The 72,089-nt window shown below is 43.4% G+C and overlaps 3 protein-coding genes and 1 long non-coding RNA gene across 4 annotated transcripts; 2 read left to right on the top strand and 2 right to left on the bottom strand.

Moving 5' to 3' along the window:
• Window positions 1–7,934: 7,934 nt before the first annotated feature.
• LOC121543484 (sodium-coupled neutral amino acid transporter 2) lies at window positions 7,935–19,574 on the top strand. Its single transcript, XM_041853365.2, has 15 exons — window positions 7,935–8,252; window positions 9,450–9,575; window positions 9,732–9,813; window positions 9,906–10,021; window positions 13,116–13,282; window positions 13,761–13,836; window positions 14,456–14,538; window positions 14,897–14,955; window positions 15,480–15,650; window positions 15,824–15,903; window positions 16,080–16,180; window positions 16,859–16,983; window positions 17,133–17,277; window positions 17,387–17,484; window positions 17,643–19,574. Exons 2-15 carry the CDS (start codon window positions 9,451–9,453, stop codon window positions 17,745–17,747), a joined length of 1,533 nt encoding a protein of 510 aa, XP_041709299.1. The 5' UTR covers window positions 7,935–8,252; window position 9,450; the 3' UTR covers window positions 17,748–19,574.
• A 15,951-nt stretch (window positions 19,575–35,525) lies between these two features.
• LOC121543486 (protein SCAF11-like) lies at window positions 35,526–40,150 on the bottom strand. Its single transcript, XM_045214634.1, has 5 exons — window positions 39,929–40,150; window positions 36,347–36,402; window positions 36,066–36,211; window positions 35,792–35,875; window positions 35,526–35,643 (listed from the first exon to the last, which is right to left on the bottom strand). Exons 2-5 carry the CDS (start codon window positions 36,366–36,368, stop codon window positions 35,557–35,559), a joined length of 339 nt encoding a protein of 112 aa, XP_045070569.1. The 5' UTR covers window positions 36,369–36,402; window positions 39,929–40,150; the 3' UTR covers window positions 35,526–35,556.
• A 127-nt stretch (window positions 40,151–40,277) lies between these two features.
• LOC121543612 lies at window positions 40,278–51,070 on the top strand. Its single transcript, XR_005996032.2, has 3 exons — window positions 40,278–40,421; window positions 50,325–50,398; window positions 50,985–51,070. It is a non-coding gene; the product is annotated as an uncharacterized LOC121543612 (long non-coding RNA).
• On the bottom strand, window positions 40,713–66,898 carry arid2 (AT rich interactive domain 2 (ARID, RFX-like)). The gene is given in 22 exon segments (XM_041853627.2): window positions 40,713–42,178; window positions 42,324–42,415; window positions 42,612–42,735; window positions 42,840–42,931; window positions 43,014–43,152; window positions 43,471–43,631; window positions 46,212–46,790; window positions 46,792–48,614; window positions 48,815–49,005; window positions 49,274–49,408; window positions 50,296–50,374; window positions 51,020–51,187; window positions 51,669–51,878; window positions 52,083–52,179; window positions 52,369–52,625; window positions 52,857–52,926; window positions 53,149–53,216; window positions 53,649–53,867; window positions 56,349–56,482; window positions 65,248–65,345; window positions 66,200–66,293; window positions 66,406–66,898. Coding segments are annotated over 22 exon segments (5,034 nt in total). The 5' UTR covers window positions 66,498–66,898; the 3' UTR covers window positions 40,713–42,066.
• Between the last annotated feature and the right edge of the window lie 5,191 nt (window positions 66,899–72,089).

The raw sequence follows: 72,089 nt of genomic DNA, 5'->3' as shown, positions 1-72,089 counted from the left end.
TCATCATAGGTACACGTCAACTATGACAGACAAATTGAGAAAAATCACATTGTAGGATTTTTTATGAATTTATTTGCAAATTATGGTGGAAAATAAGTATTTGGTCAATAACAAAAGTTTCTCAATACTTTGTTATATACCCTTTGTTGGCAATGACACAGGTCAAACGTTTTCTGTAAGTCTTCACAAGGTTTTCACACACTGTTGCTGGTATTTTGGCCCATTCCTCCATGCAGATCTCCTCTAGAGCAGTGATGTTTTGGGGCTGTCGCTGGGCAACACGGACTTTCAACTCCCTCCAAAGATTTTCTATGGGGTTGAGATCTGGAGACTGTCTAGGCCACTCCAGGACCTTGAAATGCTTCTTACGAAGCCACTCCTTCGTTGCCCGGGCGGTGTGTTTGGGATCATTGTCATGCTGAAAGACCCAGCCACGTTTCATCTTCAATGCCCTTGCTGATGGAAGGAGGTTTTCACTCAAAATCTCACGGTACATGGCCCCATTCATTCTTTCCTTTACACGGATCAGTCGTCCTGGTCCCTTTGCAGAAAAACAGCCCCAAAGCATGATGTTTCACAGTAGGTATGGTGTTCTTTGGATGCAACTCAGCATTCTTTGTCCTCCAAACACGACGAGTTGAGTTTTTACCAAAAAGTTATATTTTGGTTTCATCTGACCATATGACATTCTCCCAATCCTCTTCTGGATCATCCAAATGCACTCTAGCAAACTTCAGACGGGCCTGGACATGTACTGGCTTAAGCAGGGGGACACATCTGGCACTGCAGGATTTGAGTCCCTGGCGGCGTAGTGTGTTACTGATGGTAGGCTTTGTTACTTTGGGCCCAGCTCTCTGCAGGTCATTCACTAGGTCCCCCCCGTGTGGTTCTGGGATTTTTGCTCACCGTTCTTGTGATCATTTTGACCCCACGGGGTGAGATCTTGCGTGGAGCCCCAGATCGAGGGAGATTATCAGTGGTCTTGTATGTCTTCCATTTCCTAATAATTGCTCCCACAGTTGATTTCTTCAAACCAAGCTGCTTACCTATTGCAGATTCAGTCTTCCCAGCCTGGTGCAGGTCTACAATTTTGTTTCTGGTGTCCTTTGACAGCTCTTTGGTCTTGGCCATATTGGAGTTTGGAGTGTGACTGTTTGAGGTTGTGGACAGGTGTATTTTATACTGATAACAAGTTAAAACAGGTGCCATTAATACAGGTAACGAGTGGAGGACAGAGGAGCCTCTTAAAGAAGAAGTTACAGGTCTGTGAGAGCCAGAAGTCTTGCTTGTTTGTAGGTGACCAAATACTTATTTTCCACCATAATTTGCAAATAAATTCATTAAATATCCTACAATGTGGATTTTTTTTCCTAAATTTGTCTGGCATAGTTGACGTGTACCTATGATGAAAATTACAGGCCTCTCTCATCTTTTTAAGTGGGAGAACTTGCACAATTGGTGGCTGACTAAATACTTTTTTTCCCCACTGTATGTTCCTGAACAGTATGGAACACTTTCATTCCAGGTTCCGTTTATGTTCCTTGAACCGGTTGCAAACGGAGTGAACCCTATAGTGGGTATATTTACAATTTTATAACCACTGAAAGATGAAATGAAACCAAAAGCATCTCTTACAGTAATATACTATATTTGCACTTTGTGCAGATACGTTTAACAGTTGTGGTTTCATTTATATGATATTAACGTGTAATAATTCATATGAATCCATATTATAAATATATATATATAAGATACTGGATGTTATTCTTGCAGTGATATTAGCCTTACAGAGACAAAGAGGCACAATCTTAAAATAGATCTCCTTTGCTATGCCTTTTTGTTCCTTTTCTTTCAAGTTGGTCACTTCCTTTCCGAGAAAGTAAACAGGAAATGGTTGATAAATAAAATGTCTCTCACTTCTTGCAGCCAATCAGCTGACAGTAGGCTATATATTTAGAAACACACCACTGAACTAGAATGCACAGCAGCATTTTAAGGAGGTAGAAATGCTTTAAGCTACTCATACAGGTATTTGGTTCAGTAACATTTACATTTACATCATTTAGCAGACACTCTTATCCAGAGCGACTTACAAATTGGTGCATTCAACTTATGATAGCCAGTGGGACAACCACTTTTCTTCTTTCTTTTTTTTTATGGGGGGGTGGGGGTAGAAGGATTACTTTATACTATTCCAGGTATTCCTTAAAGAGGTAGGGTATCAAGTGTCTCCGGAAGGTGGTCAGTGACTCCGGTGTCCTGGCGTCGTGGGGGAGCTTATTCCACCATTGGGGTGCCAGAGCAGCGAATAGCTTTGACTGGGCTGAGCGGGAACTGTGCTTCCGTAGAGGTAGGGGAGCTAGCAGGCCAGAGGTGGATGAACGTAGTGCCCTCGTTTGGGTGTAGGATCAGAGCCTGAAGGTAAGGAGGTGCCGTTCCCATCACAGCTCCGTAGGCAATCACCATGGTCTTGTAGTAGATGCGAGCCTCAACTGGAAGCCAGTGGAGTGTGCAGAGGAGCGGGGTGACATGAGAGAACTTGGGAAGGTTGAACACCAGACGGGCTGCAGCGTTCTGGATAAGTTGTAGGGGTTTAATGGCACAGGCAGGGAGCCCAGCCAACAGCGAGTTGCAGTAATCCAGACGGGAGATGACAAGTGCCTGGATTAGGACCTGTGCCGCTTTCTGTGTAAGGTAGGGTCGTACTCTGCGAATGTTGTAGAGCATGAACCTGCAGGATCGGGTCACCGCTTTGATGTTAGCGGAGAACGACAGGGTGTTGTCCAGGGAGGAGGACACAATGGAGTTGTCAACCGTGATGGCGAGATCATGGAGTGGGCATGCCTTCACCGGGAGGAAGAGCAGCTCCGTCTTGCCGAGGTTCAGCTTGAGGTGGTGATCCGACATCCACACTGATATGTCTGCCAGACATGCAGAGATGCGATTCGCCACCTGGTTATCAAAAGGGGGAAAGGAGAAAATGAATTGTGTGTTGTCTGCGTAGCAATGATAGGAGAGACCATCTGAGGATATGACAGAGCCAAGTGACTTGGTGTATAGAGAGAATAGGAGAGGGCCTAGAACTGAGCCCTGGGGGACACCAGTGGTGAGAGCACGTGGTGCGGAGATAGATTCTCGCCACGCCACCTGGTAGGAGCGACCTGTCAGGTAGGACGCAATCCAAGAGTGAGCAGCGTCGGAGATGCCCAACTCGGAGAGGGTGGAGAGGAGGATCTGATGGTTCACAGTATCAAAGGCAGCGGATAGGTCTAGAAGGATAAGAGCAGAGGAGAGAGAGTTAGCTTTAGCAGTGCGGAGAGCCTCCGTGACACAGAGAAGAGCAGTCTCAGTTGAATGACCAGTCTTGAAACCTGACTGGTTTGGATCAAGAAGGTCATTCTGAGAGAGATAGCAGGAGAGTTGGCTAGAGACGGCACGCTCAAGAGTTTTGGAGAGAAAAGAAAAAAGGGATACTGGTCTGTAGTTGTTGACATCGGAGGGATCGAGTGTAGGTTTTTTGAGGAGGGGTGCAACTCTCGCTCTCTTGAAGACAGAAGGGACATGGCCAGCGGTCAAGGATGAGTTGATGAGCGAGGTGAGGTAAGGGAGAAGGTCTCCGGAAATGGTCTGGAGAAGAGAGGAGGGGATAGGGTCAAGCGGGCAGGTTGTTGGGCGGCCGGCCGTCACAAGTCGCAAGATTTCATCTGGAGAGAGTGGGGAGAAAGAAGTCAAAGCATAGGGTAGGGCAGACCTCTATACCAGGCGGTGTCAGAGGAAGGCCCTCAAAATTGTCAAAGACTCCAGCCACCCTAGTCATAGACTGTTCTCTCTGCTACCGCACGGCAAGCGGTACCGGAGTGCCAAGTCTAGGTCCAAAAGACTTCTCAACAGCTTCTACCCACAAGCCATAAGACTCCTGAACAGCTAATCATGGCTACCCGGACTATTTGCACTGCCCCCCCACCCCATCCTTTTTACGCTGCTGCTACTCTGTTAAGTATTTATGCATAGTCACTTTAACTCTACCCACATGTACATATTACCTCAACTACCTCAACTAGCCGGTGCCCCCGCACATTGACTCTGCACCGTTACCCCCCTGTATATATAGCCTCCCTACTGTCACTTTATTTTACTTCTGCTCTTTGTTTTTCTCAACACTTTTTTTTTGTTGTTTTATTCTTACTTTTTTTGTTTAAAATAAACGCACTGTTGGTTAAGGGCTGTAAGTAAGCATTTCACTGTAATGTCTGCACTTGTTGTATTCGGCGCATGTGACCAATAAAATTTGATTTGATTTGATTTGATTTGATTTGTGAGCAGGACCAGCGGTGTCATTTGACTTAATAAATGAGGATCGGATGTCGTCAACCTTCTTTTCAAAATGGTTGATGAAGTCATCCACAGAGAGGGAGGAGAGGAGGGTTGAGGAGGTAGAATCAGGAGATCGGAGGGAGAAGGATTTAGCAGAGGGAAGAGATGATAGGATGGAAGAGGAGAGAGTAGCGGGAGAGAGAGAGTGAGAGTGAAGGTTGCGACGGCACATTACCATCTGAGTAGGGGCAGAGTGAGTGGTGTTGGAGGAAAGCGAGAGAGAAAAGGATACAAAGTAGTGGACGGAGACTTGGAGGGGAGTTGCAGTGAGATTAGTAGAAGAACAGCATCTAGTAAAGATGAGGTCAAGCGTATTGCCTGCCTTGTGAGTAGGGGGGGACGGTGAGAGGGTGAGGTCAAAAGAGGAAAGGAGTGGAAAGAAGGAGGCAGAGAGAAATGAGTCAAAGGCAGACGTAGGGAGGTTAAAGTCACCCAGAACTGTGAGGGGTGAGCCATCCTCAGGAAAGGAACTTATCAAGGCGTCAAGCTCATTTATGAACTCTCCAAGGGAACCTGGAGGGCGACAAATGACAAGGATGTTAAGCTTGAATGGGCTAGTGACTGTCACAGCATGGAATTCAAATGAGGAGATAGACAGATGGGTCAGGGGAAAAAGAGAGAATGTCCACTTGGAAGAGATGAGGATTCCTGTGCCACCGCCGTGATGACCAGATGCTTTTGGGGTATGCGAGAACACATGGTCAGACGAGGAAAGAGCAGTAGGAGTAGCAGTGTTTTTTGTGGTAATCCATGTTTCCTTCAGCGCCAAGAAGTCGAGGGACTGGAGGGTAGCATAGGCTGAGATGAACTCTGCCTTGTTGACGGCAGAACGGCAGATCCAGAGGCTCCCAGAGACCTGGAACTCCACGTGGGTCGTGCGCGCAGGGACCACCAGATTAGAGTGGCAACAGCCACGTGGTGTGAAGCGTTTGTATGGCCTGTGCAGAGAGGAGAGAACAGGGATAGACAGACACATAGTTGACAGGCTACAGAAAACGGCTACAATAATGCAAAGGAGATCGGAATAAAATGAACTAAACATCTGGGAAAGCGAGAGAGCGGGGCCTCCCTCACTTACGTTTCACTGAAACACTCAAATATAACTCCCCCAACTTCCACTTTAGAAATTATAATTGTTGTAAACTACAGCGGTTCAATGTTTTCTAGGAATAGACTCTAACTTAGTTTATTCAGCTAGCTAACTTGGTACAGTATTCTTCCGTGAAAACCGTCCAGGGCACCGAATCCTATGACGCCATAGCCAACTAGCATGTCAGCCTCCAATAACACGGTTTAGAACCAATACTCGGTTACAACAAACCACCAGTGTGTTAACATGCCAAGCAGATCATTCGTGTCCGTGTCTAACGTTGTGTAAAGTTTTGGGTTAGTTTTGACAGTTTGAGTGAGTCCGTCGTCAACTTATTCAGCCAGTTAGTTAGCTAGAATAGTTAGCATACTAGCTAGCCATTGCTCTCTGCCAACGAACCAACCCCTCCTCCCACGGCACGAACACACAGAGAGAGCCAAGCTAACGTTAACTAGTCACCCATGTCCCGAATTCCCTTGAACGACTCTGGTTACCAGTATGTAAAAACAAAACACAAATGTAGGTTATAACTTACCCTTAGTAGCTACTGTTAGCCAGTTAAGTGCAAAGCTAGCCACTGAATCGATTCAGCCAGTTCGCGTCTCCCGCCAGAGAGAGACACAACCTCACCCGACGCCTCCGCTGCCCTAACAGAGTACACAGGTGACAAACCAAACGATAGTTTATAACACAGTGTCCTATAGAAATATATCCTCACATGTGTAGAATGCTTGGATGCATTCCATCCAAATCCATAGACAGACATTGACAACATTTAGACTTCACACTCTTGTGTATCAGTCAAAAGTTAATTTAAGATAATCTCCACGCCTAGGCCACGGCCTGTGTCTGGACGAGTCAGCGTAAATGATGTGTTAATGTAACGTGGGGCCATGGCGAGGCTGGGGAATCGGCACAAATCCAGGCCCTGCTCCACTTTCCTGATCCGTCTTAGTTCGGCAGGGTCACTCTAAAGCTCCAAACAATGGCTCCCACAGACCTATACACAAACAAACTCATGTGTGACTGAGAGGGGAATAATGTGTGTGTGTGTGTGTGTGTGTGTACACCTGTGTTGCTACGTTTTGGTCTAAAGGCTGGGATGCTGTTCATACCTACACATATGGTTTAGATTATATACCGTTCTGCTATCACATAGAAATGAACCTGGCACGAATAGTGGACGTTATAGGTAGGACTATTGGGCCTTTTACAGTAATATCTCCTGAACCAGCAACTAACCCTAACCACTGAGGTCAAACTGGTCTCATACCACTAAACAACATTAACATGGGTAATCTGCAAACTCATTCTCAGAGATCCTTATTTTCTAACAGTGCCATGGGTTCATTTGTACTTGTGTCACACGTTCATGAAGCCAAAGTAAAGACCATGAATCTACATTTTTGGATGCGGTCCAGAAGGCTCGACATAAAGACTGCTGCATACATTTTCATACTGGCCCCCGTGGGTTATGAACCCCTCTCTGTTACGAAACTGTGTGATTTCACCTCAATGTCAGACACCCCAGTTCAATCAATCTAAAAATGTGTACCATACTGAGAAACACTGACCCTGCTATGGACAATAATAAAGTTATAGCCTAATACATGCGTAATAGCCTAACATGTATGGGCTACAATGAAGAAGCAGCTGTGTGCGTGTGTGTGTGCGCGTGACACAGAGAACCATAACAGAGAGACAGAGCCTGTGTGTGAAGTAGGGGGCAGCTTAGTTTGTTTAGAAAGAGTGTGTAAACATAACTTTAACAGCATTGGTGAGAGAACCAACGCGTTGCTTAGACCCGCAAAGGAGCGAGAGTGTGAACCTAACGCCGATGTCAGGGAGTCACTTCATGACAAGGGGATTGGGATAAAACGGATTCCTGGCGCGCTCACCTGAACCGTCGTCACATGATTCGTTTGCGTACGTTAATCTTCTTGATACTGGGAGGTCTTCTTTGAAGCTTGAGTCGCATTTTAAATTCTACTGACACCCAATCTTATGCTTTCTCCTCAGTTCATCGTCAAGTCAATTGCATGTCCGGGAACCAAATAAAAAACTGTCCAGAAAAGGAGTCATGCCCTAATTATCGGGGTCGTTAAACCAAAGGAATGTAGGCCTAGACTACTAATGTTATGGGCTATAGTTTAAAGTATAGCCTATTGGCTAGGCTATTTATTGTCTTCTCAGTGAAACACACAGAAAAAACAAACGAGGACACAGTGATCCAAATACATGATCTGATTTTGACTTAAACTTTTCCATGAGCAGAAATCAACATAACCGAATGCACATTTTGAAGGGCATTCTGAACCACCCCCTTTACTGGACCATGTGTTTGTACACAAACCGCGCCATTCATTGTGGCGTGTGTAAAGTCTATGCCAGTCGCCAAGGCAAAAAGCCACTCCCCTTCCTCCTCGGGCTGATGCAATGCTGGATAGATATAAAGGTGCAGACAAACCCCACCTCGTTTAGAACAACGTAAATTCAAGTAGCGCATCATGTCATTGGCAATTTGACTTGTATAACATCTTTAAAATTGAGCTTTTAAGCAATTATTATACAATTGTATCCACATTGTAAGTTATTTTCCTATTTAATTGGGACAATTTAATTGTATCTGAAGTATATTTATTGTTACTGATAATTGGGAATTTAAAACCTCAAGGATAAATACTTTCTAGTAGAATATTGGAGACATTCAACGGTGAAGGAATTGTTTCAAATTAAAATAGCTAAGGATCTCCACTTTTTCATAGGGATTTTATTCGTCTTCTCAAAGGTAAGATTCTGTCTGCGCCTCATCGTTTACTGTCTACCAAGAAATATTTCTGTGTGTAGGCTAATTATCTTGTAATTCTCTAGCTATAGATTGTAATTTACAATTCTATAGGCCTAGTAAATTGATGTATTCTGTATTGTTAATAATTAAGTCTATTCTATTGGAAAATAGGTGAAATAATTAGCCTATATATTGTGTATTGAAATGGCGGGCCGATGTATTTAATCTCTTGCGGGTTATTTCCCTAGTCAATTAGCCAAGATCAATTAGGCGCAAAGATAAGATTTATTAGGTTATAGCTATTTTATTTCTATATTCTTTATAATCTTTATGATGCTATAGGCCTAGGCTACATACACAGCGCAATGGGCCAGACTCGCAAGGAAATAAATAAATAGCACTGATGCTGTAGGCTAGTGGGCTACATTCTTTACAGAGGAATGTCGGGGAGGTAAACAAGAAAGGAATGTAATGTATTTGATGGTTGAGTCTTTTCCGTTATTTGGGATATTTGTAAATAAAAGGCATCAATGTCCAAGTAATGAAATTAATGACTGTAAACTACAGCTGAGGAAATCTAAGACAATTATAAGATTACAGCTCTGCGCAAAATGGTGCCATTCTCATAATAGACAAGCACGTGCCTTTGTTTCCATCAGTCAGTCATGGAACAAATCTTATTAAATGGAGCCCAAAATCGAATTATTTAATAGTTACATGCCTAAAATGTTTTGGATTAGGCTGTGCGCTATAATTTAAAACCCTCAACAAATAACATGATCTCACATTCTGTTTGAATAAACGGGATTTGTTAATTACAAATATCGGCCTATTATAATGCCAATTCTTCTTATTTAACGTTGAAATTGGGGATGAAAAGGCTTGCGCAATGCTTTTGTCATTCATATTGGATATGTGACGCTGCGCTGATGTGGATAGACGCGGATGCCGGGCGGCTGGTATTTTTCCACTGGCTCCTCGGATGAGTCAACCCCCCTTCGTCTGGTCACATGACTTCAGATTTATGAGGGAGCTACAGCGCAATGAGTAGCCTAGTCTCCCCTGTCTAATATTGATTATTCAACGTCCCTGGTAGAACTCACGGTCCTAGAAAAAAAGACAGTGTGGATGGCGCAGGGAAGAAGTTCACAAATAAACACAAATTGCTTCAAGGTTTTCCGTTTGTTTATTTTACAGCATGAAACAGGCCACTGCAAAGACAGAGATGAGCCGCTTCAACATTTCCCCTGATGAGGATAGCAGTGTCAGTTCAAATAGTCATGAATACAGTTCCTGTCCAACCAAGAAGGTTCCTATTGACAGGTGAGGCACTGCAGTAGACCTATGCCTGTGTTTCTAACCGCAGCAATGTCATCAACTTGCTTATTTTTGTAGAATGTGTATTATGTTTGTTTTAAAGGCTGAATTGGAATGGGATTAATTCATTAAATAAATGTTTTATGCATGTTTGATTTCCAGTCAATATCCCGATATGGATGCAGAGAGTCAAAACTTCCTTCCAGACTACCACCTGGACAAGAAGAAGTACGAAACGGATTATGTAAGTGCTGTCATGATAACATATAGGCTACCAATTTGGAGCTTATATTTTAGGGGTTTTTCTAACTGGGTATTTGACTTTATTCTCAACAGCATCCAGGCACTGCCTCTTTTGGGATGTCGGTCTTCAACCTGGGCAATGCTATTATGGGCAGTGGCATCCTTGGTCTCTCCTATGCCATGGCCAACACTGGCATTGCACTCTTTGTGTGAGTACTGTTCTAGTCAGACTTGGGCTTCAATTAAATCATCTGCATTGCTTGCTGTTTGGGGTGTTAGGCAGGTTTCTGTATAAGCACTTAGTGACAGCTGCTGATGTAAAAGGGGCTTTATAAATACATTTGATTGATTAATGAAGAAAAACTGCACTGCAGGTTCAATCAGAATGTTCACACTGTGTCATCCAATGGCAATGTCCACAGTTTGCAAGGTGTGAGGAAGAGCTAGTGGTGTCTGTTTTAAAGTGGTTAACACCAATTATGTTTATCCCTGGATTGCTGGTGTACTGGTTCTTGAGAGGCTTTGAAGCCACTGGTCGGCCATATTGGCACTCCTCAGAAGGAGCAGTCCTCCATAGGAATGAATGGAATTCTACAGTATTTCAATGAAATGTTTCAAGGACAAAATTACATTTATTTAAGTATTTTGTTGTTTTAGTGGGGACGGTACCATTAGTACTTTCAAAAAATTATACTTTAAGGAAAAACATTATATATATATTTTTACATTTAAAATGTTAATGTTTAGCTCACATAATATAATTTCAATTATGCATTTAGGTGTCTGTAAAATAATAAATGTGGCAAAAACAAATGTATACATTAATAAATGCATTTCTATAGCTTCTAAAATATGTTTTACAATGGTGGGGGGAGTGCCAAGATGAAGACGCAGTGGCTTTAAAACAGCGCCCCCTGTCAGTCAACTAGTGTGTATATAAATCATTGGATTCAAAATACACATCCACAATTAAAATGGGGCTCAGGGGTATGCATCTGGGGAAGTAGGTAGTAGGAATTAGGATAGGCAGGTTGCCTAGCGGTTAAGAGCATTGAGCCAGTAACCCAAAGTTCTCTGGTTCGAATCCCTGAGCCGACTAGGTGAAAAATCTGCCAATGTGCCCTTGAGCAAGGCTCTTAACCCTAATTGCTCCTGTAAGTCACTTTGGATAAGAGCATCTGCTAAATAATTAAAATGTAAGTGACAATCACATTAAATAGAATGCAATATAGAATATCACTGTATGTTGCCCGTGTGGAAAATAGTTTGTGGAACTCTATGGCTCTGAGTCTGAATGCACTCACTCATATCCGAGGAAATACAGCACATTCTAAACTTAGCAGTGCGATATACCACCAGGTAGTGCACAACAAGGTCAAACATCTCAATATCTACCAATGTGAGGCATAGATACAGACAACCTGAGCACAGCATGTATCGACAGTCTACTGGAGACGTTTCCTTGTCCAGGGCAGGGCATTGGATAACCCTGAAGGGAGTGAGAGGAAGGCAGGCTACAGAGATCAAAGCTTCTATTACTACTGAGCAGTGCATGGTAGCTAGTAGCCACACAGGCCAGTGTTTACAAACAGTGGGCGTATGAGTGTGAGCGGTTGGGTGGGGTGGCGCACTAGCATTGGGGCCTTTCATGTGGGCCAGTCACACAAAGCCTGGGGGAAGCCGCTTAGCAGCGCTAATCTTTCTGCATTGGGGCCAGAGTTATATTAAGGTACAGGAAATGGGTCTCACATGAGATCATGAATGGAGCCAAAAGCGGTGGCTAATGACCCCTGCAAGAATACCCGCCCCCTCCGCCATTCTAGTAGACTCTTCTTCTTCTCGCCATGACACTCTGTGAGCACCACTCACAGTGGACTGGAGGGAAAGCTCGGTAACCCACTGGGCAAAAACTGGTTGAATCAACGTTTTTCCCACGTCATTTCAACCTAAATCCAATGACATGGTGATTTTCTGTTGTTGATTTCACATTGAATTCATGTTAGTTGACAACTCAACCAAATGTAAATCAAAACTAGATGTTGAAATGACGTCTGTGCCCAGTGGGTAGCCAGTCTGAAGGGCCACTTGCTCCAACAGTTTATGAATATGAATTATGAATATAATAGCTCTGATTATTTGTGTAGCATTGTGAAATAGGAGAAATTCTGTAAAATATATGAACCATACTGGGGGAAAAAATAAGGCACTCAATGCAAAACCCTTTATTGATTTGGCTTATGCATTTCCACTAACATACCTTCTTCAGGGTATCATAGCTTTTGTGTATTTCCACAAAGGCCTCCGTTTTTTAAAATCTTTGTTTGCAAAAGGTTTCCACACCATGGGACTTGCAAACACTTCACTGTTGGGTATATTCAGTATTTACAGAGTGAAAACAATGACCTTAAGGTCATCCAAGGTATATTTGGTGATCAGTGAAGTGCATATAACGTGATAAGATGTAGACTAAACTATTATGGGCAGAAGTGTAAACGGTGACAAGTAGCTGAATCGACAGAGCAGTGCTCGGATATAGTCGAGTAATCGTCTCTATACCACTGTGTGTTGTGTGTATGTGAGTGAAATGATTTGCACAAGGCCTTCATAACGTGACCATAGCTCATAACGCTTAGAGATCATTTTTCCCAGTGGCACAATTGCTTCTATTATTACAGTGAGACAGTGTTGGCTCTGCACGGCTTGGCTGCTAAGAGGATAGATAGAATATCCTAACCTGGAGCCCATTGTCCAATCACATCCCTGTATCTGGATTGTGCATAGCTGTGTTGCATTAAAACTGTCCCCATGACAAGGTCTTTGCAGATCAGCTCACAGACAGAACCTATTGATCCCTGTGTTTGGGTGCTACAGTACAGCAGAGTAGGTCGCTTGCATGTCACTTCCCCAGCCTCAACATGGTCAACGTGAGATGTGTCCTAGCACTTTGTGACATCTGCTGATGTAAAAAGGGCTTTATAAATACATTTGATTGATTGATTGATGGTCAGAACACATTTTCCATGTGAAATTAAGCCCTGCGTTGACCTTTGGTGTGGTTTGTCTCCGAGCCATCGGGAGAGGAAGTCAAAATAATGTGTATGAATTCGGACTGGTGAAATGCAACGCACGGAAACCAAGCTTGCACTTATCCAATGTGCACTTGTCAGTAGTCAACCGTGTTACAGGGTGTCAGTGTGGTTAATGCCAGTCAATAATAGTCCTTACCAGTCTTGCAGGCAATAGCAGTCCTTTGGCCTGGTTCCATATCTTACTCATGATACAATGTTCCTCTTCTCTCCACAGAATTCTCCTGGTGGCTGTGTCCATCTTCTCCCTGTACTCTGTGCACTTGCTTCTAAAGACAGCCAATGAAGGAGGGTCGCTGGTCTATGAACAGTTGGGTTACAAGGCCTTCGGCATGCCTGGGAAACTGGCTGCATCCATCTCCATCACCATGCAGAACATCGGAGGTGAGAACTAAGGACACATCAATGGTCATTCAGGAAGACTGATCAAATTCGGGCAGACAGTCTCATTGATCCACTAGGAGTTGACTATGTGGAAAAAATAAATTCCAAAGTCTAAATGTCAGTGATGCACATATAGAAAAGGAAGAGCAGCCCCCCTGGTCTAAATGTCAGTGATGTCACACATAGAAAAGGAACAGCCCCCCTGGTCTAAATGTCAGTGATGTCACACATAGAAAAGGAACAGCCCCCCTGGTTCTGTAAATGTTTAGAATAAATATTTGCAAGGGTACTAGACTTTCCAATGGAACAAACATCCCTTCTGCAAACCAATAGGCCTATTCATCCTTAGTTAGTGCTATTAGAACCATTTCTGGCTCAGAGATGTCTGTTTTGGAACAAAATACAGTCACATTTTGATGCGAAGTCGCTGATTCACATTATGACTTTGACTAATTTTGACTTGCTTTTACCTTTGCAGCCATGTCCAGCTACCTCTACATTGTGAAGTACGAGCTGCCGATCGTTATCCAAGCCTTCATGGGAGCTAACAACGGGTAAGTAGCTTTGTCTCTAGATTCTGTTTGTGCGTTGGTGTATGTGTGTGTGTGTCTTTTAGTCAGCTGTTATAGTTCGGTTTGACAAATGGCCCATGGTTGTTTTGAGCGGTCGACCCTCGAGGTGAAGTAGTGACTCTGGTATCATTCAAAATGGCGGCGGGTTGTTTTTGAGTGCTGCACTGGGAAGATGTGAAGAGGCCTCTTTGTCCCTCTCGGCAGAGAGAGAGAGGAGCGAGGAGCGACGGTGTGTTCTCGGCGGCCATTCAAAGGGTCCTTTTAGAAGAGCCAGTGCCGCACCGAGACAGCCCTCTGGATGAGCTCATGCAGACCAACCAACTGGCCCATTAAACATTCATGTAGTGTTGCCAACATGTAGCTAGACCACCCTAAGTGCAGGCTGCTATTTCTGTGTGCATTGCAGACATTCTGCCATGTTTGTATTTTACAACATTCAAAACAACAGTCAAACGAGAAACGAAAGCTACAATAGTTTTGACAAAAGCTAGATGAATGTGTGTAAGTGTGTGTGTGTACCTGTGTGTTATTATATGAAAATGTGTGGTGATATGTGTGTACAGTGTATGACGTGTGTTCTTGTCTCTCCTGTGCGTTCCAGAGAGTGGTATGCGAACGGGGACTATCTGGTGATCTTGGTGTCAGTTGTCATCATCCTGCCTCTCTCACTTCTCAGGAACCTCGGTAAGACACAATACAGAGTGTGGCACTTTACTTTGTGTGTTTGTGTGTGTGAATGTGTGTTGTAAAATGCAGCACTTGTGTAAAATGTTGGAAAAGGGTGGGAAATGGTGACGCACTGTGGCAACGTATGTGTGTAGGAGAAGCCGGAACTGTTTGTTTACATTAGATTCCTTTTTGACTGATAAAGTTAATATATTGCCTTAGAAGAGTACATTCTTATTCATTGTAATACCATTTTAATATAAATGTATATGTTATAACAGGGATATTACACAGTTTTTAGTATATTTACTATCTTACATTTCCACAGTATATGAAGTACTCAATAGTTTTTTCTCTCTCTGTTACCTTACTTCAGGTTACCTTGGTTACACCAGTGGTTTCTCCCTGCTTTGCATGGTGTTCTTCCTGATTGTGGTGAGTCAACATCCTCCACCATTCTGCTGTTGTGGTCTTTACTGTTCATGTTATTGTAGTGAATGGCTCACCTACAGATATGATATCTTAATTGTATCACTCTGTTGTCACAGATAATGTTCCTGCACAGAAGGAAAAACTAATTGTAGTGTATTCAAGGTTTAAAAAGGCTTCTAAAGTTTGTAATTTCCACCTAACTCAAATGTATCCATTAATTATAATCCATACAATAATTCACATTTCCTGTCACTGCAGGACTATTTTCCTGCTGTGAGAAACTGGTCAAATTAAGATAGTACACCTGTATAACTGTGACACATTGGTTTGCAATTCTGACCTGCTCTAGCTAGCTGGACCATGAGCAAGCATTTCAAATTACTCCTATCTCCTCTATTGTACATTGCTTTCAAAAAGTAATGAGTTTTTAATCTGTGGTAGTTATAATATTGGCAGTTAGCAATGTATGTAGCCAATACTCTGTACCTTTTGTATGGGAGTCTAAATGGGCTTGGTTTCTTTTACAGGTGATCTATAAGAAGTTCCAGATCCCGTGCCCTTACATCCCTAACATGGACGTGATACTGAACGAGACGGTTAGCAAGGTCCTGAACACCATGGAGGGCTACCTCAACACCACCGCCGTCAGCTACAACGAGGACGTCTGCACACCCAAATACTTTGTCTTCAACTCTCAGGTGAGAAATGGACAGATATGTTAAGTGGTAAATCGATAAATAGAAAGAGATACTTAATTGATGTCCAAGTGCTTTCGTACCTGTATGTATGTTTTGTTGTGCGATCTAATGTTTTTTTTTGTGTGTGTGCATGTGTCAAACATCTAACTGTCTTGTCTAACTCTCTCCTTCAGACTGTGTATGCTGTTCCTATCCTGACTTTCGCCTTTGTCTGCCACCCCGCCGTCCTGCCCATGTACGAGGAGCTTAAAGAGTGAGTCTATCGCTGTTAACACAGCTGCCACGTTGTCAAGGCTTCACACACACACACACACAAGTGCACAATCACACACACACACACACACACACAGTTTATCGCTGAAGAAAGGGAGAGAAAATAACAGTGGTTCTGTGTTGTCTAAACCTCCTCTTCTTCCTGTTCTTTCCCAGTCGTTCCCGTAGAAAGATGCAGCGCGTGGCCAACGTGTCTTTCCTGTCCATGTTCATCATGTACCTGCTGGCTGCTCTCTTCGGATATCTGACCTTCAACGGTGAGCAACCCTGCTCCCCTTAGAAACATATTCATCCTTTTTTTAACAGTCGGAAACCAAACTAGTTTGAGCTGGAAACAGTCAGTTTAGGTCTTATACTACCAGTTGTTATGCAAGTACTGTCCCCCATGAGAAAACAAGACACACAATCAGCTGTTCAGTACACCAATGATCCTGCATATTTGTTATGGCAAGGACATCGCAGCAGGTGTCCAGCCATGTTCCAGACTTCCCTAAAAGTATGGCTATGCAATGGCCCTAGTTAGCAAGGACGACATGACATGACGAAAATGGATGAATGAGGGTGTGAAAGTTACACACAACCTTGAATAATCTTGGCTTTATTCCAATTGAACTCTAAATCTCAGTTTGATTTGTCTGGACATGTAACAGGCAGGTTCCAAATACATTTCTGAACCAATACCAATAATACAGCAAAATGACATAGACCCAGCAGTTGTGAAAGCCAGGGTATCATTCTAGGTCAGGTAGCCTGTTTGGCTAAGGCCTTGGCGTGTTGGTTGAGTGAAGGTTGACCGTAGGGGCCCTGTGTCTGGATATCTGAATATCTGAAAAGTGTGGACTCATCAGGCTAAGGGAAATTAATTGAATATGTGGCTTTATAAGTGAGAAGGAAACAAGCATAAATTAAATGACCATATTGGATTGGCTTTACAGTGCATGTGGAGCCCGAACTGCTGCACACCTACTCCAAGGTCTACAAGTCTGACGTGATCCTACTCATCGTTCGTCTGGCCGTGCTGACAGCTGTCACCCTGACTGTCCCTGTGGTGCTGTTTCCCGTAAGCCCCACATCTATCTATCTGGCTGGCTGGCAGGCTGTCCATCCAGCTGTCCTTCTATCCATCCATCCAAAACTCGTGAGCATTGTCAGGTTCGGCACTGCCACCATGTTGACCTTGGTCCCCCGTCTCTGTCTGTTTCTTCGTAGATCCGCACGTCGGTCATCCAGCTGCTGTGTGCTTCCAAGGAGTTCAGCTGGATCCGCCACACCATCATCACCATGGTTCTGCTGGCCAGCACAAACTGTCTGGTCATCTTCGTCCCCACCATCAGAGACATCTTCGGCTTCATCGGTGAGTGAATGTGTTCAGTTGGTCAGGTGCAGTTCATAGGATCTAGAAATTGTAATAGGCAAAGAAAAGAGGTGAACATCCCCACTGAGCCTGTCATCTTCCTTCTCAGGTGCATCTGCGGCAGCCATGTTGATTTTCATCCTGCCCTCGGCCTTCTATATCAAACTGGTCAAGAAGGAGTCCATGAAGTCTGTGCAGAAAATCGGGGTAAGGAACCATCCCGCTCCTTTTTGGTCCATTCAATTGTCTGTGGGTGTTGTGGCCTGTGACTCCTGGTATGGAGCATCAATCGTAGAGTGGAGATAGAAAGCCTTGTTGTGTTTGTTGTGCTAAGTCTGACCATCTCGTCCTCCCCCTCTCTCCAGGCATCCATTTTCCTGTGCAGTGGCTTCTTCGTCATGATCGGCAGCTTGACCCTCATCACCCTTGACTGGATCAACAACGCCTCACAAGCCTCCAACGGACACTAGGACACCTTATCCACCAGGGGGCGCTACACCATCTGCAGCTCAGCCGCTAAACATCTGACCGCTAAGACTGCTACCCAAGAAGAAGAAAAGACCCCACACACAACAATGCTCGGCTTGAACTCTGAGCAAGAGACTATACCATTCCAATGAGAATGTACTGAACTTTGTACAGTATGCAGTTAAGCCACACAGGTGGTGATTTTATTTTTTCCTTTTGTTGTGCTTTGTTTGTTTTGTTTCCCGTTTTGGACGTTTTCCCTTTTTTTTGTAGTTCTGGTACAGTTTAAACTTTTGATGGTGCCTCAAACAGGGATGGTGTAGTTGTAGAGTTCCAATGCAGCTCATATTCAGGTACTGCGTGTGATCTCAGCTTTTTGGGCACGGCGACAACTTTTCTCAACCAGGTCCGCACGCAACCGCGGACATCCTGGAATTCCAGAACTCATTAGAGGCGAAGAAAGTGGCAGCAGACTCTACTCGAGGTGAATAATTTAGCGTTCAACTTCTTATTTTTTAAAACTTTGCCAAAAAAGGTATTTGAAATATGTGTTTATATATTGAAAAGCACTTAATGTTCAGCACACACGTGAGGAAATTGTCTGTTCACGGACTACTAGACCGCTTATCAGTATTTGTACAAAGGCTGTGTGACCTAGCTAATGGTGTCGGCTTAACTTGTAAAATGCTTAGTATGAATCAACGAAACCTGCCTTCTCAAAACCCCACACTGGAAGCAGCAAAAGATCTCTTAGGAGAGTCGAGTCTTAAAGAAATGTATTACGCATTATAATGTATTGAAGACCTTGTTCAAATCTAACACAGCGATGACACTACTGCTTGTAGATGGGGCATGCTCCCTGTCAAATCCCCCGGCCGCTAAGGGGGGGACATTACACTTTTTTTCTTTACGGAAGAATATCTTGAATTTGACCACATGCGTGGTTGTAATGTACCTGTTTACCTTGCAAAAAGAGTTGATGTTTTCTGACGGTTTTGAGACCGCACATAACCAAACGTCATGTCAACGTTACATAATGGCTTCCATGCAGAACTGAGGGAAGGCGGAGGAATGTCGTGTGAGCTGCTCAGTGTATCTGTCAAAATGTCAGTGTTTTTCTAACGGTTGGCAGCTTCTCCTTATTAAACGTTACCGTAGTTACAAAAAAATTACTAAATGATTGATAAGGATAGTGTAATGTCGGCTTGTCACCTCGTCACAAACACGAGGCAGGCGGCACACTGCTTCTAATGTTAACCTCACACATCATCCAAACTGTTATTGTCCTGCGATTATTTATGGAAGAACATGAAATCAATGTAATGTTATCTATTTTACTATATTTATATATTGTACATATATGTATATATATCTATGAGTTGAACTACTGTATATACGCTATGTTTTGTTTAACCTTTCATTGGCATTTCACAAAATTATCAGAGCTGTAAAAATAGCTGGTGAATTTGGTCTTTATCAATTTACCCCCCTATGATTAAGTATGGAGCTGTTCACTTTCATTTCTGAAACCATAGTGAGAGAGTTATCCCTCTTCTACTTGCTGTAATTCGGAAAGACCATGTTTAAAGTGGAACCGACCAAAACATAGTGGCAGTGATCTTTGTGTAACACACTTCACTCTTGTTCTATTTGTGACCCTGATAACCTGTACTCACATCATTTACGCACATCTTGGTTAGAGAGTATGTGAGCCATCTCTTGACCTCAGGAGCAAAGAGGGCATCGCCCACCAGTGTTACACTCTTGTTTCAATGAAACACTATGTACATCATGTAATTATTGTCAAAATAAAATCAAAGATAATCCCATACATTGTCGAGTCTTTATTGTGTCAGTTATATCTTGCAGACCAGCTGATTTTGGTGTGTTTTTGCAGGGAGCCCACCATATGCCAGGAAAGTGATGGCAACTCCTGAGACAAAGAACTGGAACCCCCTCATTTTTAATTAATAAACTGCACAAAAACAAAATTTCAGGAGAGAATATCAAAATATTGTGGTGGGAAATTATGCATTTTTCAAATGTTGCCATGAATGAGATACATAGTCCAGAATCATAAATCCAGGAGTGTTTGCACAGTGAAGTATTACTCCAGCAATTTGAGATCAAATAATGAATATGAGGTGACAGGAGGACACAACCTTATTCTAGACATGATGCTAAAGTAGTGCTGGTGATTGTATTTGAACAGCCAAAGATGTATAAGATACATCTTTACTCTGCCTTGCTGAAATAAATAAAAGCACAACTCAATGGTCCGAACCATGCAAATGGCCTCATTAACCACATTTTCATCCACAGCTTTTATGCGAGTAAAGTCATACCGTATTAAAAAATAATCACGACAGCTGTGATGGAAACAGGAAGTTTCGATAAAATTTTATAAATGCTGAGAGATCATTTGTTCGTTCGACATGGTGGTATCTTTTTGTGTCTCTAAAATTAATTATGCTGAAAAACTGCGGTGGAAATACCAGTATGAAGTTTAAATGGATTACGCTTGTAACCCAGGATGCTAAACTGTCATGGTCAAACATATTGAAGCAACGGTAGCTAAGATGGGAAGAGGTCTGTCCCTATTAAAGCGCAGCTCTGCTTTCTTGACATCACTATTAACAAAACAAGTCCTACAGGCCCTAGTTTTGTCGCACCTGGACTACTGTCCAGTCATATGGTCAAGTGCCACAAAGAGGGCCATAGGCAAATTACAATTGGCCCAGAACAGAGCAAGCACGGCTGGCCCTTAAATGTACACGGAGAGCTAACATTAATAATATGCATGTCAATCTCTCTTGGCTCAAAGTAGAGGAGAGATTGACTTCATCACTTGTATTTGTGAGCAGTATTGACATGTTGAGTGCACTGAGCTGTCTGTTTAAATGACCAGCACACAGCTCAGACACACATGCATACCCCACAAGACATGCCACTAGAGGTCTCTTCACAGTCCCCAAGTACAGAACAGACTATGGGAAACACACAGTGCTACTTAGATCCATGACTACATGGAACTCTATTCCACATCAAGAAAACTCATGCAAGCAGTAAAATCAGATTTTAAATAACAGATTAAACTACACCTTATGGAACAGCGCGGACTGTGAAGAGTCACACACACAGGCACAGACACACGCATACACACACACATGCTAACAGCCACTCTACACACACTACATATGGATTTTGTATTGTATGTTTTAGTAGTGTGTATTAATGCGTTGTGAAGTGTAATGTTTTAACTATGTAAATTGCCTTAATATTGCTGCAGCAGCTAATGGTTATCCATAATAAAATACAAATACAAATATTGAAATAAACTTGGAGTCACGCTATGACATGGTGTGTGGTCCTCCCACTATGAAATAAGTTATGATGAACTTCACAGGGTGGTGAAAGTGCACGGACCGGTATGAGCTTGACGCTCCTTTCCAATACATATCAAGGGTCTTATTCTGGTGACATGATGATCGATGCTTGACTGCAGTTTGACAAAGACAAATATTCTCGCTCTTATCTCTAATAATCTCGTCATGTATTGTAGACTAACCTACCTGCAGAGCCTACCTGCACAGAATCTGCGAACTGTTTAGCTAAAGTGCAGGTGCCAAGACCAGACTAGTGACATTTTCTATTTAACGCAACAGTTTTTGTGTCAAAACTATTGGTAGAGATGAAAATGCGATGGAAACACATTGAACATTAGATTTTTATTTGGTACATGAAAACATAAGTGAAAAAGTACATTTTGTGTGCACTATGTCATCATGCACTGATTTTTATCTGCAATGAATCTGTTTGGTGGAAACACACTACGGGGGTTCCGGGTGGCGTCGTGGTTTCCCGGGTATTAAAAACTGTAGGCAAATACTAAAATATAAATTTATTTCATTTATGCATATTTTAGAATATTCGCATGAAAATCTGTCGCCAAATGGATGGAAATCTAGCTATTGAAGTGATTTCTGAAAATGAAACTAAATCACTGTGTGACAGTCAAGTGGGGTAATTTACCTTGAAAGTGCATAATAACACTACAAAGCCTACCACAAGGCCATTCGATCAAACCCATCCCTCCCCCCGTGGTATTTTATTTTGGGGGCCCTAAGCGAGAGATGGTTGAGGGGCCCCCCACCTCGCAGCAAAACATTTTAATGGCCCCCCTCGTGAGGGTGGAGAGAAAAATTTAATTCTACACATTTTGCCATGGGGCGTAGAGAAAATAAAATCAGTTTTACAGCTGCAATTCTACCCATTTAGTAATGACTTATGCTACGGTAATATGATATCTGAGTGAGAATGACTAACAAAATCAATGGGGGCCCCCAGGAGGTCAGGGCCCCCTGGGCCTAGTAGGTATTCAGCCATCATTACTACAAGTTTTGAAAGCTGGCTAACTACCAATCAAAAAATTGTTAGCTGACATGGCTAATTGAGTGACTGTCAGTAGCTGGGTTTCCATCCAATTGGCAACAGAGTTTCATGCGGCGAATATTCAAAAATGTGCATGAAAACAATTTGTGCATTTTCCCACCAGAGATGTTTCCATCAAATTGACTTGTTGTAGATAAAAGACTGTGCGTGATGACGTATTGCACATTAAAATACCTTTTGTGGTTAAATTCCCATGTACTGAATAAAAAATACAAGTTAAATGGGTTTCCATCGCATTTTCAACTTTGGCTGCTTCCGCACCTGTTTCAACCGCTGGTCTCTACAACGCTATCTGTACCTCACGCGATGTTGGCTAGAGCGCATATATGGGTTATTCTACGGAAATGGTGGCTTTCCTGTCCCCCGCCTTAACCACCATGGAAAAACACCAAAAAAATCAGATAATGACACAAAATATATGTTTTAATTGAGGTGTTTTATTGTTAATAAACATATGTAAGAGAGTTATATTGCAAATTATAATTTTCATATTATCGTAGAACACGGTCAGCACCATGAAAATGGTTTGTCCCTTCGAGCCAGGAGTCATGGTTTAGTGACATATTTTGAGTCAAAATATATTTATTTATCCAACTTTAAATGTCATAATACAAATTAAAGTATTAAAGCTGTTTAGGGAATTACTTAAAAAACGAAAATATCAACTAAATATTATAAATAATTGACAGGAAATAGCTGTCCTTCAATTTCATGTCACTGTTTCAAAGTGGTGTTTTCTTAATTAAAGGTAACACCACTTTGAAACAATGCAACATCCTTGCCAACTTCTTCGTGGGTCAAAGGTTAATTGGAGGCGGGGCTGTTTTGAAGAGCACATGGTGAGTCTGCACTATAAACCGCGCGGGGTTGTTTTGGTTCGGCGGGGCAGGAATGAAAATGTATGCACTCACTAACTGTAAGTCGCTCTGTTCCTAAATGACTAAAATGTAAATATGTTAGCAATTTGATGATTAATTTGGTAAATTTAATGTGAAGCTTTAAAACCTGTCACTGGTGTTATACAGTTTATAGTATGGGGAAAGGAAATATGATTTAAATAATTGATCCAATCACATTATTAAGTGATTTATTTACAATTTAAGAGGTGTGGTTTGAGCCACTGTGGCCCCCATTTTAGACATGCCATCTTAATATATCTTGTCAGCAGATTCGTCACTGGTGTTACGTCACTGGTGTTACTGTTCCTGCTGGTAACACCAGTGACATGACAGTCAACACCAGTGACAATCAATAACACTGCTAACTTTTTATATCAACGTAAGGTTTTATACTGTTTCAATATTGTAATTTGTATGGCTTTCCTTTTGATAGGAGCAAATGAAAATTAAAACAGGTGCCATTAATACAGGCACCCAGGAGGGACATGAGGAGCCTCTAAAAGATGAAGTTACAGGTCTGTGAGAGCCAGAATCTTGCTTGTTTGTAGGTGACCAAATACTTATTTTCCACCATAATTTGTAAATAAATTCATAAAAAATCCTACAATGTGATTTTCTGAAGAAAAAAATCAATTTGTCTGCCAGTAGTTGATGCAAATGTATGATGAAAATTACAGGCCTCTCATATTTTTAAGTGAGAACTTGCACAATTGGTGGCTGACTAAATACTTTTTTCCCCACTGTAGATCTGCCAGACGATGCAAACACCATCACACTGCCCCATCTGGACAAGATGAATACCTTGTAAAGAATGCTGTTAATTGATTATAGCTCAGCATTCAACAACATTAGCAGTACCCACCAAGCCCTATCATTAAGTCTCGAGGCCCTGGGTCTGAACCCTGCCCCAGGTGCAACTGGATCCTGGACTTCCTGACGGGCCACCCCCAGGTGGGTGAAGGTAGGAAACAACATCTCCACTTTGCTGATCCTCAACACTGGGGGCAAATACACCTCAAGGGTGCGTGTCAGCCCTCCTGTACTCCCTGTTCACCCATGATCACAGTGGCCTACATTCCTCCAACCCAATTCTACTGTTTGTAGACGACACAACAGTAGTATGCTTAATTACCAACAATGACGAGACAGCCCAGGGAGTAGGGTGAGAGCTCTGGGAGTAAGGCAGCCAGGAAAAAACCTCTTCACTCAACGTCAACAAAACAAAGGAGATGATCATGGACTTCAGTGAAACAGCAGAGGGTGCACTCCCCTATCCACATCGACAGGCCAGCAGTGGTGAAGGTGGAAAGCTTCTAGTTCCATGATGCATACACTCACTGGACAAACTGAAATGGTCCACCCACGTAACAGACAGTGTGGGTGTAAGAAGGCAATCCAACCTCAGGAGGCTTAAGACATTTTGGCTTGGCAATTTTAAAACCCTCACAAATTTACAGATGCCCAATTGAGAGCATCCCGTCGGCTGTTTCCACCGCCAGGTACCGCAACTGCACCGCCCGCAAACCCGCAGGGCTCTCCAGAGGGTGGTGTGCGGTCTGCCAAACACATTACCAGGGGGCAACCTACCCACGCTCCAGGACACCAAGCAGCACCCGGCGTCACAGGAAGGTCAAAAAGATAATCAAGGACATCAACCACCGAGCCACTCGCCTGTTCTACCCTGCTATCATCCAGAAGGCTAGGTCTGCACAGGCATCAAAGCTGGGACCGAGAGACTGAAAAACAGCTTCGATCTCAAGGCCATCATACTGCTAAACAGCCATCACTAGTACATTAGAGGCTGCTGCCGCCTATTGAAATCACTGGCCACTTTAAGAAATGGAACACTAGTCACTTAAATGTTTACATATCTTGCATTACCCATCTCATATGTATATACTCTATTCTTATAATATTCTACTGTATCTTAGTCCCTGCTGCTCTTAAGTCATTGCTTGTCCATATATGTATATATTTCTTAATTCTATTCCTTACTTAGTTTTGTTTGTATTAGGTATATGTTGTGAAATTGTTAGATATTACTTGTTAGATATTCCTGCACTGTCAGAGCTTTTAGAAGCACAAAGCATTTTCGCTACACCCGTAATAACATCTGCTTAATATCGTGTATGTGACAAATAACATTTGATTTGATTTGAACAATGCCTAGTGCTGTGGCTGTTATTAGTGGTGGTGACATTTACCTTTTCTTTCGATGTCTGGGTGGGGCGGCCTGGCTGTGCTGGGTGGTGGAGGATGGCAGGCGGGCCATGTCTGTAGGCCTGTTTGGTGGTGGCGCCACCACTTTGGTCGTGGTGGGCATGAAGGGGGCTTTGCCATGGACGGCCATGCTGCTCATCATCTGGGAAAGAGAGACCGACACACTACTATGCAAAACAACACATTTCAAAGTGCTAACCGGAAATACACTATCTACAGTTGATTGAATTGGCAAAGAGAAGCAAAAATACTCAAACAGATTGATTGGGTCCAGAAGATTATGGTTTGACAAAGGATGTAAAATACTCCTGTCCTTACCTGTGTTGTGCGGCTATCTGCCTGGTATGGCCGCCATAGCTGCCCTGCATGCATGGGAGGTGGTGGTGTGGAGGCGGGTGGTGGGAGGCCCTGGGCAGCTGTGCCGGGCAGGGACCTGCAGGAGAGGCACTGGAGGAGTGGAGGTGGCATGGGGACCTGAGGAGGCATCCCGGAGGGGGTGGGTTAGCAGGTTGACAGGTGGGCCTTCGTGGGGCCCATTGGAGAATGCAGGACGCTCCAGCTGGGCGGAGGCATGATCGCTCAGGCGGGTGGAGCTTCTCATGGGCATTGGGCTCACTCTGAGGTGGATCTAAATAGACAAAAAACAAATAAAGAATAATATCAGATTACCTGAAGTACATCCTGGGCTTATTAAGTTGTACAGGGGCAGAAGTGGGATCCACATCAACTGCGCAACAAACATCAATAATACCATTTCAATATGCACAGCGAAAACTAGCAACAGTAATGAGTGCACACACTCCATGAAACACACCCCAAAGCAAGGGTTCTGACCTGCTGTTGACGCCTCCTCCTGCCTGCTCCAGCTGCCAGAGCCTGCACCCCCCCTCGATTCCTGGAGTAATAGTTCCGCACGCCTGCCGGAGTGTCCTCCGCGACAGCCCAGCTGGAAGCTGATGACCAGCCGGAGCGGCCCATCACTCGAGCCGCCCATCTCAGGCTCCCTTCCTGCGGCCGCCTGGTTCTTTGAATCGGCTGTACGCGGGCCGCCCTGAATTGTTTGAGGTCCCCGAGAATGCGCTTCTGGGCTGCCAGCGGTCTTCTGCCTGCTCCCCCTGTTGATTGGAGGTTCCGTAGGCACCCCGCCCTGCCCTGTGCCTGGTCCACGATCTGCGCCCCAGCCTTTATCTTCCCAGCGAGGGCCAAGCTTGTCACCTTGGCCTCTGTATCAGCACGCGCTTTCTCCATAACCTAGCGGGGATTTTTCTGCTGGGGGAAACCTCTGCAAAGCCACCATTTTCAGAGCGGCCCGAAGTCTCTGGCCGTCCTGGGGAAATTCCTCGGAGAGGAGTCGCCACCCGGCCCAGCCCTCCATCCATCCCCAGTCCAGCGATCCCTCTTCCGTGGTGACTGTCCCTGAGTCAGGGGCGCTCCGGGGACGACCCTCTTCGGTAGGACCTGTTTCTGGACCTGGAGCGAGAACTAGATCTGGAACGCTCTTAGAGCGCTTCCTGTTTTCTTCACGGTTACGGGTCACGAACCTACCCGTGGGGCTTCCCGGTTGGAGGGGGGCTGCCAGAGTGCCTGACGCCCCCTGTTGCGCTCCCGGAGATCTGAGAGCGACTCCTTGATGAGTCCTGCTCGACTCCTTTTGGGAGACGCGGTGGCGGTCAGAGTGGAAGCGCGGCGTGCCAGCTGCCTGCCATTCTTCCTTTCCTCTACCTTTTCCTTTCCTCGACCGGGCTCTCCGGCTCCTGCCTGCTACCATTCCTCCCTGCCTTCAGGGGCCTGGCAGGGACTCGTGAGCACTGTACTCTCAGTCTCCCCTGGTGATCAGAGGCCAGTTGGTGGTGCGCTCACTGCTGGGGGAACTCACAGTCCATCGGGATAGCTTCTGTAAGCCATCCTCAGACAGACCGCTTTGCTGCTGGCTGCTGATTTCTTATTTGTGACATCCTTTTGATTGCTAGCTTTGTCCTCCTTGACACCTTTGATTCTGAGGTGCTTTGAACTTTCTGGGGACGCATTCCCATCTGGAGAGAGTCACAGGCGAGTAGAGCCAGAGCAACATTCAGGCTCCCCTGCAATAGGGCAGGAGAGGCCTCTGCCTTCTCTCTTTCCTCCACTGGAGGCTTCATCATCAGATTTCACCTCGCTGGACCCAGCAGTGGCTTCCATGGTGTCAGCACCCTCCCTCCCCCAAGGTTGTCCTCTGACTGCCCAGACTGGGGGCATCTCCAATGGTCTGCCTCCGGTGAGAGTTGGAAGAGGTAGGGGTGAGCTGCTTTTCTCTGGCTCCTATTTGGTCTATTTGGTACCTGGAGCCCAGGGCTATTCAGCTCTCACATCTGACGACGGTGTGACTTCTGGTCTTCTTCCTCAACATCCTCTTTCTCCTCCTTCCCCCGGTTTCTCTTCTCAGAAAGATCATTTTCATCTTTGCATGGCTGGTCCTCAGTGTCCTTCGGGGCATCACAAGCAGAAGGTTCGGGACTGGCTTCCTCAGGGCTGGAGCTGCGCCTGCACAGCCTGTGGGGCTCACTGCAGTGTCTGGAGAGCTGCCCACCTTCCTCTACCTCTTTCCTCTGCTGTTTAATTCCTCCTCCTCCTCTTCTTCCTCCTCCTTTTGGCTTCCCACTTCTGATGGGCTACTGAGGACGACTTTGGAGGCCTTTTTTCTGGCTGGGGCTTTTCTTGGCGCTGGGCTGAGCTTGCCCGCTTGCTCCTTCCTTCTACCACAGCGCTGCAGTGCTTTTGCCCGCTCGTAGGTGGGTTTGTGGAAGGTTTTGGAATCGGAAGAGCGGGACTGCGAAGATGCAGGGTCTTGTGTGGGAGCTTGTCTCGTGCCCTGCTGTGGGGCTGGGGAGCCGCCTAGTCGCCAGGGGCCCTCTGTCTGTTTGGAGGGGCTCTTGGAGCCAGCTCCACGGGTCCCTTTCCTTTGGGGCAGGTGACTGCGCAAACTCTCTTTCCCTGAAAGACTATTACGAGACATAATCATGAATATTAGAAGTATTGTGAGCGAAACTTAACAATGGTCCAACGTAGCATAAAATTAGGCATAACTGCGATTAAAGGTTTTGGTTCACAAAACGTAACTCCTGATGCCAGGGTACTGCACAAACCCAGACACATGATGGAGATTATTCCAAAAAAGTAACTACTCCCACAATGTAGCTTAGTGAAGCTAAGCAGCTTAAAGTCACTTAGCGTGACCTCATTCAAAACTCTCAGTGATTCAAGCTAACATTTATACCGGTTTTGGGAGAGAAAGAAGAAGAAAAAATCAGAGAGGGTTCCTTTGAAAAGACTCACTAAATGGTTGATAAGCATTTCAAAGTAGGACTCACCAAAATGCCCCCGAGCCAAGAGGCGAAGCAGCAGTAGAGAAAGGTGAGAGGGGTCTCAGAGGAAAGGGGCTGCTACTCCACTCAGAGGGATGGAAGAAACTGCCTGGGAGGGAAATATCAGATCAGATCTACCAAATTGCGCTGACCAATTTCACCATACTCTCAAAAATGGACTCAAAATCACTACTCACTAAAACACACTTAAATTCACTGTTTCTATTGAGAAAACGAACACCTGGTACAGGGTCTTTAACTCATCCTACAACCTCTACCTACAATATATAACACTCCATCTATATACATTAATTGTGTGCGGACCAACTCACCCCGAGTTGCCACTGGCAGGAACGGGTACAGCAACAGGCAGAAATGGGCAGTCCTGTGTTTTGCGCGATACTGTTTACAGTCATCCTCAGACGGCTCCTCCTCGGGCACCCAAATGGGTTCTGCACGGCAGAGTAGACAAAGGACGCCACACACAAAAAGGACATCTTTCATTGGTTGTCTTTTTTTAAAGTCAAAAACAAACTTCAGAGAGAAAGAGTCTCCATCTATTTCAACTTTGTTACGATAAAGATGATTATAACAGCGTTTCCAACAAATTGTTAAGTACATAAGAAGTAGTTACTGTGTCTCTGCTCGGTGAGCTGGAAAATCAAAATGTTAACGAAGTGGCCTACTCACATGCACTGTGTTATAGTCCCCATTGCTGTGCTGTCTGGGCCGAGACCAAGAGCACAGAGGTCCTCTCACCTGGAAAAAGAGAGAAAACCCTTTCAAAAGGAGGCTTGGCTGTTGAAAATCCCAGACAAGCACCCATTGGGCCTATGAGGACAGGGGGGCCACATTGATGCTACTTATTCTATGCCAGAGTATTATTGAAAACTCTTGGCTGAGCAAATACGAACATGGGAAAGCCTAGATTGCTGAACATATTTAACCAACAATAACACATTTAATCAAATGTTATGTCACATGCGCCGAATGCAACTGGTGTAGATTTTACCGTGAAATGCTTGCTTTGCTTTCGAGCCCTTCCCAAAAATGCAGTTTAAAAATAAAATAGTAAACACAAGAGGAATACAATAAAATAAACATGAATGGAGCTATATACAGGAGTACCAGTAATCAATGTGCAGAGGTACAAGGTATTTGAGGTAGATATGTACATGAAGGCAGGGTAGTGATAGGAATCAGGATAGATACTAATACAGAGTAAAATAAAGAAACAGAGCAGCAGCAGCAAAGGATGAGTGTAAAAGTGTGTGAATGTGCGTGTGTAATGTGTATGTATGTGTGTTTGTGTTGGTATGCGTGTGTGTGCAGTATGTAGTGTTTGTGAATCTAATGTGAATCTAGCATGCTAAAACACAATTGTTTCTTAGTTGCATCGCATGCATTACATATCTGCACAGGTGGACTCTAAACCCATAAAAATCTTGCATGAACCATACATATGATTTATTATGAAATAGATGCCTCTACAAGTGGTCTGAAACTACTAACCTTCTTCTTTCTCAACACAGAGGGCTCATCATCGCTGCCTGGGGAACACCATTTATCTTGTTACAACTCATGAATAAAATGCCAACAAATTAAGGAAAGATGATTTATATGAGAATAAGTACATACATTTCCGAATAGGGCCTTTGACTTTGGCTTCTGATGTCCTCTTGTTTCGTCTCCTCCATCTTCCTCCTTGTTTATTTTTTTTTAAAAAATATATATAATTTGTCATAAAAGGTGGCATGCATTGAAACGTGAATTTATTAAATAACTTTACGATAAGACTTTACACCCATTGGCCAGTGTATTAGGTACACCACCCGTTCATGAAAATGGTTAGCTCCTACAGACAGGGCCGCGGCTTGCTATATAAAGCAGGCAGACAGGTATCAAAGCATTCAGTTACTGTTCGATAAACATTAAAATGGGCAAAACAAGTGACCTAAGCAACTTTGGAGCGTGGTATGATCGCCGGTGCCAGGCGTGCCGGTCCCAGTATCTCAGAAATGGACAGCCTCCGGGATTTTGACGCACGACAGTGTTATGGCAGGGATCATCAACTTGATTCAGCTGTCAATTATTTTCTTGAGTGGATGGTCGCGGGCCATAACATATCAAATAATTTGTAGACTGCAAATTGACTGCAAGAATCCCAAACAGATATAATATTTGACTAAAACGTAATCAGTTCAAACCTTGTTTACATTTGTATACGATCATGTCCCTCTTATGTGTGGGAATACTTGGGAACAGATTTTCAAAATTCAAATCAATTGGAACTGATTTCCAGGAGTTTTTTTTAGTTTTTTGCTCAGAAAACTTGGGGGGCCCAACGACCCACGGGCTGCCAGTTGGGGAACCCTGGTCTAGGGTTTACAAAAAGTGGTGCGACAAACAAACAAAATCCAGTCAGTGGCAAGTCCTGTGGGCAAAAGCAGCTTGTTGATGAGGGGTCGAAGGAGAATGGCAAGAATCGTGCAAGCTAACATGCTGGCCACAAACAGACAATTAACGGCGCAGTACAACAGTTGTTTGAAGAACGGCATCTCAGAACGCACAACTTGTGGGAAATGTTTTCCTGGCACATGTTAAGTCCCTTGATACCAATTGAGCAACATTTCCATTCCCAAAAGAATTCAGGCTGTTATGGAGGCAAAGGGGGGTCTGACCCTGTACTAGATGGGTGTACGTAATAAACTGGCCACGGAGTGTATTTTAAAATGGATACCTACTCAACTAAATCAAATGTCCGAACTGTCTTGATATCCTAGCAAGAAACCAACTGTCAACATAACACCATATTAAGGTGGGAAACAACTATTAGGTCTATTTCGCTCCAGCAGCTAGCATAATCTGTCCATTCACACTTCGCCCTGTGGGAGGCGCTCTCAACACCCGACAACAGAAAGAGTTGGCTGCTACTATGCGAGAAATTGTTTGAGGAAATTACCTCTGCCCCTCGACTCTGCAATTAAAACCGGTAAATTAATCTCTTGCACTGCTCACTTCCAAAGTGGATACCTACTCAACTAATCAAATGTTCCAGCTGTCTTGATATCCTAGCAAGAAACCATATTGATATAGCAATGCTCAAAAATACACCTGCTCCAAAAGGATGCAGATAGAAGACAGAACCATTTGTACAAACTGGCTGATTTTTCATCAGCCCTAAAGGTGTAATCATAATGATACATAAGAAACTCAAAATCACCATCTTGGTTAAGTCGAAGACCAAAAAGGCAGAATCACTTTCCTTAAAATGCATCCATAACGGAAAGAAAATTGCCTTTATAATGTGATGCTCCAAATTCATTTGATCCCAACTTTTTTATTCATCGAACTGCTTATTGTTAGAATTAACTCCGAATTCAAACTAGTTATTGGGACAGACATGAATGTGGGACAAATCTAATAAAGACCAACTACAATCCACACGCAACCAAGGCTCTCCAACATATACTCTCTGATTATAACCTCATTAATGCCCGCGAGCACATATTCTAAAGCAAAAGAGTACACTTTCTACTCAAACAGAGTACTCTGATTTTCTCTTACTATCTACACCTTTATTTTCTAAAATTAAGAAAATCGAAATTTGACGTATGAGTTTGTATGATCATCACGTTTACTACTACAAATCTACGAATATCCTAAAAGAGCCACAAGATGGGGTAATTCATTTGAAATGGAATTAAATTCATTAATAAGGCCTCCCGAAAGTGGGGCAGCGGTCTAGGCGACTGCCTCGTAGTGCTAGAGGTGTCACTACAGATCCGGGTTCGATCCCCGGGCTGTGTCGCAGCCGGCCACAACCGGGAGACCCATGAGGCGGCGCACATTTGGCACAGCATCATCCGGGTTGGGAGGTTTGGCCAGCTGGGATGTCCTTGTTCCATCGCGCCTAGCGACTCGTGGCGGGACGAGCGCATGCACGCTGACTTGGGTCGCACAGCTGCACGGTGTTTCTTCCGACACAAGGTGCGGCTGGCTTCCGGTTAACGAGCAGTGCGGCTTGGGAGGTTGTGTTTCGGAGGACGCATGGTTCTCGACCTTCACATCGCCCGAGTCCGACGGGAGTTGCAGCGACGGGACAAGACTAACTACCAATTGGATATCGCAAACGTGGGGAGAAAGGGGTTAACATTTCAAAAACAAATAAAAATATAAAACATTTCTTTCATTAATAATGATCAATCATAATTCTGCCGATTCTATGGAATGCCACCAAAGGTTTTATAAAAAATAATGCAACTGCATTTGCATCTGGGTTGAATAAATCACAATTAAAAATGATATCAGAATGGGAAACGTTAACTGATATATCTTCCTTCCTTAGATAAAACCATTGCAGAAACTTAACAGAATGCTCAAATCAATTCAATCCAACCTCAGTAGATGGACTAACATCACAGTTGCTTTAACCAGCAGAATTATATTGTCAAATGAATATATTACCACGGAATTTCTGTAGTTCAATGCTTCCCACGTCTCCCCTTTGGCTATTGGGATAAAATTTATGGTACGGTTTCAAAATTCATATGACAAGGTAAGATCCTGGTTAAAATTAACAAACTTACATAGAGGGAAAGATGTAGGAGGACTATCTGTACTAAACTTTAAATTGCATTTCCAGGCACTAGCATTTCACCCCATCCTAAAATTGGTTTAGACACGATTCTTCTGCCCCCTGGCTGAGTATAGAGAGAAATATGGTGTATCCTATTGCCCTGGAAGATGTGGTCTTCACTGATATATCCCTTAAACAATGTAAACTACGCTTTGGTCTTATTATTGCTCACACAATTTCTTTTTGGGCCAAAATGTAAAAACAATGTAACTGGGATTCAAAATGGCATACCCATACCCCATTATTTCACAATAATGCCTTGTGATCTGGAGGGTGGCCTTTTGCATCCCCCCAATGGACCAACTATGTAATTACTACACTTGCCGATATCATGGACAGTAATGGTTTGAGATCATTTCAAGATTTGAAAGACATACACATTACCAAGCAATTCCTTTTTTCTATATTTACCATTTAGGTCAGCTATGCCAATGACGGGATTTATAAATAAATTATCTGGGTTCCCAAAAATAATGAATCTCTATAATATATAAACAACTTTTGGCAGTCATAAGTAATGACCACAGTCAAATTCGACGTGACCGTTGAGTCTCACTGATGATCAAAAACTGGTTAACTGAGTGGAAAACATGGTTGTTTTGTATGTTGTTTCAAAGTCAAATAACTTTACTAATATGTAAAATTGAGTCTAACCCACGGGGGGCCAGTATGAAAAATGTATGCACTCACTAATTATAAGTCGCTCTGGATAAGAGCGTTTGCTAAATGACTCAAATGGAAAATGCTAAATGGAAAGCACTTTCTAAGGTGATGATTAATTCAAAGCATTTGACGGTGCATGTAGAACACCCATACGCATAATAGCCTACCGCACATTACACACAGCAGAAAAACGTATTTTATAAAACATAGATTTAAGATGCCTTCGGTACATAATTGGTCTAGACTCAAATTTAAAAAATGTGAGTAATCGCCTTTGAGGGTGGACTGTATTATTATGCATACTGGATGGACTGGTTACCTTATGCTACGCTCCAAACTTTCTATCCATGAGCCTGGGAGAGAACGTATAATAAGGCCTAGGCGATGCTGTTGGTTCATTGATTGTGCAGGCGGCTTACAGAGTTAGCCTACAATTATAGTGAATTTATATTTGATTTTGAATAGCCTAGTAATAGGGCATGTTTTATATATTCATAATCAATAGGCTGACATTAACTTTAGCTACAGAATATATCACCACCATGCGTTTCCATCTCCTCCTCTCGCTCTCCTACATTCCTTTCTCGAGCACACCGAGATAGGGGCTGTCAACAGTTTAATCAAATATGTTTTGTTGTGAAGACATGTTACTATCGATGTTCCCGAACAGATTTCACTTGGTTTCCCAAATTAAGCACTGGGTAGCTGCAGGAACATGGTTGGAGAGCCTGTGGCATACAGAGTTTGGGTGGAATATCACCTGTCACGCAGCGAGGCTGCATGCTCCTCAAAGAGTGGTTGATGCGTGAAGTGAAATAAGTGTTCTTACAAGCCCAGACATCTTTATATGCAATCCCGTGTGAAAGCAGAGTTGATCGTTGCCAATAAAAAGAGGAGGATCTCAGATGCTACTATATTTATTTCTCAGCTGCTTTTACATATTAGTAAAGACAAACTTAAATTGAGAATAGTGAAAATATGATCACTTGATGAGAGAACAGGGTGTGCAGCCTGAGGCAAGGAACAGAGTGCAAGCTTTTTATGCAACTTTTTCCAATAGTCAATAGCCTAGTCGCATCATGCTGTCCACATGTTTTGATCTCTAAGACATTCTATGGTTTGTATCATTCACAACTAAATTCGCCAAATAACTACAGATAGAGATATGGGGGGGACTGACACCCAACCTGTGTTGCTAGGCAGCGTGGGGTTCGACGGAGGCATGTTGGGCTGGGGGGATGGGAGTGTAGGCCCACCTCTGTTTCTTTACATACCAATTTTATTGTTACAAAATCCTGTGTGATCAATATGATAATTTCTCTGTATATATTTGTTTTATTTTTTATATTTTAGAGTGGCAGCCTACAGGTACATGTGGTATAAACTAAGTGTGTAAATTAACATGAATATTGTACCTGTAACCCCCCCAATGTAAAAAAATAAATACAAATAAAAGGAAATAATGCACCACAGAAAAGTGACTGCCATTAAGCTGCATTAAATGCTCCCCAGGATTAAAGACAAAGTTTCGACCACTAAGGGTCTTTGTCAGGTTAACTGCAGCAGGGCAACCCTTCCACTAACTCAAGACCTCTACTCACTTTAACAAACAGCCACTGGCTTCCGGGTCTGTGCAGCCACACTTCTCTGGCTCTGATTGGCTGACTCTCTTCTTCACAGGAACCTGAGATTCACATCACAACTGAAGTCACAGCACGTAAATTATTCCTGCATAGTGACTAAAGCTATACTGTAGCTTGTGAAGTTTCATGACATGCCATTTATAATTGTGAAACATAGAAGGTAAAGCCACTGGAGAAACCCCTGCTTACCGTCACACATCCCAGCACAGCATCACGTTTGTAGACAACATTGAAAGGCTGCCTGTCCACTGGGCAGGATGGAACCGCCTGCAACTTAGAAACCCAGACAAAAAAAACCCACATCAGTCCACACACTTTGGTACATCTTAGCCATGTATAGTCTCCTGAGCCTCACCGGGAGTAAGACCATGCCTTATCACAATAAACGACTCGCCAGTTGCAGCACTATCTGTTGCCACTGAGGGTGATGAGTCTAGGAGGTGGAACAGTGCATGGCGCTTACCTCTGCCCATCTGAGGAGGCAGCTGAGGCAGAATACATGGCAGCAGCTGTCGGGCATGGCCAGGACACAGCGGCCCAGGGCGCCCAGGCAGATAGGACAACGCTCCGCCTCTTCTGGCTCTGTGCCGCCCTCTGGGGTCTGTCCGTCTGACAACCAGAGAGAGGTGGCACAACAACTTGTCATCCAAGCACAAACTTGAAGGTAGAGACGTTTAAATTAAACCATGGTGCCAAAGCCCACTGAAATATATTTTTCATGATGACTGGCTGGCAGTTACTTACCATTTCCCCATCCACCCGTCATTTTTGGCACAGTGTTGCTTTGGCCCTAATGACCCCTGGAAATAAAAATGAGAGATTTTTGTTAACAACCCAGTCACAGTGCCATCACTTTTAATTACATTGAAAGTGTTCACTAATCTTAACTTGAGATCTCTGTGTGTAACCAAGTTGTCAATTGACTTGAATTACATTTACATTTTAGTCATTTAGCAGACACTCTTATCCAGAGCGACTTACAGTGAGTGCATACATTTTTCATACTGGCCCCCCGTGGGAATCGAACCCACAACCCTGGCATTGCAAACGCCATGCTCTACCAACCGAGCTACACGGTTGCATTATTTACGCAATGGCCAACTTAATCATTAAGTCTATTGACGCACCTGTGTAGTAAACACAATATAAGCGAAAAACATTTTTTTTTTTTTTTAAACATCACAATCTGTCAGTTTAAACCAGAGATATCAGGTTTTTTGCATGGCATGCGCCGCAATCCACCACATCCGCCTATGTCGGCCTTCCGCACCTGCGGTGGAATGTGGCCGAGCTATAGCAGTGTTTGTCAGACCATGAGACATCCCGAAAATCTGTCTTCTCACGAAAACATCTGTAGCGTCCGAACGGCCTACAAACTATCTATGGAAAGGGGAGACTCATGAACAAAATGGTTCTCTCTGTTTGGCTCTACGACCCCCAAAGTGTCACGGGACTCATCTGAAGGTAACCCATACAAACGAATGGAAGTATGGAGGTAGTTTTGTGCCAACAAAAATTAGTTAATTATGCGTCCAAAAAAAAATAAAAACATTTCCTGAGCCTTCTTATATCTCCTAGATATAGGACAGACACTTCAAAACCTTATTCCTTATGATTTATTTTTGGACTGTCTTTTATGAATGTGTTACTCAACGCGTTTCTATGGGCTATAGTAGTAAAGGCCAAATTCAATATTTTATTAAATTGTTTTGTTATATATCTTTTTGATACCTAAAGGGGTCCTAAAATAAAAATAAAATAGCTAAATGATCCATGGTATGCCCATCTTAAAACAATTCCATATGCTAGCTTTTTTTCACACTTTTTCTTTATAAATGGTTTTGTTCGTACTGTACTTTAAGACAACCAGGCCCAAGTCAAAGGCTATTCAAAATAATAAATTTAAATGACCTCCAATTGTGCTACCACTTCCCTTGAGAGCATGGGTCATAGGACCCATAAATTGGGACCCTTCCCTTGAAAAGAGCTCAAAGTGCCACTTATAGCACAAAAATATCCTTTAATTAGATATATAGCAAATACATAAGGTAAATGCCAAGAATGTGCGGGGGCACATATACATAATTATTGAAGAAGAAACAAAAAATGAGAATATTATAGCGGTAATAATTGGGAAGACGAGCCGCATATAGTAATAACCACATCCACATACTATATTCCTGCCCAATACTCAATTATTTCTGTCTGCAAACATCAAAGCAGTCAGTGACTTGCTCCTGCAAGTTCATGCTCTACAACATCGGTAGAGTACGACCCTGTCACACACAGGAAGCGGCGCAGGTCCTAATCCAGGCTATCAATTTCCATATAGTACAAAGTGTGCTCTTTGTGACTGACAACTAACTAGAGCAAATGTCAGTCACAATAAGTCCTAAGGCGGTTGAAGTAATTTGGCATGCCGCCCCGGGGCCTCTCCAAATACTTCTGCTACACCATTGAGAGCGTCCTGACCGGTTGCATCACGGCCTGGTACAATAATTGCTCCATCTACAGCCGCAAGTCCATCCAGCGGGTGGTGAAGGCGGTCCAGTACATCACTGGTGCTTTCACCCATCCAGGATATCTACTCGAAACGGTGCCTGAGGAAGGCACGCAGCATCAAGGACCCCACACACGAGCTGTTCTCTCCCTTAACGTCGGGCAGACAGTATCGGAGCATGAGGTCTGATACCAACAGGCTCAGAGACAGTTTCTATCTACAAGCCATCAGACTGCTGAACACTTGAACTGGACTGACCACCTGCTGTGATTCTCCACGCCTTAGCACAACTGCTGGCACCAGACTCTTATTATACTGCTCAACTTATACACTTGCCCCCATCCCCAATACACATGTAAACATTGTACCTTCCTGTATTATAATTATGCTAAAAAATGTATTCTATTGTACCGCCATTTACTTTATGTTTGTATTCTTATTTTGTCCTATTTCTTATTGTTGCATTGTCGAGAAGGAACCTGCAAGTGAGCATTTCGTTGGACGATGTATACCATGCCTGTCCTGTACATAAGACAAATAAAACTTTAAACTGTGAGCATAAGCACAGCAACTGTGAACAAATGGTCTCGTCTAAGCCAGCATGTCTGGCGAGTAACTACTTGAATGAAAGGCTGATTTGGGCAAGGATTTCTCTCCGTCTCTGCTTCCAATAGAAGAAACAAGCATACTTGAATAGTGGATAGCTTGCTAAACACTGTCACAAAGTGTCCGTAGCCAGTTGATAGGTTCACCGTCTGCTTGGTGAGTGGAGGAACGGGAAAGTTTGTACAACTGAAATGTGTCTTCCGCATTTAACCTCTGAATCAGGAAGCAAAACAACACTGTCCAGTGAAAGCCAGAGCAAACGGGCTTACCACAGTGGCAAGGGTACAACAATAGGCCTTAACCAGTGTGTCAGCTCTGGCTAAAATACATGCAGGACACAGTCGCTGAGTTGTAAATGAAATGGGGTATACTGGTCACTGAGGCCGTTAAGGCCAACACTCTACCATGTGAGTTGCTAAAATAACTAGCCATGTTCTCAATCATCCAATGCCATTGGATTATTTAACTAGCCAGCTAGTTAGCCAACTACTAACGTAAGCTAGATAGCTTCCTACTATCTAGTACATTTGTCGAGTTGTGGTCTTGCATTTTATGTTCTGTCCACCTAGCTAACCAAATACCACGCAGCTAGCTGTCAAGTAAGTTGCCAATTGAGTAAACATTATGAAATGCTCTGCGGTTGTGACGTTAACAGCTAACGTTAAGTAACGTAGCTAACGTTTTGGCTAGCAGGTAACAACAATTTAAACTTTGATGTGGCCCATGAGTAATGTAACACGACCCTTCAACTTCTTCTAGTAGTAGTGTGCACTAGTCCCCCTCAAACTTCAACTAACTTCTATGTTTAGCTGGTTAACTAGCTACTTGTTCCTTCTACTAGTTTGATAACCAAGTTAACTATCTAGCGTTAGCTGGCTAGTTTGCAATTCAGATAACGGTAACAAGATGGTCATGATCAGGCGCTAGTCAGCTAGCTATCTATCTACTTTTGGTTGACATAGGCTAGTCAGCTGTTAGGTAGCTGGCTAGTAAGACGGTAATTGTATTTAGGTCAGTAACAAGAAACAAATAAGTATGATCATAGCTAGCTAGTTCATAACTATTCAACTTCATTGGCTAACGCGACTTGCCTGGCCTACAGTACAGACGCTATATTAGACACGATAACAGCTACCTAGCTAGCAGCTAACGATACTGTCGCTTGCTAACGGCTGCAGGCTTGCTAAATTGGTTAGCTAGCTACGTGTTTGTTGACTTACCCGAAGCTAAATCAATAGCTAGAAAATTGGCGTGGTTGTTTATTTTTTGCTGTCCCACTTATTTCCGTGTATTGGTTAGTCTCCGAGGCTAGAAGATAAACTGAATATAGCCGAATAGATTGCACCGCTAACTCGTTATACATTTGAGAACGTCTCGGCCACATGTCTCGATGTCTGTCTGAAACCTGTGAAGTTTAAACAGCACCGCACAGTGTCGCTGCAATACATTCTACTCTAGGGAAGAAATCCCTCGACTGTTTCCGGTCCCATATTTATAACCGGAACCTGTTGTTTTGTAGCCAATGAAATTAAAAACATTTAAGAAAGCGTTGACATTTTCCTTGCCTTTCAATTTAAAGGAATGTATATAAAATAGACAAACATAATTATACCGGTAACTGGCATGGCGACTAAAAGTATTGTCCTTTCATAAACAGTAGCAGGGGACTGACAATTTTAGTGACATGACATCAACAGGACATTCAAGTAAAAGGTAAGCTACACCCAGAGCCATTAATACCCATTAAGGTAGTTTGGGGTGGACAAACCTCAGATTGAAAACCATTGATCCACTTTGCACTGGGAGGGATGATCTTTCTAAAACAGCTCAACTTTCTGTAACTTTATTGTAAGTTGATGAATAGAATGTACACATTTAGGGAAAACCATTTTCTATTAAATATGCGTATTTAAAAAAGTGGATGACCACAGCCATGTAACATTGTGCAACAGAGGCACCAGTTGTCTCCTCACACCACAAAACAAGAGCCCCAAAACAAAGACAAAATGTTCAGTCTTTTATTTAAAAACTATAAACAGTCACCAAAGTAAATAAAGCCAATCTCTAACAGACTGTTAGGTCTATGTATAATCGCACATCCTACTGACACCGCAGAAATGAGGATGGGTGGGCTTCCCCGCTCGGATGCTAACAACAGGCAGTCAAATGTTACACAACACACCATAGAGAGGATAGTCTGAGGACGTGAGCCGGAATGTGGCATGGTATTAAGAATGAAAAAATAGTACAATAAAACTCCACACTATATTAACATAGAAAAAAAGTAGTGAAGAAAATATCATACCTGCACATAAAGCAAAGAACACAGGAGAAAACCTGTATAAAACTCCATGTATTTAAACCAATTTACAAATACAAAAAAAATTGGTACGCGCACTGTGCTCGTACAATGACAAACGTTTACAGTGGATACATGTTGGGGGGTGAGGTGAGAATACCTTTAATATTTTCTTCTACAAAATGACATGAGATATATTATTCCATACTCTTTCAGCCAGCAAAATGAGTTCTACAAGGTATTATAATACAAAAAAAGTCACAGTTCCACAAAAAAACTGTTTTTCCCCCACTTAACTTTACAGCATCAGTACCTTTGCAGAAGTATTTACAGGTTTTAAGTACATTCATCCACTGCTGAGTATAGAATCACATTAGATACAAGTAACCAGGGATCATTAAAAAAATACAAGAAAAAAAAAGAAAAAAAAACTTCAATTCGACCAAAGTAATGCTTCTATTACTCCACAGAGCAAGTTCCCCAGTGGCTGTATCGGCATGAAAGAGGATTTTCTTTATATATATATATTCACAAATATTTACAAGATTCTTTTCATTAATTGTAATGGTATTCATTTCAATAATAAATAAGTGAAAATATAATCGACTCAAGTAAGAAAACCACGCTATCAATTTCTAAAGAAAAACAATCGAGCCAGTCTCCTGCAGCTGTCTCCCTCCCCCCTCTCCAGCCACTCCCCTCCCTCCCTCAGCACAGCAAAACCCCTCAACGTACTGCCGCTCCTACTCAAATAAGTTCTCTGCAAACAGTCCCAGGATTACAAAAATGTGCTCGTATTTGGGGTTTCGTTAGTAGAGTCCCTCAGGGCAGCAGTCTAAAGAGCTCCCCCTCTTGGGCGGCTGGTGGAAGACCCCGTGGCAGTTTGTTTTGTGAAGGAGATGGGGAATTAGAGCACAGTGGGGGAGGGGGGATGAGGGAGGGGAGTCCGAAGGGCATGGTCTGGTGTTGCCCGCCTGTGTGCCCCATTGTCCCATTGCCTTGAGGACACCCCTGAAGGATGGTTCTCCTATTTTTGGGGGTGGGGTTGTCCTTGTGGGCTCAAGCTTGGAGAGAGCGAGTCAGTTCGTAAAGGCATTTGGCGAGCGTGGTGGAGACCTCCATGTTACTGAGTGCCAGCACAGAGAGGTGGCTCTCATGCCTCTTCACCAACCTGAGAAGACAAGACAGGAAGCTGTCATTACATACTCTCCATCAAACCCGTAAACATTTGTTTAATTGATTATGATTCATGATAATTCATCACTCCGAACAAACAAGTCCTCAGATGACCCTTCTGTAGTTGTGAATGTTCTTACTTTCGACCACAGTCTGAATACTTGGCGATGTTCTTTAGCGTTAAGGCAGCAGTTAGTCGTATGTGTTTTGTCATTGGTCCCTCTTTTTCATCCTAAGGAAAAGGATTGTGAAGTTCATCAGTTACAAGATACATTGACAAAAGATTTCCACGTGGAAATAGACGATAAATATGGAGTAGTCATGGACTGCAAGGTTTAACATCTTAAATCTTATTTCCAGGTATAAAATCATAAAATTCTGTAAAATGTCAGCTTCAGTGTAAAACAGCTAAGCTCAGCCATACTCACAGTGAAGTCCCTGAACACCAGGTTCCGAGAGCCTCTGCGTAGGGCCATAAGGGCTGCGCTCGGATGATTGACAATAGCTTTCTGTGCTCGCGGTGCTGGAGTGCTGCTTGCCACTGGCTGAGGCCTGTGGAACAATGCAAAAGACAGTCAGCCACACATACAGTTCATTCTAGCATCACCACAATGGACATTTGCACTAGCATGCTAAGCTAACCAGAGGGTACATACTTGGAAGTTTTCTGATTGGGGTCTTGCGTCTGTGTCGGTTCCTGCTCCAGTTTTAGTGCGGCCAATAGGGCATCTCGAGAACAGTGCTTATCCTGCAGGCAGAAAAGAGGATAATTGTCAGCCAAAACCCACAAACATGGACTGCTTGATTGAGAGGTGAGGGTGTAGTCTTACCTGTAGATGGGTTATGAAGGACAGTCTCTGTCGGGGGAAAGGGTCACATCCCTCCCAGAGGCACTGGCCTGGGTACAGCTCCTTGCCACCATGCTGTGTGGCTGCATGGTAGAACACTCTAGACGGCGTCTCAAACCACCTGGAACAACAACACGGATATCAACGGGACAGTCAATGAAAAGGCCACTTAGACACTCGGGCTGCGTTTAGACAAGCAGCCCAATTCTGATATTTTTCCCTCCACTAATTGGTCTTTTGACCAATCAGATCAGCTCTGAAAAAGATCTGATGTGAAAAGATCTGATGTGATGGGTCAAAAGACCAATTAGTGGAAAAAATATCAGAATTGGGCTGCCTGTCTAAACGCAGCCTCAGTTAGCCATGATATGGACACACCTTCCACAACACAACTTCTCTTTTAAGTAGGTCAAGTCGATACGGAAAGAGATTGACTCACCGTTTACAGGATTGCCACAGACACTTGAAGTTCTGTCCCGCTTTCCTGGTCTGTTCTGGGGGTGCCACCACGGCTTGTGGCCCAGAAAGGGGGGAGTTGGGGCTGGTACTGCCAGCCTGTGCAGGCTGAGCCACTGGGGGCGGAGGCTGCGTAAAACCAGGCTGAGGGAAAGAGGCAAAGCTTTATCAGCCCAAATAAGCAGGTGATATTTTGTGTTGTATGATTGTGTTTTACTATTTCTCAAATACATAAACAACAAGTCATCAAAAATTGTTTTTTGTATTTGTTTTACCTTTGAAAAAAGTTTAACATGATAAATTGGTTAATTAAGCTAATAGATTTGAACATACATTTAGGATTTTAGCCTACCTACCCTCTGCTTACAATAAATATGAAACAATAAATATGAATAACCTACCATTTTTTCCTAAGAGTTATTTTCAGAAATTAATAAAAAACATACATTTTAGTCATTTAGCAGACGCTCTTATCCAGAGCGACTTACAGTTAGTGAGCGCATACATTTCTCATACTGGCCCCCCGTGGGAATCGAACCCACAACCCTGGCATTGCAAGCGCCATGCTCTACCAACTGAGCTACAGGAGGCTTGTAAAAATATGAACAGCGGTTGAATAAATAATGCAAGGTCCTAGAACCTAAAGACTTTCATCGTTTTGCTTCCAAAAATAACAACTGTAAGCCTTGCATTGTTATAGGATTAAATGAAAGATCACACACCTGCCAATCCAATTAGTGCAGTATAAACAAGTCTTGTCGAAGTCAGTCTGTATAAATCATTAATGGCCTCTAACCCTACTCATCACAAAGCAGTCGATTTCCCCAAATAACAGCAACAGAAAAGCCTTGTAGTTGTATGTGATAGATAGCACTCTCCCACCTACAACTACACATTTAAGGGCTTGACATTAACTTTTTTTGCCGATTGTCCTTTGGACAAGTAGGTCCAATTTTTGACTTGTCCAAAAGCTCAAGACACTTGTCCCCCCCCCCCACCAAAAAAAAATTTAACACCATTTTTACATAATTGACAGATCCACTTTACAAAATAAAATGCATTAGTCTTTTTTACCATAGAGAATCAGAGAAATGTAGGCTAAACTCTGCCTATCGGCTTATTTGCATATTCAAGCCTGTCTCAAATTACAACACTGCCCCTTTAAGGCTCTCCTGGAGGATGGTTGGCCACCCTTGGTAGCCTATAAAATATTGCAACATTACAATTACAACCAAATACTTATGTCTTTATAAAATAATTCCCCACGAAATTAAGCTCAACAATGCGCACATGGCTGTAAGCTATGCACGAATGTTCCAAAATGCAATTAGCAGGAAAACATTGTTCTCAAAAGTGCCCTGCATGCGCGTGTGGTTTCATGTGACAGAGATGAAAATATCTGTTAGAAATAAAGCAAGGGGAGATCTAAAGATGCGACTCTTCATCAACTAGCATGGGTTACTACTATTATAACTAGGATTATGCCTTGGGCTGCTGGACAATAATGTTGATTTGAAAACCAATAGAACATGAGAAAAATGCTGCTTTCAAATGCTGCTTTCAATGGCATAATAAAATAATTCCCTCAACATTTCTATGGTCGTATTTTGGCTAGGCTACTTTGAAACAAGGTAAGACATGCTTAATAAAAATGACAAAACGTCCAGGTTTTAAACAATTAAGTTTATGGATCCTCCACCAACCTCATCTTTATAATCTCCAGCACAATACCAGTGTCAACATATGTGAAAACGGTGCATTTCTAAGTTTTACAGAATAAAATAAAAAGTAAAAAGGTTCATTTTAAAAACAGTGATTTTCAAACAGATTCATAGTGATGTGGGAAGCAAGAAAATACCCTCCCTTGGGCTAAAAACGTGTTGCAGGTTTAGAAAATCACAGGTTTTTGAACACTTTTAATCCTACCCTATGATGTCACAGAAAAGCATTTAAGTACTTCTCATCTCTGTAACCACAGATCGTAGAAACGCGCTCTTTTCACACATATAAATGAGGTTGAAAAGTGGTGGAATTGCCCTTTAAATAGCTTCAAAATGCAGACCCCTACACTAAGATTCAAGGTGGGTGATGTGCAGTGCGCAACAGGCCGGTCTTGTGACCATTTGATCTGAACGAACCGTGCCTTGAGTATGTCGACAGAATCAAGCCTATAGACGTTAATGATCCTTCATTATATTTGTCAAACATGACTTGTGTTTAGCCTATATTTATATAATTAAAAGTCTCATTAAAGTTTGGGTACATTTTCTGGTGCCTCCCTCATGTCAGCATAGGTTTGGACATGAGGCTGTAGCCAATATGCATATCACCTACACTTTGACATGTAGGATTTTTTATTTATCCACATGGAAAATAGATTTGAATATTATTCCAATGTTGGCCTCTGATCCAATTCTAATCTGAGTAATTGTTTGATAATGTGATTGTTTTTTAAACTCTTGTCCGAACTTAAATCTATATTCTTCTTGTCCGAGCATTGTTTTTACTTGTCCCGGACAAGAGGACAAGCGTTAATGTCGAGCCCTGCATTTTCTGTTAGTGAAGAAAAACAGAGTCACAGGTTTTACCAGCTGGGCAAGAATGTCAATGATCCAATAAAGTATTCAAGATAAGTCAGCAATCTAATGAGCTTGCTAGCCAACTAGTTGGCACGGCTTGCAAAACTGGGACAAGAAACAAATTGTTGAGTGATGTGAAACTCACCGTAGAGCTGGTTGCCTGTGTGGTCGAGCAGTTCCTCTGCTGCGTGGCATTCTCTATTGCTACTTTGGCTACTGTGCTTGGGTCGGCTCCAGCAGGCACAGCCACCATGGTGGCACTGCAGCCCGCATTGTTGGGGTCGCTGATGGTGATGATCCTCACGCCCACCTTACTGGGAATCACAGACGCCCCCTTGTCCTCCTCTGCCGGCCTCTTGAGCGCACGGCTCTCGTCGCTCAAACCATTGGCCGGCAGGGTCCCTGACCCCGTGGCGCCCTGGGAGTTTACAGTAACGGTGGGAAACAGCTGCTGCCTGAAAGCAGGCAGGGCGTAGTTAGGCCCCGGCCCCATAGGTCCGTTAGAGAAGGGGCCTGTCGCCTGAGGCCCATTGGCAAGGCGCTCTGCCTGCTCAGCTTTGGCAGTATCCTGCTGGGGGACAGAGGGCTCCTGGGGAGCCCCATGCAGTTTCTGAGGAGGACCCACCTCCCCGTTCCCCAAGTGTTTGGAAGCGATGTGATTTGGAATGTTTTTGCTTAAGTGGGCACCAGTGGAGGCGTCCCCTCTCTCAAAGTCACAGACTCCCGTTGACGAGAGCCTTTTTGGGGTCGACGTGGCCCTCCTGTGGGTTAGCCGGGCCAGAGGTCTGCTTCCCATTGGTGGGGCAGCTCTCGCTGGCCGGTCCATTGACGCAGGCCCCCTGGCTGTTCCCTGAGTGGTATGGAGGTAGACTGGAGTCCATGCACTTTCTCCCGTTAAGCAGCTTGGTTCCTGGAGCATCGGCCCCTGCCAGGTCCCCGTTCCTGGTTTTGGTACCAGCCCCATCAGCCAGAGAGGAGTTCTCCATCACCTCGATCTTGCGTTCGTGGATGTGCAGACCCGTGGCGTCCTTGGCCTCTTCCTCCTTCTGGCAGATGATCTTGTCCCCCCTGAAGGGTGGCGCTGGGCCGTGGAGGGTGTTGCCCGTCTGGACCACTGGCAGGCCTGGTGCAGCGGCTCCCTGGCTGACCTGGGCGGCAGCTGCAGAGGCTGAAGTGGTAAAGCCCGTGTTGGGCACCACAGTGAAGGTGACCTGGCCACCAGGAGCCTGGCCCTGGATGATGGTGGCGGGGCTGCTGGTGGAGATGAGCTGCACCGTCTGGAGAGGCCCCCCTGGGGACTGGAGCTGGCTGGGGACCAGCTGTACATTGAGCTGCTGGGGCTGAGGCTGGCCCTGTGAGGCCACCTGGTAGAGCACCTGTGGGCTAGGGGCACGCTGCGTGCTGTTAGGGGGAGGCACCTGGGGCGCGGGCAGGATGAGCTTGCCGCCCGGCGTGGAGGGCCGCTTTGGAAGCAGTAACTGTTTGATCAGGCTGGACTCGGTGGAGGTAGGCAAGGGGGGCGGCTGCTGCTGAGGCAGGGGTTGGGACTGAATCTGAAACTGCTGCTGGGGGTGAAACTGCTGCTGGGGGTTCAATTGTTGTGGTTGCCGTTTGACCGACAGCATCTGACTGACTGAAGCAGAGCCCTGCATTTGGATCTGGGTGTTGGAAGGAGAGGGCAGGCCCTGGGGCAGTGGAGCGGTGGTGGCAGGGCAGGGTGGGGGGTTGGAAGGAGCGGGAGACTGTCCTGCCAGTTGGATGGCCTGGCCTCCAGGCATGGTGGAGGGGTTGGCCAGAACGATCTGATGGATGGCCGGGGCGTAGGCCTGGTTCTGCTGGGGGTTGGGGCTGACGATGACCACGCTGGACTGCTGCTGCTGGTTATGAGTGGTTGTGGGCGGTCCGCTGGCCTGTGAGGGTGCAGGCTTGGGAGCGATGTTCTGGAAAGTGACGCGGGAGCCCTGGGCGTTGGACACGCCGGCGATGGTGAACACCTGGCCCCCGCCCACCTGGAAGTTCTGCAGCGAGGAGCAGGGGGCCGACACGGCGGCGTAGTGCGGGGGGGCAGAGAACACAGCAGTCTCCTGCTGGGGGCCCTGGGAGAGGGCCTGGGGTACTGAGGAGGGGGGAGTGTGCGGCAGGGGCGGCCGCTGGGCCATGGACACCCCCTGAACCCGCGCCGTGAAGATGTGGCCCTGCTGTACCTGTTGGAACAGTGTGACGGGTGTCCCGGCAGCCTGCATGACTTGTTGATGGTGGAGCTGTTGGGTCATGTTGGGGCTGTGGTTCTGGACCACCTGGCCAGAGGTGGGGATGGAGCTCTGGACCATGGCTGTCTTGAGGATGTCCCCTGGCTGGGCTTGCTGAGCTGGGTGGGGATGCTGCTGTGGTGTGGCCTGGGGGTGAAGGTGGAGCCGAGGAACAGTCTGAGCCGCTTGGGGGTGGGGTACACCATCCTGCATGGTGTAGGCCACCTGTGGCGCTGCCGGGTTAGCAGTAAGGCTGGGGACTGGAGGCCGGGCAAACCCAGGATGCCCAGGGACAAAGCCTAAACACAGAGAGAGAGAGACAACAAAGAACACATTAGCATCATTGACTGAGGTCCAAATCGCACAACTGCAAAATATGTCTCACCATACTCCAAAACAACATTTATAGCAACTATGTCTTCTGACGTTTGTTGTGATAACAATCAAGGTAAGTGGAAACTTGAATTTGAATGCCACTAACTACGAAAATGTAGTTTACCTGAGGGGGATGCCTGTGGGTGGACAGGGACGTCGTGCCTGGGCCCTGGTGTGGGGCTAGCCTGCTGCTGGTAGTACAGCTGGATGGGCAGTGGGATGGTCCTCCGTTTCACCCCCACCACGTGTATGTGGGCCTGTGCATTGGGCTTGGTGTCCTCTAGCCGCTTTACTGTGTGGTTTGGGAAGATCGTCCTACAAAATGAGGGAGACGTGTGAGTGCAGTTGATTCTAAAACCTTGTCAATCATGTTTCTCAAAGTCATTGAATGTGGACTACTATATTGTAACTTGTCCATAGGGTGATTTCTTGGTTGAAAACAGAACATGAATACACAGTGGGCTTCCAGGACCAAAATTGGGAAATCCAAAAAAAGAGTAAAAATTATATTTGTGTGTGTTCTCCAAATGATGACGGTTTTCAATTAAACTGATTGATTTAATATGGGATTATGCCAACCAACCGTAGACATTTGAGGAAGCCTTGGGAGGCCAGGATCCCAGCGCGTCCCATCTTGCTGCCGGTGGCGAGGTACTCCGAGTACATATCTGAGCGTGACACAGAGCTCTCGCCGCTCACCTCGAAGTGGGCGTTCAGCCTTGTGGAGACAAAGGGAACTCAGGATGTATATATACAGTTGAAGTCGGAAGTTTACATACACCTTAGCCAAATACATTTAAAAACTCTGTTTTTCACAATTCCTGACATTTAATCCTAGTAAAGATTCCCTGTCTTAGGTCAGTTAGGATCACCACTTTATTTGAAGAATGTGTAATGTCAGAATAATAGTAGAGAGAATTATTTATTTCAGCTTTTATTTCTTTCATCACATTCCCAGTGGGTCAGAAGTTTACATACACTCAATTAGTATTTGGTAGCATTGCCTTTAAATTGTTTAACTTGGGTCAAACGTTTCGGGTAGCCTTCCACAATAAGTTGGGTTAATTTTGGCCCATTCCTCCTGACAGAGCTGGTGTAACTGAGTCAGGTTTGTGGGCCTCCTTGCTCGCACACGCCTTTTCAGTTCTGCCAACACATTTTCTATAGTATTGAGGTCAGGGCTTTGTGATGGCCACTCCAATACCTTGACTTTGTTGTCCTTAACCATTTTGGCACAACTTTGGAAGTATGCTTGGGGTCATTGTCCATTTGGAAGACCCATTTGCGACCAAGCTTGAACTTCCTGACTGATGTCTTGAGATGTTGCTTCAATATATCCACATAATTTTCCTTCCTCATGATGCCATCTATTTTTTGAAGTGCACCAGTCCCTCCTGCAGCAAAGCACCCCCACAGCATGATGCTGCCACCCCTGTCAGGGGTCAAATGGTGACCCACAAGCTGACTGCTTGACCGAGAACTACCGTTCAACTTACAGAGAAACTGTGAAGAGCTAAGAGGTGTCACAGAGAGAGCATGACTATGAGAGGGTGTGTGTGTGAGTGAGTGAGTGAGTGAGAGAGAGCGAGAGAGAGCGCGACTCACCACTGCACTGTAAACTTCTCCCCATCTAGCTCAACAATACCAGGTGGAGGAGGAGTGGACTGGACAGGGACTCTTGCTGCTGAAGTGAGATATGAGATAATTAGTGAGTCTAATTTGATCAACTTACAAAAGTTTTTGAATAAACCCATTCTTTATGCTGTAAACACGTTTGTTCTGATGTGAGACTGAACTGTCAAATCTGCAGGACAGAGTGCTCCCGTACATGGTGTGTTTAGTGTGTTGTTACTCATTTTGCCCACTAGGTCGCAGTCACAGTACTGTACAATCAGACTGCTATGTTTACCCTAGCTTGAATTATTCCTAACACCTCATGCCAACGTCTACTTTAGCCGATTGATTGCATACAACATGGGTTACACCATTTTGCCTGATCATCCATGGTTCTAAACGGATGGAACATCTCTACTAGCAAATGTGGATGCAGAAGCTTATGGGAGGCGTATACTGATGAGCTGTCAGCTTTTCGATCAGTCTCTAACGTACACGACAATCGGACAAGGAGCAAGGCTACACAGAGCTGAGCCTATAATCTCAGGCCATTGTCTCAGGGAACGTTTCCTTTATACCATAAGGCTAATTATTGCCCTCACACTGCTTGCTCTAAAATCTGATTTAATGTACAACATGAATATAACCTGGCTTCATTTCATTTCAATGTGCATCTGAAGATCAGGGGACAGGGTTTACGTGTTAAGATGCTCACCTGGGATGGGTGCGCCCTGCAGCGGAACAGGCAGCTGTTCTACAAGCTGCGGCCGCACCTTGGCCACCTGGCTCTGCCCAGCAGCCTGGTGCTCCATCAGCCTCACGGCCGTCAGCGCGTCCGGACCAAACGTGTGCAGGTCCACTGACACCAGCCGCACCAGCAGATCTGCCGAGGGAGACACAAATACACAGTTTAATAATGTATGTCTAAATTGTTGCATGCCGGTTGTTTTTGATTTCCCAATTCTGAAAATCATTGAATTTCCTATTCCTCCAAGAGACAAATATATTTTGCGCAACCAGTTTGTTTGTCAATTCATGCAGCTTGGTTGCTGTGCCATGTTAAGAGACTATACTTAATCAAACTGTACCCAAACACTCCATTAGCCAAGTTGTTAATGCTATACCTACACTTTATCTTGGTTAGACGGTTCTCCATCCCCTCCATTCTGGCTTGGTTGTTTATACTACTGCATGTATCCTCGATCCTGACTAGTGGCTAGGTTACTGGTACCCTCCCCCTGGTTAGGGCTAGGTTACTGGTACCCTCCCCCTGGTTAGGGCTAGGTTACTGGTACCCTCCCCCTGGTTAGGGCTAGGTTACTGGTACCCTCCCCCTGGTTAGGGCTAGGTTGTTGGTAGCTCACCTATGCTCCTGTCCACAGAGGCGATCTTGCTGCAGGGGATCTCCCCCAGCTGGGCCAGCAGGTAGAGGACCTCCAGGGAGGACATGAGGAGCATGAGGTCAGGCAGCGACAGCAGGCCGATGACCTCCCGGTACGACTCCTGGTCCACGTACTCACAGATCAGCACGCCGTTGTCCTCCGCCTTGCTCAGATTACCCAGGATCTCCATGGCTGAGGGGAGGAGGAACAAATGGTCAGGCTCTGGGAAAATCTACACTTTGACCTTTATCACAATTCATGCTTACCATTGTTACATAAAGACATGAAGTTGCTTTCACATTAAAAGGCCAGTGATATAAAAATAAACACGACATTGCATTTGTATTAACAAAAGACCCAGACACTGACAAAGACACAGTACGGGCTGACACGCACCCCTCATCTTCAGGAACCTGTCCCTTGACATCAAGCATTTGGTGATGGTGTGAAACATTAGGTGGGTTGTTCGAAAGTCAACCGGATCTAACTGAAGCTATTGGGAGAGAAAACAGATATTCATTCATGGTAATCATCAATAACACAAATGGTCTGGAACAGCTACAGCCTTGTCTAACATTATACCATATTATACTAAACAGTACTAATTCATGTAATGAAATAGCTCAACACTGCACAAAATAACAACATTCAGAAGATAAATAGAACAGTAAAAACACCTCACCTCTGCGGCCACGTTGCCGAGTGTATCCAATCCCAGCTGCCGTAGGGAGACGAAGTGGCAGTGGGCGCACAGCAAGAGGAACCGCAGACAGGTGCGGTTAGCAGCCAGCAGTTTAACGTTGGCCTCCTCGAAAGACAGGTTGCGGAGGATGACTCCCACCTGCAGGACCCGCTGACCCTCGATGTCGCCGATGCCTAGGTTGCGTGGAGGGTGGAAGATGGCCCCCCAGCGCTCGTCCCCCGACGTACCGTCTGTCACTGGGAGAAGAGCAGAGAGAACAGTGACTGTCTGATCCACCAAGGACATCTTCATGTTAGAGCAACGGCCTTTTAAGAGTCTTTTTTTGTATGAGAAATCTTCAAATACTTTATTACGCAAAAAGTCCACAACACAATGTTGTCGTAATATTTATTTGACGTGCCATTTCTCCCATTGTTGTGAAAAAATGAATTTATTGTGCAATGGGTCTTTCATCATAAACTGCTTACCTTGTGTCGGGCTGGTCTTGTCCCAGATGAGGTCCCTGACTTCAGAATCCTCTACCACATCCTTCCAGAACTGCAGAATCATATTCGCAGATTATTGTTGAAATACTGACTGCCGAAAAGAATCATTGCTATAAAATACAAGAGCAGTTAAGACTGATATTCTCCAGCGAGGCCAGACATCACACCGTATTCACGAAGATCCCTGAACGGCTAGAGGGCAACCGTTTTTTAAAAAATTTTTTATGGCAAACCTATAGTATACATACATAGTGAGTCTTTCAGTCAAATCTACCTTCATGAAGTCCCGGGAGGTTTGCTCCTTCCAGTCCATCCCAAATACAGAGGAGAAGCTGCCTAGTGCTGCAAATTCACAAGAGTACCGTTAGAGAGAACATTCCAACCCTTACATTCTGAGACAGAAGGTAATTTCACACCTGAGGATTCACTAAAAAAAGCTTCTGCCATGGCTATGTACATTCAGTGCCTTGAAAAGGAATGCACAGTGTTCACATTGTTGCGTTAAAGCCTGGATTTTTTCATTGAACACAACTTTCTTCAGACTCTAAATTAACAAGTTTACCAAGGAGGTAATCTCTCATCTAGTCTTCATACAGGCAAATGAAAGGGAATAAACAACAATTCTCTTCTTATTTCCACTTTGTCTCAACAGTTCCCCCACCAAGTTCCCATGGTAGACAATAAATTACAAAAACACACATACATCTCTAATTAATGTCCTGCAAAACTAGATTTGGATACTAATGAAGAATGTTAGAGGTGTTGCAGACGTACAGTCATCGAAGACGCCTGCATGTGCCAGCAGCAGCGTGATGAGTTTGGGGTCTTTCTCCAGCTGCATAGCATGCTTGCTCTCGTTGGAGAGGAGAGTGCAAACGTTGATTGCGAAGTCCACTTCATTGGGCAAGCCCGACAGGAGAGAGAGCACCAGTTTGTTGTAGTCGCATGGGGGCGTGAACTCCATGGACAGTCCATAGCTTTGGCGGAGATAGTCTGGGGACAAAAAAACGACCACAAATCCAGTTGTAATTTCAACTTCAAAGTGAATGTAAAGAAAACCTGATGAAAACATACAAAAACATTACAATGTTGCGATAAAGACCTTGAGAACTTATGATTGATTCGTTTAGACTGTTCAGAAAAATTATTGCAACTGCATGCACTGGGACACCTGCCTGATAATGAATATGCCTTCACAAGATAGGAAACAGTGATTAAAGTCACATGCAGGGGTGGGGTTAACAAGTGCAACTTCCTGAAACCTCAGTCTCTTGGCATAACTTCGCTGGGATGGCAATGGTTTTATGGCATATTTCAGTTATTAGAAATTGATTACGGTGCAATCAATGGGATATAAATAGCCATCTCCTCACAGCCGCCAGCTCTGCATCTGTTTCACGTGTGTGTTGTGTGTGGCTGACAGCACTCCTGAACTAGAGCGACTTCACACACAGCGGGCACAGTGGTAATGCACCATCACACAGCACCATGGTAACACACTGTTGCAAATTGCCTGCATGCCTGGGAACGCAACAACCTCAGTTCAGATACACTCTTACTGATGGGGGTCTTGTGGCTCTGGTTTAAAGGCCCATATGTTTGCGCATAAACAAAGAGTATAAATGTGGCAGCCCTAATAAAGTATGAAGTATATTGCGTCTCAGTTCTGAAACACATTTCAACAGCTAAAATCTTAGAACTCCTCCTTTAACTTTGAATATAGGCTACTTTCATCATCAATTTTAAGATCTTGTTGGCCTGCTAACATCCTCCTCTTGAGTTTTCATTACACAAAAATGAAAGAGGAATGAATGCGCAGCACCCACATTGTGCCCATAGCCACTTGGCCATTTCAAGCAACTGTATAACGGTATTAAAATCTCTTACCATTAGTTCTTAAATAAGGAGCAGGCTTTACCGTAGGAGCAGGCTAGCAGCAGCATTATGACAAACTAAATGGCAACATTTGGAGAAGTGCTGCCAAATTCTATCTTGATCTAATCTATGATTACGTTTTGAGGAGCAATAAACTATGTCTGAAAAGACAAAGCAAACAAGCCTGCATTATATGCAAACTCAGATGACCAAAAAAAACGTGTGCTGTGAGTAAAGAGAGACACTTCGGACTCCCAGTCAAGACTGTTGAGAGGAAGTTTAATGCTGAAGGTAGCCATAATGTTTCTCCATTGGAGTCGTAAAGTTTTGACTCAAATTCAGAGTTAGCAGTGTTCTTCAACAGCCCCAACACTCGATACTTGAAGAAATGTACTTGAAGAAATATCCACCTTGATAAACTTGCACCAAGGTTGTCCTCTGACCTAAGAGTACTTTTATTTATTTCACAGCATCCAAAAATCCATAGTTTATCATCAAGATTACATCAAATCGATCAGATCGCGCCAAAGGGTGGTTGCTTTACCTCACAGTAGTGATACAGTAGAGTATCGCAATATTATTTTTGCCAGTTTTACAAATCGTTACTGTGACTATTGTTAAAGGTATTTATTTTTTGCTTGGTTGTTAACGGTAGCTAGCGCTAGTCGGGTGTACCTGCCCCACAACTCTGGTATTTATCATCCTATAGCTTTTTCTCCATCTTCTTTTAAAATGTTTTTTTAAAATGGTGAGCCAACAACATGAGCACTTTAACCTCAAACTCATTTTCTCATGGCTTTCTCTTGTCCCTCTGCAGCAGACATACAGTATATGCATATGTTTGAAACATAGAATTGAAATATCGAATTGCAATACATATAGAATCGTGATACATTTATAGTTGCAATACATATCGGCACCTAAGTATTGTGATATCGTATCGTGAGGTCCCTGGCAATTACCTCACGATACGATGTTATCACGATACTAAGGTGCCGATTCAATATCTATTGCGATTCTAAATGTATTGCGATCCGATACTGTGATTCTATTGCGATTTTATGTTCCAAATATATTGGTCACCATATGTCTGCTGCAGAAGGACAAGAGAGAGCCATGAGAAAACACGTTTTGATCAGTCAAGGAAATAAAATTGCTGAAAAGATGAGAACAAGCTATCAAGGAAAAAGACTGGAGTTTTGGGGCAGGTACAGCCAACTAGCTCAAAAATAACACTGCGATATTGTTAAAACGATACCCCAATATCTAACTATCAATTTTTTCCACACATCACGAGCAATTACCCAGCGCTACCTCACAGATACGTGTCCAATAAAATCCCTCTTCTCAAAGTGTCAGAAACTTTCAGTTTTTATCATACTTGCATTTCTGCTTACTTGCGTTTCCTGGAATATGCCATCGTCCTGAAATTCACCACTGTCCCTTTAAGAACTTGCTCGAAAGCAAAATATGGGGCTTTCCCTTCAAGAATCTGTATTGTATTTCAACTCCTAGCCCAACCAACAAGATTTGGGGCGAACTTCTGTATTGCTTTGTGGTTGTTTGAGGACACTTTGTAAAAGAGAGGGAAAGTCTTACCTGATACAGTATGTTGCTGGTAGTTGTAGGAGCAGGGGATTGCACCAATTGGAAGAGATGGTTTTGGGTTCCCAGGCTGCACCTCGTCATCATCTTCGCCGAAGTGATGGACTTTTTCATACTTTTCTAAATATCTGTAGACAAAAGACAACTTAATTAACGCTCAGAGGGTGACTGACCCATGACCCCACCTATTCCTACTCCCACCTGCACAGTCTCCTTCACTCCTGTGTCTAAAGGAAGAAGTCCTCCCCTGTGTGTGAGGTTTTGGGATAAAAACTCAGTCTGATGGAGGCGGCGCACAATTGGCCCAGCGTCCTCCAGGGTAGGGGAGGGAATGGCCGGCAGGGATGTAGCTCAGTTGGTAGAGCATGGCGTTTGCAACTCCAGGGTTGTGGGTTTGATTCCCACGGGGGACCAGTATGAAAAATTAAATAATGTATGCACTCACTAACTGTAAGTCGCTCTGGATAAGAGCGTCTGCTAAATGACTAAAATGGAAATGGAAAGGTGTCCTTCCTGAAATTAGCTGCCCCCATCATGTCCTCTCATCCACCCATCTATTCAACCTATCCGGTCTGCTACTATTCACAAAGACTGGATATCTGCCTTTGTTCACCCACAGTTCAAAAGCGGTAGCATTACTGATCATAACTGTTACTGGCCTATATCGAGTCTGCTCTGCCTCACCAAGATCATTGAGGAAATAGTATACCAACTACCTGAGCAGCAACAGCATCTTCTCTGAATTTCGATCCGTACTGCATTACTGCAAAGGTTATACATTATATTTTCACCTCCCTTGACAAGAAACATACCTGCACTGTATTATTCATTGACCTCTCTAAAGCATTTGATGGTTGATCGAACTCCTAGGCTACTTCAGCGATTACTCCCAAAATGAAAAACTCACACCTTAACCTTGATTATAAACAAAAAGGAGACCCTCAAGGAGGCTCCTCCCTTGGTCCAGTAATCTTGGCAATACTGTATCCAAAGCTCAATCCATCTTTATGCTGATGATACTATCAACACCTCTGCCCCAACCTGAACTGGATGCACCCAACACAAATAACATTCCAATTGAGCCAATTGGTTTGATGAATCCCAGCACCCACAACAGTTCTCAAAAGACAAAATCTCATCTAGAATGGCCTCTCTATAGCAGATAATCCTGTTTCACCCGATCCTCAAATCTCCCTAGCTAGGATAAGTCCTGCATCCTTTGACTGTGGCTTCACCATTAACCGTTGTGCCTCCAAATCCCTGACAACAAAACTGGACACCCTGGGTCATTCCCACCATATCATTTGCCACTGGAGTTCTTTATGACAGCCCCTCTGAGGAATTTGGTTAATGCTTGCAATCCGACAGTTAAACTGGTAGGCTACACTCTGGCCTATAAAGACTCACCAGCCTACTTCTGCAAACTCCTAACATGTTCAAAGTCCTCCTAAAGACAACACTATTGTTTTCAGGCTGTCTGTGCCCACATCCTATTCAAACTCCAGTCGCAAAGCAATTTGACTACTTGGCCGCTGCAGACTGGAACAAACTACAACGGGACTTACAACACAACCAATATCTCCCGCCTACTTCTATCGACAGAGTGAATATGAATGACTACACCACAAAGCATGACATGAAAAATACTGCCAGTGGGGGATAAAATCCTTTCCAGGTTTCTATACATAGAGACCATCGGTTATGATGAAATAATTATGTTTACACCTAGCTGACTCAGGACAGGTTACACACCATACAGTGCAAGTGATTAAGCAGAGTACAAGTGATGAATCCTTTGTGCCCTATTGCTTAGGGCAAACTAGTTTATCAAGTGTCACTACCAGTCTTAATATTTTAATATTCAACACGGATGTGACCAGTGGTGTAAAGTACACACACTTATATTCACACACCTACTACGTCTGATCTGGTGGACTCACGAAACACAAATGCTTCATTTGTAAATGATGTCTTAGTGTTGGAGTGTGCCCCTGGCTATCCGTAAATGTTAAAAACAAGAAAATTTCACCATCTGGTTTGCTTAATATAAGGAATTTTAAATTATTCATACTTTTACTTTTGATTCTTAAGTATGTTTAAAACCTAATAATTTTAGACTTTTACTCAAGTAGTATTTCACTGTGTGAATTTCACTTTAACTTCAGTCATTTTCTATTAAGGTATCTTTACTTTTACTCAAGTATGACAATTGGGTATTTTTTCCACCACTGGATGTGACACAGGTGGGGATGATATTACCTTATCACCAGCACAGACAGAAATGTCTAGTCTATCAAAAAAATAAATAAATTGCAAAACCTTACTTGGGTTGAGAATGTCTAACAAGTGTTGCAGCCTTCTCTCACATGTTTAGCTAGGGAGGGACCAACACATGCACATTAAACATTTGTTTACACACATGCTGCAGTGGTGGCAGCAGAAAATATCTCACCAGTGGTAGCATGGAAAGCCCTGGCTAAGCGTGGAGTGTGTGTGCTGCCGTGAGTCACCGAGTGAGAGCCCCTTTCTGAACGGAGTCCCAGTGCTGCTGCTGGTTCGCCGCGGCCAAGGTAATCCCCCGTCCACGGCACGTGACACACTGGACTATAAATACACCAACTCTCCGTTTGGAGAGGCCCCGGCCATGCACAGCGTCATCACACACTTGTCTGGGCACGGGCAGAAGGGGAGGCGGGATGTGTGGTTGGGGGTGTTGCAGCTGCTTATGTCTGCACTTCCCTTTTCATACATGGCAGGCAAAACGCTCCCATTATTCTGACAAGACAACAGCCAGAGACTGGCACAGAAAAGCATCACAGAACTAAGAGGCCTTCTCATTTTATCAGTGTCTAATCAAGGTGACATTTAAGAATCATGCCGTCGCAGGTGTCATACCATCAGCATGGGGAAAACAAGCAGTTAAGGTGGAACAGTGCTCTTAACTGTCATTTTTGTCCCCAGCAAAAAAATGTAAACAACAAGATTAACTTTGAAAAATTAACCTGAACGGCACACAGAAATGTAGGGAACTGAAGCCATAGATCTACCACTGCAAATGGTGACTGTTTGTTTGTGAACTGATGTCATTTAAAGTCGTCCGGATCATACAAGAGCTGACAGGACATAAGAGCAAACCTCTCAATAAAGTCTGCCTCAGTGAGCGTGTGTGTGTGACAGAGAATTAGGTGCCCCCTGTTGGACAAGCACACATACATACAAACACACAATCAGATTGAGTAAACTAACTGGCATTCCTACTGTTCTAGAACAGGTGAATATATATTATTGTAGCTTTAAAATTCAATGCTTGCACAGATCCATTTGAGCAGACAGAGACAACTTCTTAAACATGAGGGCATACAATAGGGACCAATGAGCAACATTAAAAATCCATATTATGTAGCCCAAAGCTATGTCAATCCACAGGCTGGTTTTATGGCTGATAAAATAATATATGAAAACACTATATACAGACCACTACTGAGAGTGGGGGCGGTGAAATCCAAGTACTAGTTGTGGACAAGAAACTGGACTGGGGGAGACAATGGAAAAGTACACCGAGAAGAAAACTAACACCTACAATCAAATGTGGAAATCACAACAAAGCGAACATAATGTGATTAGCCCAAAAATTAAACACTTTGGGCTCAAGATCATGCTTAACGTAACGAGAATGGCAGGTAAGTTAAATTTATGTCAGCCCCCCAAATACATTTTCCGCAGGTGTAGTTTGCTTGATGCAGAGTTATAAAGTCCCTCCCTTTATCCAACAGAAACATTTAATTTGAAACATTTATTTGTGTGCTCTGCAGAGAGCTTACTACGGTCAAAGAAAATTTGGACTGCATGCCCAATCCTAGGCCAGTAGTAGTAGTAGGTTGCCTACCTCGGATAGCTTTCACTAGTCCCAACATCTCCAATCCCCACCTCTGGACTGTTTTATCTGTGATTCAAAACCTCTCCTAGCTATTGTTGCTGATACAAGGCTTTACAATTTCAAAAATAGTAAAGAGAAAGGCATGGCAAGCAGATAACCAGTGACAAAATAAGGGGGAATGCTGAGGGAGAGCCAGCTGTAGTCTCACACAGTGGCGGAAAACCAGAACAAAACCTAAACAAATAATCATGGCGCTTCACCTGTAATCAAATTGCATTCAAGACTTTCTATAGTTTTCTTTGTCCAACACACAAAGTTAGGCCTACTTGCCTGTCAAGTCTTGTAATGTATGCCAGGCATTAGAAATAGGATTTGGTGTAGGGAGAGCTGCTGTTCTTAGACAGCGGTTCCCGGGTGTACCTTCTTCATAGAGAACAACTTCTGCATCCCATCATTCGCAGCAGTTTGTCCTTTCGACCTAAGTGGGGAACTATGGCGTGATGCAACTTTAGCGGATTGTTACCTTTAGGCCTACATCTGAGGATAGAAAACAGCTAATCCAGATATTTATATTAGGCGGGACGATACCAGTATCACCATACTCATTAGTATTGTGGCAAGGAAACAGAACACGAAGCGGATTTAACTTCTTTAGGAAAACACACCAAAAGTTGGAAACAAACATGTCATGCGGAGTCATTTAAAAAAAATACTTTACAAATATATAAACAACATGCAACAACTTCAAAGATTTTACTATTACAGTTCATATAAGGAAATCAGTCAATTGAAATAAATTCATTAGGCCCTAATCTATGAATTTCACATGACTGGGTATACAGATATGCATCTGTTCGTCACAGATACATTTTTTTTTTTTTTTTTTAAGAAGGGGCGTGGATCAGAAAAACAGTCAGTATCAGGTGTGACCACCATTTGCCTCATGCAGTGCGACATCTCCTTCGCATAGAGTTGATCAGGCTGTTGATTGTGGCCTGTGGAATGTGGTCCCACTCTTCAATGCCTGTGCGAAGTTGCTGGATATTGGCGGGAACTGGAACACGCTGTCATACACGTCGATCCAGAGCATCCCAAACATGCTCAATGGGTGGTGACATGTCTGGTGAGTATGCAGGCCATGGAAGAACATGGACATTTTCAGCTTCCAGGAATTGTGTACAGATCCTTGCGACATGGGGCTGTGCATTATCATGCTGAAACTTGAGGTGATGGCGGCGGATGAATGGCACGACAATGGGCCTCAGGATCTTGTCATGGTATCTCTGTGCATTCAAATTGCCATCGATAAAATGCAATTGTGTTCGTTGTCCGTAACTTATGCCTGCCCATACTATAACCCCACCGCCACCATGGGGCACTCTGTTCACGAGTTGACATCAGCAAACCGCTCGCACACACACACACAACGCCATACACGTGGTCAGTGGTTGTGAGGCCGGTTGGACTTAGTGCCCAAATCTCTAAAACGACGTTGGAGGCAGCTTATGGAAGAGAAAATAACATTCAATTATTTCAACAGCTCTGGTGGACATTCCTGCAGTAAGCATGCCAATTGCACGCTCCCTCAAAACTTGAGACATCTGTGGCATTGTGTTTTGTGACAAATCTGCACATTTTAGTGGCCTTTTGTCCCCAGCACAAGGTGCACCTGTGTAATGATCATGCTGTTTAAATAGCTTCTTAATATGCCACACCTATCAGGTGGATGGATTATCTTGGCAAAGGAGAAATGTTCACGAACAGAGATGTAAACAAATTTGTGCACACAATTTGAGAGAAATAAGCTTTTTGTGCGTATGGAACATTTCTGGAATATTTTATTTCAACTCATGAAACATAGGACCAACACTTTACATGTTGCGTTTATATTTTTGGTCAGTGTATTTTCCAAGCTATAGCACACAATACTTTACATAAAGCAGGTTTTTAAAGGACCAAAGAGTTGTCTGCTTCGTGTTTTCATTTTTGCCATGGAAAAAATATCACAATACTTGTTTCATCACAGCCCTAATTTATATAATACTGGTTTAGAAAGCAAACTGAATTGTCATAAAAATTACTATGGTATACACAGCTTAGGTTACACCAGGGAACTGTTGACCTTGTCTGCAATATCTTGTTGAAATAACATGCATTTCCAAAGTTTCAGCAGCCTCGCTTGCAGCCTGCGTTTTCTGTAGCTCGCTGATACATTAGTTTTGCTACATCATTTTAGCACCCTCTATTTAGCATCAGAGAGAGACATACAGTTATCAGGGGACAGCGGGTAACACTACATCTCTAAACGCTGTGGCCGCGTTTCACCTTTGTTCACGTGCCAAGGCTAATCTCACTAGCAAATGCTGTGTGAATGAGACAACTTGATTGCCTCGGACTTCACTTATGCAAGAAAAAGAAAACTTCGAGGTAGTTCTAATCCAGCTCTTATTTTGTCATGGGCATCACAGTGCTAACATCATCATGTTGGGTACAGCCTATTCACAAGCTGCATCTCAGTCTTAATAGACATCCTCTCCTGCACCTGAACTAAGGTGGAGGAAATGGACAGACAAAAGTTAATTTACTGTGCTCAGTAGGCACAACATCATTATTGTTTACCCCCATGTACCATTGCAGATAAACGGATACAAGGGGAAGCAACCACTAGACTGTTGAACTTGTGATGCAACCATCATGTTGTGAGGCACAATTCAAGTCACACTACAACAACTCCTCATTTATTCCATGTTTGTGACAAGTCTTTCATATAAGTAGATTTTTTATTGCCGTTGTTTTTAATGACAATCGAAGGTCAACTATTGAGTCTATTGCTCAGGTTCCCAGGTTGTAGGACTACTTACTATTTTCAAGTGTCTTGCCCTTGGCAACGTTAATTTAAGTAGTGATACAAGAAGACTTTCAAGCGAACAAAGGACTCTCTACTTCCAATACATTTCTGAATATTCTGGGTTTGCCCTTAAGAACGAGATGGTATTGAGCTACATCTCCCAGTTAAACCTGAGGGCTCTTTGGTTCTAATAAGTTTGACCGTTACAGGCTTGCTTGCCCTTATAAGAGAGACCTGGCATTGGGCTACACCACTCTGCGCTGACAGTAGAAGGCTGTCTTAACCTGGCCGATTAAATGTTTGTTTGGTAAAGACACAGGACTATGGTAAAATAAACATCCTATATAAGTTGTAAAAAAATCTTCCAAGGAATAGTTTGACCATTATGATCTACAACTACCATGTGATCCCATGGTGGGCTGTCATGGGGTAAAATCCAGGAGAAGTTTCAGGCAGTCAGGTTAAAGGCATGCTTGAAATGGGTTAGGCCTGTGCATTTGTTTGAAAACATGAAGCAAAATAAATCATGCATCTGGGCAGCTCCCAACAACTCCTTCCAACCTGCTGATGTGCTGTCAGTTAGGCTATTTATATTGCTGTGTTTGTCAAATATTGTTTTACATTACAGGGCTCTACGCAGACCTTTTTTTACAAGGAGCACATGTGCACCTAAGTTGGAAAATGTAGGCAGGCGCACAAAGATATTTAGGAGCGCAACTAAAAATATTTGAAGTAATAATGCTAATCCTTCATTCTTCTAGGCACACTGGTGATGCTAAATAAAAATTCCAGGTCGCACAGCAACATATTTAGGCGCATATGCGAGTAAAATGGTTGCATTGTAGCGCCCTGCATTAGGCTATATCCTAAATTAGCCTGACTCTTCCTATGACTCTTCAAATGACAATTTGAAAGGAGAAAATAGTCTCACTGGGTGCAGGCTTTTGTTCCAGCCAAGCAGCAACACACCTGTTTCTTGGTTGAAGACCATTTAGGCCTCGTTGGTTGGTAGAATCAGGTGTTGCAGCTGGGCTAGAACGGCCTGCACCCACACCTCACAGGGTGAAATTGCCTGCCCAATATCAAATCAGCAGTTTTCTTTGCATGGAAAGTCAATGTTCAAATATACTTGTAGTGTATCAACCTTTACTATTGTTCATTTGATGGCAAGAATGAAATCCTTTGCTAAAAATACTGGAATAACCAGCACCATTTGGAAACACTTCATTACAGTGCTTGGCCTATCATTGACTGCATGTAGGGCCTATATAAAATCCCATGATGACTTAAGAGAGGAAGGCAATAACATCTTTAGGCCTATGCCGAGTTGTTCAAATTCATAAGCCATATCTTTAGGCAGGTATGATGATACTTCGGTAGAGTGTATGAACCTTGTTTAGAATGTATGACATGCCTACATGATTGGTTACTTGCAGACTATGTTGACCTACTGCTCCTTCAACCATTCCCAAAATGTGAAGAAAAGTGATTAAGGCAACAGGACTTTTAAAGATATGCTGCTTCAAATAACTTGCAAAGCAGGGTCATATAAGCAGCCTCCAGGTTAGACTGGTGAATGTGATCCATCCTCTTAAAAGCAGGTGGCTGTGGCAATGATGGCAATATTTTGGAGGGAAAAGTAGACTTGAGCAGAGAAGCAGCTCCACACTGTCCACCGGCTTGCTGCTGGTGAAACATCTACACCGAGGGCAAAAGGTGTTTAGGGTAACGTGCTGCTTATTGCATAGTTATGGCAACGGCTAGCCTATTCAATGACAATCCATGACATATCTATGACCAGCCAGCATTCAGTAACACACTAAACTTAGCCAGATCATGTCCCTTACTAATAGTTTAAATCTACAAAGCAATGATGTATGGCAGAATCCCGTAGTAAAACATGGCATACAATTAAAAAAATAGTGATCTGCATTAATCCAGTAAAGTTGACTACATGTTATGTCAAAGCATACTGTTATGAGGCATAAGCATTGCAGCCAGTGTAAGGTCCAGTATAGTGTTTTTGTTTTCCGTGTTCAACATCTTTAAAACCGTCAGCAACGCTGGATTGTTGCATGGTCCATTCCTGCTTCCAGCCTCTCACAATTTGTAAACATTTGCCACATGCTGTCTGAGTGTAGTAGCTAATGCAAGACCATGCCACTTACCGAAGGTAGTACTGTTTTAAAACAAATGCTGCGTTTGAACAACTCCTTGGAAAGTTAAAATCTTCACCCAACTCAGACCACTGATTCTTGTCAGAAACCTGTAAAGCAAATTACGGATGTTATATTTTTTATTATTAAACAATATCAGGATGCATAAAATATGGATTCGATAGTGATAAACAACCTGATTATCATCTAATAATAAGATGTTAATGTTAGATACTGTCATTAGCTAGAACTGTGTATTTAATTCCATGTTTGTTAGCCATCTAGTTATCACCGCAAGCAACAACTCACAGCTAGCTACAGCTTGAACTGGATGGCTTACTTACTAGCTAGTGTTAGCAATCTGGCTAACATTACTTTTCTGGCAAGCCAAGCGTGCAGGCTAAATGTGGTAGCTACCAAAGCTCGAGACAACTATGACCCGCTTCAACACAATGCTACTAGCAATGATGGAGAGCATTCTTTATTTGGGGAATTCTTTTCACATTTACAGTTTTCAATAAATAGGCCTGTGTGCGGCCTACATTTGTCTTCAGCCATAGAGCCAAAGATGGCCAATGCGAATAACTAGTTTCCCCCAAATTATCGTAAAAAATCTAGTTACACAAAATGTTACCTATCCCCCGCGGCGAATAGTTCTTCCTAGCCAGTGCTCTGTGCGGATAATCGATGTTAAACGTGCCCGCTAATTTTGAGTTGCTCTAACTGCACTCAGACTCCGAGCCGTGCAGCTCCCGTACGGACTTTCAATTCAAACCATACACAACACAAGCCACCACATTGCACAGATGGCAAACTAGCACAAGGCCGACCGCAATCCTATCTCTCCTACAGCCGTTTTAGTATGAAATAGCTCTTCGGGATGCGGAAAGAGTGTTCTCTAACCGTTCACTGAAGACTTCACTGAAAACCGAGAGTGCGAAAATGCACTTTTAGTTCCACTCACCTTAGCAAATCCACCTAACGAAATGACTCTGATATAGAGAGCATTAAGATCCAGCTCTTTCCCACCCACGATAGGAATCTTCTTGAACGGCGATCTGATGGAAAAAATCATAAAATACATGGAGAATAGTATTACTAATAGTTTGTAAGCATCCATAGTCATATGTACATGATGTTTAAAGGTGTATTTAAACGCCCCATTCTCACCCTCTGCTTCGGTGAAATTGCCGCAGCTCGTCCAGGAAAGCCAGTCCTTTCCTTCGCTGATCTAGTAAATTTTTCCCCGTCGAATTTGCCATTGTTTTTGCATGTAAAAACGGTTAAAACCCCACTCACTCGCTTCCTAAGACACCAAGGATCCCATACTCCGCCGGCGCTCAGTCATTCGCGAAGCTGAGTGTTTAAAAAAAGTTAAAGAAATAGCTAATAGCAAGAAGAGCGCCAGCTCGCTAATAAAGACTGATGCACAGCTACACACAGAAAACAAGCCGATTCAGTAAGTTGTAATAAACACTCAGCCAGAATAACGACCGATTTCAACGGCAAACTAAAACTGCCATTGTAAAATATGCAAAATTTATAGTTTTGGTAGCAAATGTGTTCGTTTGGAGTGGTTTGACAGTGTGTTACGGACGCGGCTCCAAGCAATCGCACACACTGTAGAGCGGCAGCGGGATCCAGTTCCAGACAAAAAGATCTGAGGCCTCGAGCTCGTACTGCCACGCAGCGCCCTCTACTACAAACAACGGTATTGCACTGTCCAAAGCGGTTTATTGGAACAATAGACAGTGTTGTCTTTTTTAGGGCTCATCTGAAATTTACGATACCCGTTCAAACGGAACAAAATTACTACTGTTCGTGGGGGAGGGGAGCTTTTGGATAAGTTATAACAATTCTAATATGACAAGTTGACAACCAATCAAAATAGAATATTCAGAGTTTTCACAGACATTTTCCTGTGCTGTGATAGCCCTATTTTATTCTCAAAGTTGGCTATATGTTGATCAATATTAGATGCAAATGACATGCAATTAATTTCCAAGTAGTGTAATGGTTTCATCTAAATTGTAAAGTTCGGTGAAGTGAATGCTTTCTCAGAATATTCTTAGATAAGTAGACTAATCATTACAGTTCATAAAGTCACCACAAATTCCGTGTTTGCTAATTTCATCCACAAAAGGAGTGGTTCATGATATTCATTATCTCAATGCCAATAACAGTATCCCATTACACCACAGTGCTTTACACCTGTATCAATGCTGTGACAGTTCATAACTAAATTGGCTGGGCCCAGGGCGGTACTCTAAACTGTCAATGTAGAAATGAAGACACGTTATAATAATGTAGCTATCATTACTGTTTGTTCACAAATACTTTCTCTTGATTATATTGTGATAACGACATCACCTGGATGTTTCAATAGTCGCAACTCTCCTTTCTACCAAATCTAGCTACAATTTCAAAGTGATAATGCCATATTGTGTCATATCTTAATAGGAGATAGCTGGTAATGTTACTTTATGCCAGTATCTGCAGCCCTTGCCTGAGAGCAACTGGCTACCAGGTTATCACCGGTGTTGGAACCAATAGCCTAGCACTCAGAAATGACTTGTGTCTCCTGAGATGAATGGAAATTGCTCATGATCCCTTTTCTGTAACTGCCAGGCGGATATCTACTTGACGAGGTTACTACATTCAACCATTACACGTACCCCTGTGCTCAGAGAAATTTCTGTCACAAAATGGCGGAGACAAACGTTAATAGACCCCATTTTGTGGAGTAGAAAGTCTATGGGTGCAGCGAACGTTACCCACTCGATATCAACGATTCAGCTAAATAAATAGCAACAATAATTGAGATAAGCGGCTAGTCAACATCGAGGCATTCGATTTCGGATTTACTAGTTGACGGTGGCTGCTAGCTGGTCAGCCACATTTAGCCAGCAGCTAACGTTAGCTACATAGCTAGTCTTCGATCCAGGACAGTTTAGCGGCCTCTACGAGCTAACCGAATTGGTAAACTTGCGTTTATGATTGGAATAAATCAAATATTCCGTTTTGCCTCCCATGAGCAGAAGGGTCTTATTTGTTTTCATGGTGGCAACGTAGCTAGCTACTAAGATGGATAGCTGTAACTGTACCTATCTTGCTAGCCAAATCTGATGTATTTTGGTTTTGAACAGCTAGCTAACTACGTTAACGTCGTTCCTGAAAATTCAACTAATAATACCCCACCCAGGGTTAGTTTGCTAACCCCGAGGGATTATTTAAATAGTCTACCCATTATTTCAACTGTCCCAACTAATTTAACTAACAAGCATTTCGACTTTATTCACCAGAAGCTCCAGCTAACGTTAGCTAGCTAGTTAACGTTACGTAGCTGGGATGGGCGTATTCGTAGTAATTTGCTAACTATAATCTCACAATGAATATTAACAACTTTAGCTAATAATGTCACTGTTTGACACAGAGAGTTGCTAGTTACAACATGGAAGTGCCCTCCCACAGGCTGGCTAGCTAAAGATAAACTGAAAGGCAAAGTTTCGCGCGGTTAGCTAGCAGTACAGTCTCTGTTGAAATGGAACACATGGCCCTGGATTCGGATACAATTTGTAGTAAAATCTAGCTACTTGGAAGGCCTGCTAAAAATGTGTACTGGTGCGCTGCATTGTAAGCCATTCACAAAACTGATGGATCAGTATTGAAATGTACTTTTAGATACTGAAAAAAAATAGTAATAGCAAATGTTCATTAATTGTGTTAGCTTGGGGGGCTCAGGTCAGGATAATGTCATAAAAACATTTTCAAGAGGAATTGAACATGTGCACATTTTCTCTCCTGTAAGGCCATTTAAACATGTATTATAAAGTCTGTGTTGGCCCCCAATCACTGTTATACAGTACATTTTATTTCATTTAACCTTTATTTACAGTAAATGTTATCATATTATTTCTCAGTAACTTCTTTATAGCACAGTACTTTTGTAATGTCTGTGACATGTAGGCACGCATTGTAGGGTTTATAACATGTAATTATTTAAAATAAAATTCATATATCCAGTCAAACAACTGCCTGTTATCCTAGGCATGCACAATCATGTCCTCTTTGTTGAACATGATACTGCTTAAAAAGAGATTTCAGATGCCAATATCATTTTATAAGCGAATACAGACAGTGATACAGTCAGCAATACCCAGCCATTTTATATGTTCACCATTAAATAAATAAATACAATTCTCCTCAAAATCCCTGACAAATTGTAAACTTCACATGAATGGACTAGTCAAGGTAGAAATATTGGCTAATTACCAACGTTTCTAATGTCATTATTTACTGTATGAGCACCGCTCTCTAGCTTTGTATGGGTTTCAATAAATAAATTCAGGTGCAATATTTTGCCTGACATTAAAAAGCCGATCAGCCATCACTGGTGTGAGACATGAAGATGAAAGCAGTGTCCATCCAGTGATGAACCGCATGCATGGTCGGTTGTGATGTCACATTTTGGTCTTCATTAGGTCTGACAGGCCTTTTATAGCATATAGCGTAAATGGGGGCAATGGCCCACGCTGCCTCTGCACACCTAGACAAAAGATCTCAGCAGGGTTCTAATTGCATGTAACGTATTTCTGGTCTTCCAGGTCCTTGACATTTCCTGGATCTCAACTGGAATACATTTGATTAGTGCTGGTAAACCCATAACGTGGAAAATAGCTCCCCCTTGTGGAGATCTTACTTGTACGAGATTACTTGAATATTTTGTAATATGTTGTGTTTCATGTTTACATTTACATTTACATTTTAGTCATTTAGCAGACGCTCTTATCCAGAGCGACTTACAGTTAGATGTTGTATGTTCAAAAATATGAGGAGTTCTATGTCCTATGTAAGAAACGTTACTGACAAAGATCAAACCAATACATTATCAGAAAACAAAGAGAATGAGCAAACATTTATTGATTTGTTTTAGACATACCAGGAAAATGTACAGTTACAAAGGCCATCTGTCATTTAAGAAAAGGGTGCACTGCATAGATCAGAAATGTATGAACGGGACATACAGTCCCAGTCAAAAGTTTGGACACACCTACTCATTCCAGAGTTTTTCTTTATTTTTACTATTTTCTACATTGTAGAATAATAGTGAAGACATCAAAACTATGAAAGAACACATATGGAGTTAATGCGTTTGAGCCAATCAGTTGTGTTGTGACAAGGGAGGGGTGGTATACAGAAGATATTATGGCAAGAACAGCTCAAATAAGCAAAGAGAAACGACAGTCCATCATTGCTTTAAGATATGAAGGTCAGTCAATCCGGAAAATTTCAAGAACTTCAAGTTTCTTCAAGTGCAGTCACAAAAACCATCATGCGCTATGATGAAACTGGCTCTCATGAGGACTGCCACAGGAAAGGAAGACCCAGAGTTACCCCTGCTGCAGAGGATAAGTTCATTAGAGTTAACTGCACCTCAGATTGCAGCCCAAATAAAAGTAACAGACACATCTCAACATCAGCTGTTCAGAGGAGACTGCGTGAATCAGGCCTTCATGGTCAAATTGTTGCAAAGAAACCACTACTGAAGGACACCAATAAGAAGAAGAGACTTGCTTGGGCCAAGAAACACGAGCAATGGACATTAGACTGGTGGAAATATGTCCTTTGGTCTGATGAGTCCAAATGTGAGAATTTTGGTTCCAACCGCCGTGTCTTTGTGAGACGCAGAGTAGGTGAACGGATGAGCTCCACATGTGTGGTTCCCACCGTGAAGCATGGAGGAGGAGGTGTGATGGTGTGGGTGTGCTTTGCTGGTGACAATGACAGTGATTTATTAAGAATTCAAGGCACACTTAACCAGCATGGCTACTACAGCATTCTGCAGTGATACGCCATCCCATCTGGTTTGCGCTTAGTGGGACTATCATTTGCTTTTCAACAGGACAATGACCCAACACACCTCTAGGCAGAGTAAGGGCTATTTGACCAAGAAGGAGAGTGATGGAGTGCTGCATCAGATGACCTGGCCTCCACAATCACCCAACCTCAACCCAATTGAGATGGTTTGGGATGAGTTGGACTGCAGAGTGAAGGAAAAGCAGGCAACAAGTGCTCAGCATATGTTGGAACTCCTTCAAGACTGTTGGAAAAGCATTCCAGATTAAGCTGGTTGAGAGAATGCCAAGAGTGTGCAATGCTGTCATCAAGGCAAATGGTGGCTACTTTGAAGAATCTCAAATATAAAATATATTTTGATTTGTTTAACACTTTTTTGGTTACTACATAATTACGTATGTGTCATTTCATAGTTTTGATGTCTTCACTATTATTCTACATTGTAGAAAATTGTAAAAAAATATAGAAAAACCCTGGAATGAGTAGGTGTGTCCAAACTTGTGACTTGTACTGTACATTTTCAAGTCCTTCAGCACCTGATTCCCTTTTTGTTCAAGCTGGGCTGAAGCGTGTTTGGGTATACTTTCTTTACACTATATTTCATGTTATTTATAGAATTACATTTTGACATATTTTATGGGAAATCAAATGTATCTTCTTATTTCTCGTGTTTTTGTATTGCATTGTTATTGATTATTGCATTGTTGGGTTTTGAGTTTGCACTGTACTTGTACATGTGACATAAAAACGTGAAACTATTCAGAAAAAAAATGTTTTGTGTTTTGCATAATGGTGAAGGATGCTTCTTTTGTATGGGTGTTTGTGGAGACATAGCCCAACCTGATCAGATGCCTGTATCATTTTACAGACTGCACTGTGTGAGAGTGCTCATTGACCATCCAGCCACACTGGCCCAATTCCCTGTCCAAATTAGGTCTCCCACAAACCAGATGTCTGCTGAACCTGATTCAAGTCCCAGTAGTTGTTCCAGTGGTCTC

This window comes from Coregonus clupeaformis, unplaced genomic scaffold, assembly GCF_020615455.1.
Source record: "Coregonus clupeaformis isolate EN_2021a unplaced genomic scaffold, ASM2061545v1 scaf0290, whole genome shotgun sequence".
Taxonomy (NCBI): domain Eukaryota; kingdom Metazoa; phylum Chordata; class Actinopteri; order Salmoniformes; family Salmonidae; genus Coregonus; species Coregonus clupeaformis.
This window is presented reverse-complemented; position numbering and strand designations above follow the sequence as displayed.

Coding starts and splice junctions, on each gene's coding strand:
- LOC121543484 (XM_041853365.2), top strand. CDS start 9,451: ATGAAACAGGCCACTGCAAAGACAGAGATGAGCCGCTTCAACATTTCC. Junction 13,283..13,760: donor CACCATGCAGAACATCGGAG/GTGAGAACTAAG, acceptor TTACCTTTGCAG/CCATGTCCAGCTACCTCTAC. Junction 13,837..14,455: donor TTCATGGGAGCTAACAACGG/GTAAGTAGCTTT, acceptor TGTGCGTTCCAG/AGAGTGGTATGCGAACGGGG.
- LOC121543486 (XM_045214634.1), bottom strand. CDS start 36,368: ATGACGGGTGGATGGGGAAATG. Junction 36,212..36,346: donor GACGGGTGGATGGGGAAATG/GTAAGTAACTGC, acceptor TCTGGTTGTCAG/ACGGACAGACCCCAGAGGGC. Junction 35,644..35,791: donor CTGTGCTGGGATGTGTGACG/GTAAGCAGGGGT, acceptor TGTGAATCTCAG/GTTCCTGTGAAGAAGAGAGT.